The sequence below is a fragment of the Oncorhynchus mykiss genome, chromosome 17 (genome assembly GCF_013265735.2).
Source record: "Oncorhynchus mykiss isolate Arlee chromosome 17, USDA_OmykA_1.1, whole genome shotgun sequence".
NCBI lineage: Eukaryota > Metazoa > Chordata > Actinopteri > Salmoniformes > Salmonidae > Oncorhynchus > Oncorhynchus mykiss.
This window is the reverse complement of record NC_048581.1, coordinates 28309413-28372297: the sequence shown is the minus strand read 5'-3', so window position 1 is coordinate 28372297 and position 62885 is coordinate 28309413. Positions and strand designations below refer to the sequence as shown.

The following is a 62885-nucleotide window of genomic DNA, read 5'->3' as shown; positions in this document are numbered from 1 at the left end:
GCCTGGTTGAAATATGTTTTTCATGCTTTTGTAAGCGGGGGGCTGTCCTCAGATAATGTCTTATTGAAACATACATGTTCTCAGAACGTTATTTCATTACCTTCAAATAACCAATAGTTTCCGTTCTCAGAACATTAATATAACATCTCAGAAAAACATTCAGGGAACCATAGTAAAACGTTCTCAGAACCTCCCTGCAACTTAAAAATGTATGTCCCCAGAATAGGAGAATAGTTCCCTTTTGTTTAAAAAACGGGTCAGTTTTACTGGTCAGGAAATGTATGGCTTTGTTCCCAGAACCAATGGGAAACCAAAAACATACATTCCCACAACTTCCAAGGAAACACATTTGCTATCTGGGATATCACTGTCAAATATACAGGATACAAACATTCCATTCAAGCTAAACAATGTTTTTTAAAAAACATTTTGCAACAAAAAAAACATTTTTATAATCTCAAATCTAGGAATGAACAATCTGAGAACATTCATATTTTAAAAGCACACGAAGGTACCATAAGCAATCATTTCTGATGAGAAAAAAATACTGAACAATTTGTGGATATAGCGTTTTGGAAATAAACTTTTCAAATGCATCTCCATGATCAAATCAAATTATGTTTACTGATGGCCAGCTGGATCATTACGTTGCTACATACTGAGGCTGGTTTTCAGTCAAACCTGTACAGTATGTTTACACACTGTCTTAGTTTAATCAAATGTGTCCAAGCTCACACACTAATTCTGAAAACCATCAAGCATCAACCTGTTAGAGGAGTCTGTAGTTGGATTGTTACAGTTGTGAAAAACATTCTGATTTTATTTGAATTCGGGGGAAATGAACTGCTGTGTAAGCACTGCAAGGCAGGTTAGACTGAATTGAGCTCTGCCTCTTCCATGTAATGATGATGAATGAGTTCTACCTTGTCAGAGCATGAACAGACATATCCCCAGGGCCTTTTCACATTAACAAAAACCATTAGTGATAAATAACACACAGATACAGTGCCTTCAGAAAGTGTTCACACCCCTTGACTTATTCCACATGTGTTTGTGTCACAGACTGAATTCAAAATTGAATTTAAAAAATGCACAATAACCCATAATGACAAAGTGAAAACTTGTTTTTAGAAATATTTGCACATTTATTGAAAATTAAATACGGAAATATCTCATTTACATAAGTATTCACACCACTGGGTCAGTACATGTTAGAATCACCTTTGGCAGCGATTACAGCTGTGAGTCTTTCTGGGTCTAAGAGTCTCTAAGAGCTGTAAAATATTTGCACATTATTCTTTTTTAAATTCTTCAATCTCTGTCAAGTTGGTTGCTGATCAGTGCTAGACAGCCATTTTCAAGTCTTGCCATAGATTTTCAAGCCAATTTAAGTTTTTTTTAAATGTAACTAGGCCACTCAGGAACATTCAATGTCGTCTTGGAAAACAACTCCAGTATATATTTGGCTTTGTGTTTTACAGGCTGACTACACCGCTCGCATCGCATGCATGAGCATTGCAAAAATACATTGAGAAATATATATTATTCAATTATTGCACCCACACTGCTTGCGCGCGCCAACAAGCATTTGTGTTGCCAAGGGCTAAAATAGAAGTCACTTCTATTTGTGACGCAGATCGCGTTGCAAGTCCTGCCTCTCCCATCTCCTCCTTGGTTTATAGAGGCAAGTACCCACGTGCCATCTCCTCATTGGTTATACCCACGTGGGTGACTGTAAAACGAACAAGGTCAGTGGCGGTAATGCACCAAATTTATGAAAGTTGCCAATTGCAATATAAATTCAAGAGAAGAAAAAGTCTGGAAGGAGAAGAGATGACTAGAAACAATTCAGTTGACCATTTTATGTGTGGATTAATTGGCAGAGTAGAGGATCTGGTGCATTTCAGGTAAAATAACAACTCAATGTTTATATCCCAGGACAAATTAGCCAGCAACAGCAAGCTAGCTAAATAGGACAAATTAGCTAGCAAGTGCAAGCTAGCTAGCTAAATTGCCATAAATGTTTAATGTTTTTCGACCTGTCCCCAAATTAATATAATTGGTTCAGAGTTTGTTTTAATATTTTAACCTGCGTGTCATGATCGCATTTGGTGTGGGGGGACAAAATACATTTATGCACGATGGCGCACGCGCGCAGCCAGCCGGTTTGGTTCCGTGTTAGGTTATTGTCCTGCTGTAAGGCAAATTTGTCTCCCAGTGTCTGTTGGAAAGCAGACAGAACAAGCTTTTACTCTAGGATTTTGCCTGTGCTTAGCTCTATTCAGTTTCTTTTTTATCCTAAAACAACAGAGTCCTTGCCGATAACAAGCATACCCATAACATGATGCAGCCACCACCATGTTTTAAAATATGAAGAGTGGTAATCAGTCATGTGTTGGATTTGCCCCAAACATAATGCTTTGTTTTTAGGACAATTTCTTTGACACATTTTTTGAAGTTTTATGTTAGTGCCTTATTGCAAACAGGATGCATGTTTTGGAATACTTTTATTATGTACAGGGTTCCTTCTTTTCACTCTGTCATTTAGGATAATGTTGTGGAGTAACTACAATGTTGTTGATCCATCCTCACTTTTCTGCTATTGCTACAATTAAGCTCTGTAACTGTTTTTAAGTCACCACTGGCCTCATGGTTAAATCCCTGCATAGATTCCTTCCTCTCCTGGCAACTGAGTTAGAAAGGATGTCTGTATCTTTGTAGTGTCTGGGTGTATTGATACACCATCCAAAGTATAATTAATAGCTTCACCATGCTCAAAGGGACACTCAATGTCTGCTTTTTTTAAAATGTACCCATCTACCAATAGGTGCCCCTCTATGCGAGGCATTGGAAAACTCCCTGGTCTCCGTGGCTGAATCTGTGTTTGAAATTCACTGCTTGACAGAGGGACCTTACAGATAATTGTATGTGTCTGGTACAGAGATGAGGTAGTCATTCAAAAATGATATTGAAGCCTATTATTGTATACAGGGTGAGTCCATGCAACTTATTATGTGACTTGTTAAGCAATTATTTACTCCTGGACTTATTTAGGCTTGACATAACAAAGGACCTGAATACCTATTGACTCAAGACATTTCAGCTTTTCACTGAATAAAAACATAATTCCACTTTCACATTATGGGGTATTTTGTGTAGGCCAGTGACACAACATTTTAATTGTAGCAATTTTAAATCCAGGATGTGATGCAAAATGTGTAAAAAGTCAGTGGGTGTGAATACTGACATTTGACATTTTTTACCTCTCAAAAGGTCAAATCGTTCATACACGGTGAACCCACAAGACGACGTGGTGAATGATCCTCATGCCTCGCTAGGTAAGCTCATCCCCATCAAGACTTCACTGTCACTATCCTCAAACCACCACCTATTGAAACCCCAAAGCCCCCTCATTCAGCCAATAAACTGTATATTAAACAAACACAACTTCATGGCCTCTATGTATTCTCTGGTGACCCTAAAGGTTAAAAGGGAGTGTTTGACTTGATTATTCTTTGGCACCGTGTGTCAAAAGGTATATCCAAGTAATGTCTGGGAAACCAAGACACCATCGCGTGCCTAATCACTTGGCAGGCCTTCTGCTATTTCTACTGTTTTCTTTGGTTCTATTATCACAGGTAGAGCTATTTATGTTGTGCCTCGATTAGCGTAAGACGGTAACAAAAGCGAAAGGGTGAGTCCTCTGTCTTTGGCCTACGTTCAATTCCTTCCAAATGTAAGCTGGAAAGCCTGTGTGTCTGTGATATTATGATAAAGAAAGTTTGGAGGGGAGTGGTATATCTCCTTTACTGGAAGTTACAGCAGTAAAAAAGAGGAACACAGCACAATTTAGAGGGCTGGAGATGGAAGGACCCTAACAAAATCAGTTTATTTCTAATCTAGGATCATCAACAATCTTTGTGCTTTTTTAAATGTAATTATCCTTTACATTTCCCTTTAATGATCAGTTTCTCCATAACACTCTCTTCCACACCCACATCTCAAAACTGAATGAACAACATCTCAAACATACCTTAATTACCCCAGTTACCACACACACACCTCCAGTCTTCATAAGAAAGAGCCTCCTATACATTCTTATCATCCTTTGGAGTGCCAGAAACTGACAGACTGGCTTCCAGTTTTTCTATATACATTAGTTGATACTTTACATTCTTGTGAAGTGCACAATGTAAAGAGACATCAGGTCCATGTTAAACCATTATATCTTGTTTCCTATTTCCATAACAGCATAGTACTTTGGCTGTGGTATCCTGACAACAATTCCAGTGTTTAAAAAAACATATATATATTAACAAGCTTCATTTGCAACATTCTAAATGGATATCATGTCCGTACGAATTGAATTAAAATGTTTTTATTGCTTTTAAAGACTATCCTATACACAGAATATATTTCCTTGACTATTTAGAAAATCTATAGGTAAACAACTCTAATGTTGGTTCCAGTCAATGATGCCCTCTTTAATCCAGATAAGAGTGTTGGATGTACGTCATCACACACTGTCCACTTAAAACCCTTCCTCATCCGTCGTTTAGGTTACGCCATAACGATATCGCTGTCATAATAGTTGTATAACTAGGTCTATATTAAGAACAACAGTAATGATATGGTGCCTTTGTGTTTCAAATGTGTTTCTAAGTGATGCACCACTTGCAACTTTTTTCTATGGCCTTTCTAATGGTTGATCTATGGGTTTTATTGCATGTCAATGCAAGTGGAAGTTACAGTTGGTGGTCCTTGGCCTTGGATACAGGTGTTATGACAGGGTTGTAGACTTCTGTAACAACAACCACTATTGAATGTCTGAGTTATACTTTATTGTCTCTCATTTCCAGGCGAACGATTAGAATATTGATGCGCCCCATTCTGGCACTGAGCATCCATTACGCATGGAGTTTCCATCGTCTTTTTCAATCAATCAAGGGTTCCATCTTGGACATTGTTATCAGATATTGCTCTTTTACCATATTGGCTACATAGACCTTTGTCTATAAAAGACCTGACATAGAGAGCTGGCAATATCATTCGCACTTGCTGACTTCGTTTAGTACAGACTGTTACGTACGATCACCTCTCTTTTAAGGTAATTGCCACTGTCATTTTCACACAAAAAAATAGCTTTTTGCATTCCCTACTTCTAATAATCTAAAGCTATATTGTAAGAAAACTCTTCTTCTGCGTCCAGGCATGGCAATGAGTGGATTGTTGGTGTGCGTCCTCATGGCAGCGCTAGTAGGGGTTGGTTTGACATCACCCGTATCCAAGTCGGATGGCAACACCAAACAGGGTGGGATACTGCCACAGCTACTGGCCAGGAGGGAGGCAGTGAGGAATGCTGCGGAGAACATCGCTAAGCGGGAGCAAGACCCTCAAACGAGCATGGCACGGATGGAGAGGATGTCGCACCTGTCGGAGGACCAGCGCGAGTTCATGTCCAAGCAAATCATGCAGGCCATCTCAGGTAAGTGGTGGTGTCGAGTCAAGTGCATGTGTGAGAGAGAAAGAGAGATGCCAACATCTACTGTGGCACATTTGAAGTGCATCGTTGTTCGCTTGAGCACTTTAAATTCCCAATTAACTTTTCTGTTTGGTTCATGTAGGTTTGTATTGTTCGCAGAGATGATGAACGAGTGTCCGGACCGGGACTACCAAGGATGGGTAGACTTTGGACGGCGGAGTGCAGAGTAGAGATGAGGCCTGTGGTACATCTTCAGTTACTCAGGAATCCATTCCTATTTGAAGTAGATTGTATATTTTAATTGGATTATGTCATGTCATGTTTTGCTTTTAATCCAAGTGTCATAATAAACATGTTTGCAGTATGTATGTCTACGGACATTTCTTGATTTCATTTAGGACAATGGGCGGGTTTCCATTCAGGATATGGGTTGGTTTCCCGGACACAGAATCTACATGAAGTATTCTTTCTAGTCTAGGACAAGGCTTAATGTGTCCGGGGAAACTTGTGTTGTGCTTCCCTTGCCAGCCACAAAATTAAGGAAATTAGAAGGGGGATGGGGGGATTTCGGCATGACTACATTTTCTTGAATGACAATTATTTCATTTTCAGACAAAGAGGATAATACTGCCTCGAGAAATATTACTGCTTATAGAAATTCGTACTCCTAAAAGTGTGCCTTTAGAAGTGAACAAGCAATTACCTACAGTGCCTTGCGAAAGTATTCGGCCCCCTTGAACTTTGCGACCTTTTGCCACATTTCAGGCTTCAAACATAAATATATAAAACTGTATTTTTTTGTGAAGAATCAACAACAAGTGGGACACAATCATCAAGTGGAACGACATTTATTGGATATTTCAAACTTTTTTAACAAATCAAAAACTGAAAAATTGGGCTTGCAAAATTATTCAGCCCCTTTACTTTCAGTGCAGCAAACTCTCTCCAGAAGTTCAGTGAGGATCTCTGAATGATCCAATGTTGACCTAAATGACTAATGATGATAAATACAATCCACCTGTGTGTAATCAAGTCTCCGTATAAATGCACCTGCACTGTGATAGTCTCAGAGGTCCGTCAAAAGCGCAGAGAGCATCATGAAGAACAAGAAACACACCAGGCAGGTCCGAGATACTGTTGTGAAGAAGTTTAAAGCCGGATTTGGATACAAAAATATTTCCCAAGCTTTAAACATCCCAAGGAGCACTGTGCAAGCGATAATATTGAAATGGAAGGAGTATCAGACCACTGCAAATCTACCAAGACCTGGCCGTCCCTCTAAACTTTCAGCTCATACAAGGAGAAGACTGATCAGAGATGCAGCCAAGAGGCCCATGATCACTCTGGATGAACTGCAGAGATCTACAGCTGAGGTGGGAGACTCTGTCCATAGGACAACAATCAGTCGTATATTGCACAAATCTGGCCTTTATGGAAGAGTGGCAAGAAGAAAGCAATTTCTTAAAGATATCCATAAAAAGTGTTGTTTAAAGTTTGCCACAAGCCACCTGGGAGACACACCAAACATGTGGAAGAAGGTGCTCTGGTCAGATGAAACCAAAATTGAACTTTTTGGCAACAATGCAAAACGTTATGTTTGGCGTAAAAGCAACACAGCTGAACACACCATCCCCACTGTCAAACATGGTGGTGGCAGCATCATGGTTTGGGCCTGCTTTTCTTCAGCAGGGACAGGGAAGATGGTTAAAATTGATGGGAAGATGGATGGAGCCAAATACAGGACCATTCTGGAAGAAAACCTGATGGAGTCTGCAAAAGACCTGAGACTGGGACGGAGATTTGTCTTCCAACAAGACAATGATCCAAAACATAAAGCAAAATCTACAATGGAATGGTTCAAAAATAAACATATCCAGGTGTTAGAATGGCCAAGTCAAAGTCCAGACCTGAATCCAATCGAGAATCTGTGGAAAGAACTGAAAACTGCTGTTCACAAATGCTCTCCATCCAACCTCACTGAGCTCGAGCTGTTTTGCAAGGAGGAAGGGGAAAAAATGTCAGTCTCTCGATGTGCAAAACTGATAGAGACATACCCCAAGCGACTTACAGCTGTAATCACAGCAAAAGGTGTTGCTACAAAGTATTAACTTAAGGGGGCTGAATAATTTTGCACGCCCAATTTTTCAGTTTTTGATTTGTTAAAAAAGTTTGAAATATCCAATAAATGTCATTCCACTTCATGATTGTGTCCCACTTGTTGTTGATTCTTCACAAAAAAACACAGTTTTATATCTTTATGGTTTGAAGCCTGAAATGTGGCAAAAGGTCGCAAAGTTCAAGGGGGCCGAATACTTTCGCAAGGCACTGTATATACTACTAATTAAATATACACTACTGTATTGTTGATTGTGTTTGTTTATTCCATGTGTAAATCTGTGATGTTGTATGTGTCGAATTGCTTTGCTTTATCTTGGCCAGGTCGCAGTTGCAAATGAGAACTTGTTCTCAACTAGCCTACCTGGTTAAATAAAGGTGAAATATATATATTTTTAAATATTTAATTCTTAATTTCCTTAATTTTGTGGCTAGAGTCAAATACTTTCTGTGGCATACACTACTGGTCAACATGAGATACCAAAATTATTCTGAAGTGTTCGAGGCCTTGCAGTCCCAATATAGAAAGGGGGGATTTCCTTTATGGCTAGAGTCAAATACTTTCTGTTGCCCACATCAGAGTCAAATACTTTCAATAGAACAAACTTCACGTCAGGATAGGCAACCACAATTAATAATTCATGTATGTGTGGTAAATTAAACAGGAGGGAGTAAAACGTAGGCAAGCAATAAACATTTCAAAACAACTACTAGTCGAATAAGACATGGGAGAGATGACAAAGTTTGACAAAGATTTATAGATGAATACACTTGAAGCAAATAGCCAAACTGAAATCTGCTGACATTACTATTGTTTCCCCCGCATTCAAACCGACATAAAAAATAAAATGAAACGCAGCCTAACGCGATCAGAAATCTCAACTAGCAAGCAAGCAAGTCGCAGCAATGATGAATTGAGTGCCTTCAAGTGTCATGACGTTGGCCTCTTTGGGTACAGCATCCTCTTCTCCCTGCCTCCCTCTTGCCTCCTTCAACCAGACTGCTATGGACAGAGAGAGGTCGTAAATTCCTGAGGAGAAGACCCTGCCTCATGGCCACACAGTATAAGAGACAGAGTGAATTTTCATAGGGAACAAAAGGAATTTCTTCCACCTCAGGGAACTTGAGGTCCGAACAAATTTCATGTTCCGGAGAAGGTATAAAAGATCAGTGAAGAATCCAGCTACGAACTGGTCCATTTGTTACAACTTGGGGAAGCTCATGGGAGACGGTGTGGCCACATTACCATAACGCTGTTTATATAATAGCCTCAGATATGAGGTTTACATCTAATTGTTGTATAAGATGAATGAGTGAGTATGATCCTGTTTGTAAAATTGTGTAATGTGATTTTGGACTGTTTAATGAAGGAAACTCCATTTCCCTTTTGAGTTGAACTAAATCAGAGGACCGCCCATGAGCCCAGTTAGGGTCAGGCCTCCTGGGACAGCCCCTTTTCTGGAGTTTTATTCAGAATTGCAATCTTGAGAATTCCTCAAGTGGACCATGTTTCTCTCAATCACGGGAGGATGAAGGTTGCAGACCATTGCTGAATCTTTTAACCATACCACGTGGTTAAACTCTTAGACTATCGATACCAACAGAATAAGAACAAGTCTTTGATATTAATTTCTAGTCTGCAGCTAGGAATTCGGTATCATTGAATGTGAAGAACGACAACCGCCGAAACAACCATTCTACAACAACATGAATGAATGGCACTCTGAACTAACCACTATAACCACGACAGAGAGGGAGAGACGGGCAATTCTACAAAGGAAACAAACTTTTCAACAGCGATCAAGACGACACACTGAGCAAAAATATATATATTGATTGCAATTGTTCCCGAATGAGTGAGAGTTCATGTGTAAAGGATTAGCATTTCAATTGTTATAATTATTAACTCTGTAGTGACTTCTTAGTCAACCCCCACTTCCCTTTTGTCTAACAAGCCGCGATGCCGGTTTAGCCCACTAGGGCACATTCTCCTATCATTTCCTGTAACCATATTTACTGTTTGTTTATGCATTTCTATGAATTACTTAGTTAGTAATAAATTATTTAAGACAATTGATGTATGGATGACTCATAGTGAAGACTGGGTTCGTGCAGATAGCCAACAATTTATGACGTTTAGAATGAGACTAACGTGAGGTAAAATAACTAATTCATGAATTCGAAGACTAATTGATCAGATAAAATATCTGAAAAGTTATTTTAGGAAATTATACTTTGTTATCTGAATATTTTCCTTGGTGCCCCGACTTCCTAGTTAATTACAGTTACATGATTAATCAGTTTGATCGCGTAATAACTAATTACAGAAAATCTTTGATAAAACTTCATTTAATGATAGTAAAGACACGACACAAGCAATTCACAGCAATGAAGAATTGAGTGCTTGAGCGTTTACGCAAGGGGGATTCTGGCAGGGGGGAGCTTTTCGGCACAACACCGGCCCTTTGAGTAGAAAAATAACACATGCACGTGTGGCTGATAGAAACACAATATACTTTTTAATGTACAGGTGGTACAATATATACAGACTTACATCTCAGTGATTATAACATAGACTTCAGCATTTTAAACATCTGATATGTATTTCTGTTTTGTTCATTTTCTTCTGAATAAAAATGGTCATCATTTGCTATAATTTCCCCTTTTGATCTGCAGTATCCTACACCTTTTTATCTACAATTGATTGTCCAGACAGCTGAAAAAGCATCCAAGAAAGCATGCAGTCCATGATCACTTGGTTTTTTGTACCTTTCTTTTCTTCGGTGACACTTTGCTTGCATCTGTTTTTTCCTCGTTTTTTCCCTTAGTGCAATCACTTTGAATGCCCAACTTCATCTTTTCATACAGCTCACTTTCATTATTCCTGATGACATGAATTACATTTGTACCAACAACACTTTAGTTTAAGCTCTGATAACACCGATCCAGCACATAGACTAGTGCCGAGACCTTTTACAGTCACTTTCTGTTGTCTTTGATACAGCATGATAAACTACCTGAATGCTTTTGGTGAGGTTCGACTAAATACAGAAGTTTACAATGACTGACATAATTGACAGCATTTCGAAGTAAAGCATTATTTTACAATGACTTGCAGCAGGTGATGTTGTGTGATGCCATGTAAAACACACAGTACTACGAGTGCTAAATGAGGACTTTTGAGTAAAGAGCAGAGTAGTATAACTCAGTGAATGTCAATAATGTCACAAACGTTCAGGAAGTAAAGTCAGTGTATCAATCTCTCTACCATTCTGTAATCAAATAAAATGTTATTTGTCACATGCACCGAATACAACAGGTATCACAGGTATCACCTTACAGTGAAATACTTACTTACAAGCCCTTAACGAACAATGCAGTTTTAAGAAAATACCCCCCCCCCAAAAAAAAATAATAATAAGAGATAAGAATAACAAATTATTAAAGAGCAGCAGAAAATAACAATAGCCGGGCTACGTACAGGGGGTACCGGTTCAGAGTCAATGTGCGGGGGCACAGCAAAGCTGCTATTGTTTTGAGTCTTTTGTAGTCATTTTGTAAATACCTTTTCAGGTTATTACTAATATTGGGCTTTGGTTGAATTAATTAATTACATTTCAAATTAATGAAAAATAAATGGATTTCATGTTATTTTACGGTTCACTACCTGGGGATAATAGGCAGAATCTACCGTACACACAAAACCGATTAGCGATGGTGCTGGAGGCAAAATGCAAAACTGGAGAAACAGGGAAAAGTCTCTGCACATTTCCATTCAGATGCAAATGTATTTTAATGGTAGCTTTAGGTCAGTCGACCTTCAACAGTCCACTTCCTGGTAATTACTTATGTTCCTTTGAATTCATTTCGAACACCATTTAGTACCAGGTTACCTATTATTTTGACGAAACTTCCAGGAAGTATTCATTGTCACCATAAATACGCTCTTAGTAAATACCAGACAAAAAACATGTAACTTTATGCACTTGACTGTATGCTGCTTTCTTGACCAGGTCTCCTTGCAGCGATGAGACAAGACTGCAACTACCAATTGGATACCATGAAATTGGGGGGGGGGGGGGGGGGGGGGGGGATATATACATATACTATGGAAAGGCATTCACTGTTAGTCTACGCCTGTTGTCTGCGAAGTGTGTGACAAATACAATTTGATTTGAAAAGTAAATACTCTGTGTGTATGCTGTCCGTCTCTGTATGAGAGATCATGTAATTCACACATACCCAGAAATACCCATGTATAGTGCATTCGGAGAGTATTCAGACCCTTTGACTTTTTCCACATTTTGTTACATTACAGCCTCATTCTAAAATACACTACTGGTCAAAAGTTTTAGAACATCTACTCCTTCAAGGGTTTTTCTTTATTTTTACGATTTTCTACATTGTAGAATAATGGTGAAGACATCAAAACCATGTAATAACACATATGGAACCATGTAGTAAGCAAAAAAGCGGTAAACAAATCTAAATATATTTAATTTTTGAGATTCTCTAAATAGCCACCCTTTGCCTTGATGACAGCTTTGCATTCCCTCGACCAGCTTGGCATTCCCTCAACCAGCTTCATGAGGTAGTCACCTGGAATACATTTCAATTAACAGGTGTGCCTTGTTAAAAGTTAATTTGTGGAAAGGCTTTCCTTCTTAATGCGTTTGAGCCAATCAGTTGTGTTGTGACAATGGAAGGGGGGTATACAGAAGATAGGCCTATTTGGTAAAATACCAAGTCCATACTATGATAAGAACAGCTCAAATAAGCAAAGAGAAACGACAGTCCATCATTACTTTAAGAAATGTCAATAAGGAAAAAATGTCAAGAACTTTGTAAGTTACTTCAAGTGAAGTCGCAAAAACCATCAAGCGCTATGATGAAACTGGCTCTCATGAGGACCGCCAGAGGAATGGGAGACCCAGAGTTACCTCTGCTACAGAGGATAAGTTCATTAGAGTTACCAGCCTCAGAAATTGCATCCCAAATAAATGCTTCACAGAGTTCAAGTAACAGACGCATCTCTACATCATTGTTCATAGGAGACTGATCGAATTGCTGCAAAGAACCCACTACTAAAGGACATCAATAAGAAGAAGAGACTTGCTTGGTCCAAGAAACACGAGCTATGGACATCAGATCGGTGCAAACTTGTCCTTTGGTCTGGAGTCCAAATTGGAGATTTTTGGTTCCAACTGCCGTGTCTTTGTGAGACGCGGTGTGGGTAAACCGATGATCTCCGCATGTGTATTTCCCATCTTAAAGCATAGAGGAGGAAGTATTATGGTGTGGTGGTGTTTTGTTGGTGACACTGTCTGTAATTTATTTAGAATTGAAGGCACACTTAACCAGCATGGCTACCACAGCATTCTGCAGTGATACGCCATCCCATCTGGGTTGGGCTTAGTGGGACTATCATTTGTTTTTCAACAGGACAATGACCTAACACACCTCCAGGCTGTGTAACGGCTATTTTACGAAGAAGACGAGTGATGGAGTGCTGCATCAGATGTCCTGGCCTCCACAGTCCCCCGACATCAACCAAACTGAGATGGTTTGGGATGAGTCGGACCGCAGAGTGAAGGAAAAGCAGCCAACAAGTGCTCAGCATATGTGGGAACTCCTTCAAGACTGTTGGAAAAGCATTGCAGGTAGAGCTGGTTGAGAGAATGCCAAGAGTGTGCAAGGCTGTCATCAAGGTAAAGGGTGGTTATTTGAAGAATCTCAAAAATAAAATATATTTTGATTTCTTTAACACTTTTTTGCTTACTACATGATTCCATTTGTGTTATTTCATAGTTTTGACATCTTCACTATTATTCTACAATGTAATAAATAGTTAAAATAAAGAAAAACCCTTGAATGAGTAGGTGTTCCAGAACTTTTGACCGGTAGAGTAGATTAAATAGTATTTTCCCCTCAACAATCGACAGACAATACACCATAATGACAAAGCAAAAACAGGTTTGTAGATATTTTTGAAAATTTATAAAAAATAAAAAAATGAAATGTTACATTTACATAAGTATTCAGACCCTTTACTCAGTAATTTGTTGAAGCACCTTTGGCAGTGATTACAGCCTCGACTCTTCTTGGGTATGAAGCTACAAGCTTGGCACACCTGTATTTGGGGAGTTCCCCCCAGTCCTCTCAAGCTCTGTCAGGTTGGATGGGGAGCGTCGCTGAACAGCTATTTTCAGGACTCTCCAGAGATGTTTGATCAGATTCAAGTCTGGGCTCTGGCTGGGTCGCTCAAGGACATTCAGAGACTTGTCCCAAAGCCACTCCTGTGTTGTCTTGCTTGTGTTCTTAGGGTTGTTGTCCTGTTGGATGGTGAACCTTCACCCCAGTCTGAGGTCCTGAGTGCTCTGGAGCAGGTTTTCATCAAGGTTCTCTTTGTACTTTGATCAGTTCATTTTTTTTCACCTTTATTTAACCAGGTAGACCAGTTGAGAACAAGATCTCATTTACAACTGCGACCTGGCCAAGATAAAGCAAAGCAGTGCGATAAAAAACAACAGCACAGAATTACACATGGAATAAACAAAAGTACAGTCAATAACAGAATAGAAAAATCTACATGCAGAGAACTGGAAGGAAAGGCGTTCAAAGTAGGTGTTGGCTTTGGGGATGCCCAGTGAGATATACCTGCTGGAGCGCATGCTACAAGTGGGTGTTATGGTGACCAGTGAGCTGAGATAAGGCGGAGCTTTACCTAGCAAAGACTTATAGATGACCTGGAGTAGCGAGGGCCAGTCGACGAGAGCATACAGGTCGCAGTGGTGGGTGGTATATGGGGCTTTGGTGACACAACGGATGGCACTGCATTCAGTTTTCTGAGTAGAGTGTTGGAGGCTATTTTGTAAATGACATCGCCGAAGTCGAGGATCGATAGGATAGACAGTTTTGCTCCTTTCTTTCCCTCCATGCTGACTACTCTCCCAGTCCCTGCTGCCGAAAAACATCCCCACGGCATGATGCAGCCACCACCATGCTTCACCGTAGGGATGGTGCCAGACGTGACGCTTGCCATTCAGGCTAAAGAGTTCAATCTTGGTTTCACCAGACCAGAGAATCTTGTTTCTCATGGTCTGAGAGTCTTTGGGTGCCTTTAGCCAAAATCCAAGCTGGCTTTCATGTGCCTTTAACTGAGGAGTGGCTTCTGTCTGGCCACTCTACCTTAAAGGCCTGATTGGTGGAGTGTTGCAGAGTTGTTCTTCTGGAAGGTTCACCCATCGGGTTCTTGTTCACCTCCCTGACCAAGGCCCTTCTCCCCCGATTGCTCAGTTTGGCCAGGCGGCCAGCTCTAGGAAGAGTCTTGGTGGTTCCAAACGTCTTCCATTAAAGAATGATGGAGGGCACTGTGTTATTGGGGACCTTCAATGCTGCAGACATTTTTTGGTACCGTTCCCCAGATCTGTGTCTCAACACAATCCTGTCATGGAGCTCTACAGACAATTCCTTTGACCCCATGGCTTGGGTTTTGCTCTGACGTGCACTGTCAACTGTGGGACCTTATATGGACAGGTTTGTTCCTTTCCAAATCATGTCCAATCAATTGAATTTACCACAGGTGGACTCCAATCAAGTTGTAGAAACATCTCAAGGATGACCAATGGAAAAAGGATGCATCGGAGTTCAATTTCGAGTCTCATAGCAAAGCGTCTGAATAGTTATGTAAATAAGGTTCATCTGTTTTTTATCTTAATACATTTGTAAACAATTCTAAAAACCTGTTTTCGCTTTGTCATTATGGGGTATGGTATGTAGATTGATGAGGACAAATAAATGTAATCCATTTTAGAATAAGGCTGAAACGTAACAAAATGTGGAACAAGTCAAGGGATCTGAATACTTTCCGAATGCACTGTATGTTGTTGCTCTTTCAGGTTCTGAGCTGGTTTCAGAGGTGACTGATGAGGAGCTCATGGGAGCCTCAGGCCCTGTCCCTGACCTCCCAGAGGATATCACCGTGGCCTACTCCATCCCTGAGAAGGTCAGTACCAAATACACCTTTTAAGAATACTGTAGTATCTGTACGGTGAGCACAGAAAAGCCAAGTCCCCATGTATCAGTGGAGGCTGGTGAGGGGAGGACAGCTCATAGTAATGGCTGGAATGAAATGGATTGAACGAAAGTGTATCAAACATATGGAAACCATTCCATTCAATCTGTTTCAGCCGTTACATTGAGCCGTCCTCTGATTTAAAGTGTGACTCACCACTCTCGACTCTACGAGTCGGGGAAATTAATTGGCAGATCTTAAGTAGTTTCAAGTAACAATGGCCTTGTCCGAAATCTGGCTTTTCTACTACTCAGTTAAACTGCATACCATTTAGAATGCGCTGCTTAGTATAAACTAATGCAGTACGCAACTAATATCAACATACTATGCTCATCCATGCTGCGAAGGTGTCATCCAATGATCAATTGTGTTGAATCCCGCCATTCTGATTGTCAGCTGTTGTCAAAAACATGTAGGTCGCAAAATACATTTACTTTCTTCAATAGAGTGCAGCAAATTCTACTAGATAAAAAAACTGAATGAGTATGACATCCTGGTATTTAAAGCTTACCACAATTCTGAAATTTCACACACTGTATAACGTTCTATTTTCGTATACTCAAAATGCCTACTATTTAGAATGGTAGAATGGGTATTCGGACACGGCCCATGAAACATTTTTCCTGTTAGGGGAGAAGGAACAGAGTCTAGATGAGCTGATGGCTCAGATGAGGAATATATAGCTAGGACCAGAAGACACCTCTGCTTTCAGACAACCCTCATTGGCACAAATGAAACCCTATTCAATATAGTGTGTTACTTTTGATCAAGGCCCATTCTGTTAAATTAGCTTGAAGTAATGGACCAGGTACATACAGATGTTAGCTGTATAATGAATTGTGCTAATGTATCACCTGCTGATCGAGAGGAAAGATTGTTGTAACACGCAGAATTGAATAAGTAATCAATCATTGCAGTTATGGATGAAGTCTCTAACCAATTATTACTACTATATAAAACTTGTAAAATGTTTTGAATGATGGGGAATGAGGCCCAACATTTCTCTGCATGACAAACCTGCCTTCACTGTATCTGCTCCATGTTTAGCTCTGGTCCAGAGCCTTACCTGCGGTGGGAGCCTTGATGGCTCAAGCTGCACGTAACGCTCTGGACCAGAGCTACTCTATGTCATACTCTTAGCTGTTTAAACTGATATATAGATGTAACGGAAACTTTCTCTGCTGAAACTCTACCGACTGATTCTCTGTACACACTTTGTTTCAATCAATGGAGGAAGGGAAATACCATCCTCCTCAGTGAATTTCAGAGAAATATAAACAGTGAAAAATGTCAAATGTAATCATTTTAATATAAAACTATACTAAATATATTCACGTCGGCAAATAATTCATTTAAAGCACAGTATCCTCAACTATGTCTACAGTAGCCTCAACAGCACCATGGTGTAGCCAGAGGACAGCTAGTTTCCATCCTTCTCTGGGTACATTGACTTCAATACAGAACCTAGGAGTCTCGTGGTTCTCACTCCCCATAGACTTACACAGTTATTATGACAACTTCCAGAGGACTTCCTCCAACCTATCAGAGATCTTGCAGCATGAACTGAAATGTTGTCCACCCAATCAAAGGATCAGAAAATGAATCTAGTACTGAAAGCATAAGCTACAGCTACAGTTGAAGTTGGGAAAATGTACATACACCTTAGTCAAATACATTTAAGCTCAGTTTTTCACAATTCCTGACATTTAATCAAAGTAAATATTTTCTGTCTTAGATTAGTTAGGATCACCACTTTATTTTAAGAATGTGAAATGTCAGAATAATAGTAGAGAGAAGGATTTATTTCAGCTTTTATTTCTTTCATCACATTCCCAGTGGGTCAGAAGTTGACATACACTCAATTAGTATTTGGTAGCATTGCCTTTAAATTGTTTAACTTGGGTCAAACGTTTTAGGTAGCCTTCCACAAGCTTCCCACAATAAGTTGGGTGAATTTTGGGCCATTCCTCCTGACAGAGCTTTTGTAACTGAGTCAGGTTTGTAGGCCTCCTTGCTTGCACAAGGTTTTTAAGTTCTTTGTGTTCTTTTTAAGGCTTTGTGATGGCCAATCCAATACCTTTAATTTGTTGTCCTTAAGCAATTTGCCACAACTTTGGAAGTATGCCTGGGGTCAGTGTCCATTTGGAAGACTCATTTGCAACCAAGCCTTAACTTCCTGTCATGTCTTGAGATGTTGCTTCAATATATCCACATACTTTTCCTCCCTCTCAATTCCATCTATTTTGGGAAGTGCACCAGTCCCTCCTGCAGCAAAGCACCCCCACAACATGATGCTGCCATCCCCGTGCTTCACGGTTGGGATGGTGTTCTTCAGCTTGCAAGCCTCCCTGTTTATCTCCAAACATAACAATATTCATTATAGCCAAACAAATCTATTTTTGTTCAGACCAGAGGACAGACAAGAAGACCAGAGGACATTTCTCGAAAATGTACGATCTTTGTCCCCATGTGCAGTTGCAAACCGTAGTCTGGATTTTTTTATGGCGGTTTTGGAGCAGTGGCATCTTCCTTGCTGAGCGGCCTTTCAGGTTATGTCGATCTAGGACTCGTTTTACTGTGGATATAGATACTTTTGTACCTGTTTCCTCCAGCATCTCCACAAGGTCCTTTGCTGTTGTTCTGGGATTGATTTACACTTTTCGCACCAAAGTACGTTCATCTCTAGGAGACAGAACGCGTCTCCTTCCTGAGTGGTTTGACGGCTGCATGGTCCCATGGTGTTTATACTTGCATGCTATTGTTTGTACAGATGAAAGTGGTACCTTCAGGCGTTTGGAAATTGCTCCCAGGGATGAACCAGACATGTGGAGGTTTACAATGTTTTTTCTGAGGTCTTGGCTGATTTTTTTTCATTTTCCCATGATGTCAAGCAAACGAGGCAGTGAGTTTGAAGGTAGGCCTTGAAATACAATTGACTCAAATGATGTCAATTAACCTGTCAGGAGCTTCTAAAGCCATGACATAATTTTCTGGAATTTTCCAAGCTGTTTAAAGGCACAGTCAACTTAGTGTATGTACAGTGCCTTGCGAAAGTATTCGGCCCCCTTGAACTTTGCGACCTTTTGCCACATTTCAGGCTTCAAACAAAGATATAAAACTGTATTTTTTTGTGAAGAATCAACAACAAGTGGGACACAATCATGAAGTGGAACAACATTTATTGGATATTTCAAACTTTTTTAACAAATCAAAAACTGAAAAATTGGCCGTGCAAAATTATTCAGCCCCTTTACTTTCAGTGCAGCAAACTCTCTCCAGAAGTTCAGTGAGGATCTCTGAATGATCCAATGTTGACCTAAATGACTAATGATGATAAATACAATCCACCTGTGTGTAATCAAGTCTCCGTATAAATGCACCTGCACTGTGATAGTCTCAGAGGTCCGTTAAAAGCGCAGAGAGCATCATGAAGAACAAGGAACACACCAGGCAGGTCCGAGATACTGTTGTGAAGAAGTTTAAAGCCGGATTTGGATACAAAAAGATTTCCCAAGCTTTAAACATCCCAAGGAGCACTGTGCAAGCGATAATATTGAAATGGAAGGAGTATCAGACCACTGCAAATCTACCAAGACCTGGCCGTCCCTCTAAACTTTCAGCTCATACAAGGAGAAGACTGATCAGAGATGCAGCCAAGAGGCCCATGATCACTCTGGATGAACTGCAGAGATCTACAGCTGAGGTGGGAGACTCTGTCCATAGGACAACAATCAGTCGTATATTGCACAAATCTGGCCTTTATGGAAGAATGGCAAGAAGAAAGCCATTTCTTAAAGATATCCATAAAAAGTGTTGTTTAAAGTTTGCCACAAGCCACCTGGGAGACACACCAAACATGTGGAAGAAGGTGCTCTGGTCAGATGAAACCAAAATTGAACTTTTTGGCAACAATGCAAAACGTTATGTTTGGCGTAAAAGCAACACAGCTCATCACCCTGAACACACCATCCCCACTGTCAAACATGGTTGTGGCAGCATCATGGTTTGGGGCTGCTTTTCTTCAGCAGGGACAGGGAAGATGGTTAAAATTGATGGGAAGATGGATGGAGCCAAATACAGGACCATTCTGGAAGAAAACCTGATGGAGTCTGCAAAAGACCTGAGACTGGGACGGAGATTTGTCTTCCAACAAGACAATGATCCAAAACATAAAGCAAAATCTACAATGGAATGGTTCAAAAATAAACATATCCAGGTGTTAGAATGGCCAAGTCAAAGTCCAGACCTGAATCCAATTGAGAATCTGTGGAAAGAACTGAAAACTGCTGTTCACAAATGCTCTCCATCCAACCTCACTGAGCTCGAGCTGTTTTGCAAGGAGGATTGGGAAAAAATGTCAGTCTCTTGATGTGCAAAACTGATAGAGACGTACCCCAAGCGACTTACAGCTGTAATCGCAGCAAAAGGTGGCGCTACAAAGTATTAACTTAAGGGGGCTGAATAATTTTGCACGCCCAATTTTTCAGTTTTTGATTTGTTAAAAAAGTTTGAAATATCCAATAAATGTCGTTCCACTTCATGATTGTGTCCCACTTGTTGTTGATTCTTCACAAAAAAATACAGTTGTATATCTTTATGTTTGAAGCCTGAAATGTGGCAAAAGGTTGCAAAGTTCAAGGCGGCCGAATACTTTCGCAAGGCACTGTAATATTCTGACCCACTGGAATTGTGATACAGTGAATTATAAGTGAAATAATCTGTCTGTAAACAATTGTTGAAAAAATTACTTGTGTCATGCAAAAAGTAGAGGTCCTAACCGACTTACCAAAACTATAGTTTGTTAACAAGAAATTTGTGGAGTGCTGCCTGTACTGCATAATTGTTGCGGGATTACTAACGCATTAGTTATATTAGCTATGATGTTACTTTAGCTAATATGGTGACAACGATGTAGGCTGTGTGTAGTGTTCAGCGGTTATGATGTGGTTTGGAATGTTTTATTTTTGCCTGGTTGCAGACAGCTGATGTGTTGTGCATTTAAGTCAACAAACAAGGTTGAAAGGAGGAAAGCACAAAGATGCGAAAAGGAATGCAATGTGGCTATGAAAGTGAACTGTACGTGTGATCAGCGGTGTATTCATTCTGTCGATTCTGTTGAAAAACCGAAACTGGGATAAACATACCCGAATTTGACCAATAGAAACTGTCGTTTGCAACTGTTGGACTAATGATTACACTCTAGATCAGCTAGATGCAAGAGTGTGAAAGGTGGTATTGAATGTGTCGCTGTCTGTCACCTCAAAAGTTTTCACTCGACCTGTTTGCACCTATGTTGTAAACTTAAATTCATATACTATCTTGTAGCTAGCTACCTCATGATGGGTATAAGGAAAATGTGAGCATCATGTAAAAGCCTAAACCAGTCATTGTAACACTGAACTGGGGGAATGGAATATGAAAGACAGTCATCCAATATGCTATAATAGAAATAAGGCCATGCTCATCAAAAAAATGGTCTTCCTCCCTCATCTTAAACAGCACCGACTGACACTGCTGTAAAGTTGTTTATTTTCAGATTTTTAGAGGACAACAACGCGCCCTCAATTATGATATCAGTGTCCTGAAATGCGTTGACATCTAGATTTAATCCACAGCCAAATGTATCATGTAGCGTCAGTGTTGTAGGTCTACAGAACATGAACTTTAAACCTGTCATAGAGAACAGAGAACATTCATGGCTTGTGGTCCTGGGAGTATACAATGGAGCTAAAATACCTTTATAATAACTGATGAAGCAAATTGTATTTTCCCTGATGTCACTTATGTAACTGTATCAATCTGTTTCCAATTTACTCAAATGAGATCATTTTCACTTTTAATTGGGCTACCCAAAGATATTTAAATGAGAGACATGCCACCTGGTGGCAGCAAATGGAACGGCAAAAAAACATTCTAGAAATAATATTAAATTGTCCACATGATAGAGCCACATAAGAGTTATAAGGTAACACGAGTAAATTACATCAGTTATCATTCAGCTGATGCAATCCTGTCAAAAGTGACATATTACATATTACATATTACAGTATGTGACCATGACATACATATATATATGGTTTGATCCCCCATCATCAGGGGTATTTGTGGTCCAGAGGCAGGAGTGTTACCTCTTCACCAGATTCTGGAACTATCTCGACCTCTCAGTTCGTTAATTTCCTGGACCTTCTCATCAACTACGGTGGACACCACCTCCTCAATCACCCTCACACACTTCTTTATGTGGGGGTAATACGCTGTGGCAAAACCGAAAAATAATGAATGAATGAATTGTGTGTATTATGGGTAACAACACTTGAAACTTTCATTGATTCATTTGTTTTGTTAATTATTCTCCTGCTTGCTCACCTTCCACCACTTCCTGGACTTGTTGTACTTCTTGGACCTTCTCGACCACGATCACTTTCCTGACCTCCTGTCTGGTCTCCACATGCCTACTGGTAGACACAGGCGAAGAACACTTACGGTCAGCTAAACTCACCAACACACATCTTGATCTACTTGTTTGCAATGAGGTGCTAATAAAGAGCTGTCATTCACTGAACCCACTGTAGTGTACCAGCATTGATAAGGAGATGGGACAGCTTACAAAAAGCCTTGTGGGTACTGGAGTACACCATACCAACCAACTGTCTATTTACCTAACACCAGTATAAATGACCTTAGATACTGTGGTACCACATATTTATGGTCCACACTCTCTCTTCCACTAACCTCTCCCTCTCTCTACTTCTGTCTTTCCTTTCTCCCTTAATCTTCCCTCCCTCCACTCTCATCCCACATCCCCTCCTCCCTCCCTCCCCTCTTCTCCAACCCCCAATTACTCCAACTTGCTCAATCTCCATCCTCCCTCTACTCTCCGCTCTTTCCATTCCCCCATCTCGCTATCCCCCTCCTTCTTTCCTGCCCCTCCATTATCCCCTCTCACCTGAGTCCCTCTCCATCCAGCAGCCTCCTGTACTCAGCGATCTCCATCTCCAGCCTCATCTTGATGTCCAGGAGGATCTGGTACTCAGAGGCCTGCTGCTGGATGCTGACGTTGAGCTGCTGCAGCTCCTCCTCCATGCTGTTGATACAAACCTGCAGATGGCTCAGCTGGGAGCCGTGGCGGCCGTTTATATCAACGTACCCCTTCTAGGAATGTGTTTATGTTTGTAAGGGATGAAGATGAAGGAATGAAGGAGAGGGTAGTAGAAATGTATAAAGAGGGAAATGAAGAATGGTAGAGATAGTTAGATTGCTGTGCATAAAGGTGTTAGAACACCTTGACATTAGACCACTGTGGAGGTCTGAAAACATCTAACAAACTTTGATTTTGGAATGTACTGTTCTTTTAAGACCTAAAGGAATTCCATATTTTAGGAACAGAGGTAGGGTAAAGAGAAACGCTATATGTTTAGGGATGCTGATTCACTAAGATGGTTTTACATCATACCTGAGTGAGCAGGCCATGCAGTTCAATCTCCAGGCTCTGGAAGGTCCTCTTCAGGTCGGTCACCTGAGACTGAGAGGTCTTCACCTCTGTGGTGCTGGTGGTGATCTGGTTCTGAAGCACTTCCACCTGACACACACACACACACACCGTATTAGTCAAAAGTATAGTACCACTTCACAAAATACATGTCAATTGTGCCTCTCACAAAACACATTCAGGGACCCATGCCCACATCTTTGGAGTCCCCCTGTACTATTTTCAGAGGTTGTCTCACCTTGCTCTCAAACCACTTGGCAGCATCTCTCTGGTTCTTCGTTATCATGCCCTCATACTGGGTCCTCATCTCTTCCAGCACCTTGCTCATGTCCACTGAGGAAGCACAGTCCATCTCCACATTCACAGCACCACGATGCGGCCGCATCAACTGCATCTCCTAACAACAGGAAAAGGGGAACAAATTGTGCTATAATACCTGGGATTTGTAGTTTACTTATACAGATGGAAGGGCAAAAGCACCTGAAAACAATCTGTATATTTGAGTACTAATAACAGTGAAGTTGCCCTAGATTTGTTGTGGGTGAGTTTTGCCCCCTTGTGGCCAAACATGGAAAGATCTCAAACACACTGAGAATTGATAAATACATTCAATGCGAAAACATTGCAAAAACTACGGGGGAAGCCATTGTGTCCAAATGAAAAACCCCATGTGGCTATCCTGGCACATTGAGACTTCAGCCAACAGCACAAGCGTTACGACTTGAGTGTGTGAGGAGAAATGACCTCCCCGTTGTTCTTCCTGAGGTAGACCAGCTCCTCCTTCAGCCCCTCAATCTGTATCTCCAGTTCTGCTCTGGTGAGTGTAAAGCTGTCCAGGACTCCTCTCTGACGAGCCACATCCCCTTCCATCTTCATACGCATGTTAGCCTCTGTCTCTAACCTACAGGGGTTGAGGAAAGAAGAGGGCTTGATTAGTTCCTCCTCACAACAAACCAAGATACAACTTGCCCAACAATAAACTGATCCATAGCTCTGCCTACCCCCATGAGCATTTCTGTAGATCTGGGAGAATTGCATCTACTCAATCTCAAACCTATAGGCCAAGAGTTACAAACAGAATCAGTACACTCAGAGAGGCTGTGTACAGTACAAACAGGAAGTGCACCTACTTAATCTTGAAGACATCAGCTGCATGTCTGGCATTATCCACCCGCAGGATCATCTGAGAGTTCTCCACAGACCTGGCTTGGCTCTAGGAACAGGAGGACAGTCACAGTCAATGGAATGTAACAACAGAGTCAACTATGTATAGGATATCATGTGTTTAGATCAACAGATCTGGTTCATGTCTACAGTTCGTTCATTCATAAACAACAGGACACCATTTTTCGACGGTCAACAAGATAGACAAAAGGAATTATACCTATAATCTATCACTTATCTAATTCATTCTAGTGACTCATCTTTCACAAACCTGTTGGCGCCTTCTCAATTCAATCCCCACCTCCCTTCCCAATGGGCACAGACATCAAATCAACGTCTATTCCACGTTGGTTCAACATATTTAAATTGAAATGACATGGAAACGATGTTGATTCAACCAGTGTATGGCCACTAGGTTGCTACATTATGACTACATTACCCAGAAGTACCTTGTTGCGGATGTCTGTGATGGTGGCATGGAACCCACTGAGGTCCTTCTTGTGAGTTGGTGATCTCATCTCGTAGAACTCTTTGATCTGCAGCTCCAACTTGCTATTGGCTGTCTCTAGAGAGCGCACCTGTGTACACAGGGAGTGGAGGGAATCAGTTCAGTTCATGCCTGTATCCCGAAACCGCACCTATGGGTTCCATTTGGGGCGCATCCCATCACGTTATGTGAATCAGCGCACTCCCATAAAATAATCCCCAACATAATGGAATTGAAAAGAAATAATAAAATCCTGCTATGTCATTGTCCTCATTATGTAGGAACGTGTGTTTACAATAGTAATACAGGTGTGTCTTAATAATAATAAGATTTCCCCTTTGAGCTTTACAGGAAAACGGTAGGTTACTGTTTCTTCTCAATAGCAATTTTACAATTAGAAAAGTTAATGGTGGAATACATCGTTTAAAAAAAGTTTAAAGTTAAGTAAAAGTTGTTTTAAATATATGTGTATGGGGTCCATTAGCTGTAGCCTACTGTGTTATCACATTTTATTGAACATTGTGGATAGTATTGGTGAAAGGGGTTATAAAAAAAACAACTTTATAACAAATATTAAATATGACTTTCTCATAGCAGTTTTCTATATCATCGTATAAGTTGTGTTTTGAAAAGATTGATCACTCTGCCTTGTCGTTCGTGCCTTGACTTTCGGTCTCCAAGCACATAATCTGGGTTGTGCGTAATATCGCGGAGCGCACCTAATCTCCAGACACATCTCCATCACTCTGCCTTACCTTTTCCAGGTAGGTGGCCAAACGATCATTCAGATTCTGCATGGTATGCTTTTCGTTGGCGCCAAAAGTAATCCGGACTGGCCCGTCCATAGAGAAAGAAGACTGAGAGATACGGGTGCAGTATTTCCCCGCACCTCTGTTTACACTCGGCGCGCGACTGCTCCCAACAGAGGACACGCTCATACTGGATCTACCGCCTCCCAAACCGCTGGAAAACTGCATCCCATCGGACGAACAGAGGCCACTCGAACCGACACCACTACGCGAGCTGTGGCTACGACTACTACTGCGACTGGCTACAATGGACATGGCGAGAGATGGTCTGGCGATGCGTCCTGTGAGGTTAAAGTGCGTTCTTCCGAGTAGGAGGCGACAAGTCAAATCTTATACAGGGTCTCTTAACTCTTATACAGTTCGATTAAGAATTATTGACAAGGTCACCACTTTTCCTTGGAATGAAGGTAGACCCAATTGTTTTGTTCAGTGGGTGGGTACAGGGCTTGCAATAACTATGTAACAAGATACATCAAATCACGAAGGACATCTAGGGAATTAAATGTTCAGAAAGGGTTGTGGTTTGTGAAGGGTATTGTGTTTGACAGGTATAGACACGAGAGTTTGAGATCCTCTGGAAATTCACTGGATGTGTTTTGTAAAACTGACATTTGATGGTTTCATATATCCATTTTCAATTACATTTTTGTTTGTTTACTGACATTTGTAATGTATGTGAATATATACTTGTCAAGGATTTGTAGGCTAAATGTTGTAAATGTTGTTATTTTACCAAACAAAAATGTTGCACGAAGTCACTCCTTCACTTACATTTGATGATTTGTCATTCTATCCACTTGAAAAGATGGTCAGTAACAGTCATCTTTTTGAAATGTAGATAACCATTATGAACTGTTCATAAATGCAACACATTCAATGTTGTTACTTTGTCTACTCGGTTTATTTGCTCTCAGATTAGTTGGTTTGGATAGTATGTTTAATCATTGTCAAAGATGTGTAGTAGCTATTGCTATTTTTTCCCCAAAATAGAACATTGCCCCAAGTCACTTTGATTTTCTCATTCAAAGATGTACAGTCATTTATTTGAAATATGAATAAACCTCAATTCCTCACATTCCAGTTTGCCTACTCCGTACCTGCTCTCAGATGTTGGTTTGTATAGTGTGTTTAATTCAACGTAAAAGTGAATGCAAAACAGTCACAAAACTGTGAGTAAATTGAACAGTTTCATTCCAAAACGCTCTATATCCATTTTTAGAAATGTTGGTCAATTATATTTTGTTGTTTAAAGACATTATGAAAGAGATTGGTGTGTGTTTTGTTCAATGACACATGTATTTGTTACTGTAATGTAGATGCTGGGAGTCGAGAAGCAGGTGGTAAGAACATGGAACGATACAACATAGGCGTAGCATCTTGACATGAAACAACACTTGCTTGGGGAAAGAACCTAAGGAAGTGCCAGATAAAGGGGAGGTAATGAGTGAGGTAATTGAGTCCAGGTATGCCTCATGATGAAGCACAGGTGCACGTAATGATGGTTGCCAGGACTGGTGGTTAGTAAACCAGCCACGTCGAACGCCGGAGAGTGACTCGCGGCTCCAGGATGACGCAGGCCAGAGGGACGGCCCTGAGGATGAGGAGCGGGCCGGTCCAGGCAGCGGAGATGGAAATCACAGATGATGTTGGGATCCAACACCGCTCCTCTTGGCCGTACCTCTCCCAGTCCACCAGGTACTGGAGCCAACCCCCACAATGTCAGGAGTGCAGTAGGGATCTGACGGCATAGGCGGGACCTCCCTCAACGTCCAGGGTGGGAGGAGGGGTGTCGGGGGGGGAACAGCATCAGCCAGGGTACCAGGAACCACCGGCCTGAGAATGGAGACAGGAAAGGAAGGTGTGATACGGTAGTCACTGGGAAGCTGTAACCTATACTTCACCTCGTTGACCCGCCGGAGAACCTTGAACGGCCCCACAAACTGGGGGCTCAGCTTCTTGCAGGGCAGGCGGAGTGGGTGGTTCCTGGTAGAGAGCCAGACACGATCCCCAGGATGGAACACAGGAGTCTCACTGTGGTGGAGGTCTGCCTGCTCCTTCTGATGGTGGATGTCGCTCTGGAGTCTTACATGAGCCTCACTCCACACTTCTTCTGTGTGCCTTAACCACTTATCCACCGCAGGTGCTTCAGTCGGGCCCTGGATCCACAGAGCCAGGGTCGGCTGAAAACCCAGAACACTCCCAGTGGTGGAGTGACATAAATTCTGGGCATACACTGCCCATGGAAGGAAACGGGCCCACTCTCCCTGCTGGTCCTGGCCGTGACTCCTCAGGAACCTCCCCAGCTCCTGGTTCATCCTCTCCACCTGCCTGTTAGACTGAGGCCTATACCCAGAAGTGAGGCTGACCATGACCCCAAGCTTCTCCATAAAGGCTCTCCATACCCGTGATGTGACTTGGGGACCATGGTCGGAGACAATATCCTCCGGAAGGCCATAATACCAGAAGACCTGCTGGAATACTGCCTCAGTGACCTGGAGAGCAGTAGGGAGACCAGAGGGATGAAATGACTGGATTTGGAAAATATATCCACAACCACCAAAATGGTGGTGAAACCATCAGAGGGAAGATCATTGACAGAGTCAATGGATATATGAGACCAGGGACGCTGAGGCACGGTAAGGGGAAGGACTTCCCCTGCTGGAGCATGCCGGGGGGATTTGGTTTGAGCACATACAGAACAAGATTTGACGTAGTGAATAACGTCCTGCGCCAAGGTAGGCCACCAATACTTCTCGAAGATAGACCGAGTAGTACGAGAATACCTGGATGTTCAGCTGTGTGCCCCCAGGTCAGCAGCCGATCCACATCTACATCCCCGACCACAGGAATTACAACTTGAGAGGAAGTGATTACGGGTGAATTTTGGATAGTACCCTCTCCAGAATCGTAGAGACGGGACAGGGCAACGGCTGTGGTGGTCTTTGAACCTGGGCAATAGGTCATCGTGAAATCAAATCTTGTTCACCCTCCTCGCTGTCCGTACGTACTTCAGGTTCCGATGGTCGGTGAGGATAACGAATGGGTCCTTGGCGCCCTCCAGCCAGTGTCTCCACTCCTCTAATGCCAACTTCACCACCAGGAGCTCTCGATTGTTGACGTCGTGATTCCTCTCTGCAGGGGACAGTTTTTTAGAGTATTACGCACACGGATACAGTTTGTGGATTACCTTGTCGTTGAGACAGGACAGCCCCCACGACCACCTCTGAAGCATCTACCTCCACCACAAAGGGTATCGTGGGATCTGGGTGTTTGAGCAATGGGGCAGAGGTGAAATGTCCCTTCAGTAGGTGGAAGGCCTCGTCAGCTGCTGGACTCCACACCAACCTATGGGGACCACCCTTGAGGAGAGAGGTGAGAGGAGCAGCGAAGGAGCTAAAGTTCCTGATGAAATGGCGGTAGAAGTTAGCAAACCCCAAAAACTATTGTACCCATTTATGGTGGTTGGGACTGACCATGACCTGACCACATCTACCTTTTTGACATCCATCTTCACTCAGGGAATGTTATCCTGATGGATGGACTCCACAGTGAGGGTGAGTGGTTTGGTGATGTGTGATGATCCCGGAACCTAATGGCCGATTGTTGAAGGCTTGAACCGGGAAAGGATAGGAGAGTGGGTATGAGGTGAGAGGAGGCAAGGGTCTGGTCAATAAAGTTCCCCGCGGCACCGGAATCCACTAACTCTGTAGAAACAGTACATGAGGGACAGTCAACAAGTGTGATCGACACCAAAAAGGGTTTGGCAGAAAGTGATGAAGAGGGGATACTCACACCTGCATCAGGATGTGAAAGATCACATGACCATCCCTCGGCTCTCGTGGATCCCATATTGGGACGTATCGGACAGTGCTGGAGCCCTCCTTGACCACAATAGAGACAGAGCCCCAGCTGTCTCCGTCTGCGTTGCTATGCCGTGGGGAGGGGTGGGACCCCTACCTCCATGGGTTTAGGCTCTGATCCAAAGTGTTCATTGAGGGTGGGAGAGAAGTGAGAGTTCCGACGCTCCCGAAGTAAGTCATCCAGACGGATGGCCATTGATGAGTGCGTCCAAGGAGAGGCTATTGTTTCAACAGGCCAGTTCCGGGTGGACCTCCTCACGCAGTCCTCTTCTGAATATCGTAAAACTGTCCAGCTCATTACATCCGCTGTATGCTGCCACTGTCCAGAAGGTGAGGGCGTACTCGGCAGCAGTCTGGTCCTCCTGCCGTAGTTAGAGTAGGTACTCACCCCCCTCTCAGCCCCCCTCTCGGTGGATGATCGAAGAGACCTCTGAACAGTGCAATGAACCTCTCAATTTCCTCCTCTCCTCTCTCCCAGATGGTTGTGGCCCATTCCAACGCCTGCCCAGTCAGCAGAGAAATAACCTTGGCAACCTTGGACCTCTCAGTGGTAAGGGATCCCATCTGGTGCGCAAAGTAGAGGGAGCACTGTAGTAGGAAGCCTCAGCATTTAGATGGGATCCTGTCATATTTATCCGGGAGAGACGAAAGGCCTCGCTGACCTGGGCAGGTTGCTGAATGGACTGGTGTGCGGGCTCGCTGGGTCGACTGGTGGCAGATTATCCTCCACTAGTGGAAGGCAACGCCTCTCGGGTATGTTTGAGACGTCGAAAACTGCGAAGAACCTCTTTCATAGCCGTCCCCAGTTGAGCCAGCTGGTTGTGGTGTTGACAAAATAGGTATCGGAGATGTTCTGATTTCCTGCTGCTTCCATTTTGTGAGGCAGTATTCTGTAACGTAGAAGCTGGGAGTCGAGAAGCAGGTGGCAAGTTTAATATAACAAAGACCAATACAGCATAGACATAGCGTCTTGACATGAAACACAGAAACAACACTGCCTGGGGAAAGAACCTAATGGAGTGCAGGATAAAGGGGAGGTAATGAGTGAGGTAATGGAGTCCAGGTGTGACTCATGATGAAGCGCAGGTGCGCACAATGATTTATGCCAGGTGCGCGTAATGATAGTTGACAGGACCGATGGTTAGAAAACTGGCGAGGTCGAACGCCAGAGGGGAGGAGTCGACCTGACAGTTACTACTGCTAGGTTTCACACAGTCAAATGTAACAAATTAATATATTTTTTATAAGGAAATTATATATTTGTGACATCAATAAAATAAAAAAATAAATAATAATAATAATAAAATTTGTATATTTTTCAAATACTTGTAAATTATGCCAGCTAGCGCACAAAGTTCTGAGAACCATATGTTTCTTAGAGCTTGGTCAGAACGTGGTTGGGCTATGGTTATTTTACATACAACCTGCCCATAACGCAAGGGTTCCCAACCTTTTTTGACCTACGACCTCATTTTGATATAACGTTTTTTTTTGCAACCCCAGCAAATTAAATAAAGTGATGTAATCAACGGTCAATATTGGGGGTATTGCTCTCTATTACGAATCAGTCTGACAGTACTTGTAAATGTATTTAAAGTTTTATGAAATTTTGGTTTTTCTATCAAGAAACAAAACACATTCCACATTCACAGATGTGGCAGACATAAATAATATAATAAATAGAATATAAAACAAACAACACAGTGCTGCTGCAAATATCTGTGATCATGTTAGCTATTTCCAGCTTTAGCGGAGACAACAAGCAAATCATTTGTTTTATAGCACCTTACACAGCATGGATATACTGTACACACATTTCTGTCCAATTTTAAATATAGGTTAGGGTAGTGGAGACCAGAGTCTATAGAATCTGGGCCGTCTCTTGCGTAGGTCATAAATGGGCTTTTCAATCTGGTTAATCCACATTTTAAATGTAGGTGAAGAATTAGAAGCCCACAGTAAAGTATGTGATGGTCAAAAATACATTTTTCTCTGTCTGGATGAAGAACAAAGTCCGGCTGGGCAGTAAGACGATAGAGACATGTGGTCATATCAAATTGTACATCTAATGTTTCCTGCAGCAGTATGTACAGTGAGGGGGGAAAGTATTTGATCCCCTGCTGATTTTGTACGTTTGACCACTGACAAAGAAATGATCCGTCTATAATTTTAATGGTAGGTTTATTTGAACAGTGACAGACAGAATAACAACAAAAAAATCCAGAAAAATGCATGTAAAAAATGTTATAAATTGATTTGCATTTTAACGAGGGAAATACTGTAAAAATTTGACCCCTCTGCAAAACATGACTTAGTACTTGGTGGCAAAACCCTTGTTGGCAATCACACAGTTCAGACGTTTCTTGTAGTTGGCCACCAGGTTTGCACACATCTCAGGAGGGATTTTGTCCCACTCCTCTTTGTAGATCTTCTACAAGTCATTAAGGTTTCAAGGCTGATGTTTGGCAACTCGAACCTTCAGCTCCCTCCACAGATTTTCTATGGGACTAAGGTCTGGAGACGGGCTAGGCAACTCCAGGACATTAATGTGCTTCTTCTTGAGCCACTCCTTTGTTGCCTTGGCCGTGTGTTTTGGGTCATTGTCATGCTGGAATACCCATTCACGACCCATTTTCAATGCCCTGGCTGAGGGAAGGAGGTTCTCACCCAAGATTTGATGATACATGGCCCCTTCCACCAGGACGGTGGACGGGGCCATGTATCATCAAATCTTGGGTGAGAACGGTGAAGATGTCCTGTCCCCTTAGCAGAAATACACCCCCAAAGCATGTTTCCACCTCCATGTTTGACGGTGGGGATGGTGTTCTTGAGGTCATAGGCAGCATTCCTCCTCCTCCAAACATGGCGAGTTGAGTTGATGCCAAAGAGCTTCATTTTGATCTCATCTGACCACAACACTTTCACCCAGTTGTCCTCTGAATCATTCAGATGTTCATTGGCAAACTTCAGACGGGCATGTATATGTGCTTTCTTGAGCAGGGGGACCTTGCGGGCGCTGCAGGATTTCAGTCCTTCACGGCGTAGTGTGTTACCAATTGTTTTCTTGGTGACTATGGTCCCAGCTGCCTTGAGATCATTCACAAGATCCTCCCGTGTAGTTCTGGGTTGATTCCTCACCGTTCTCATGATCATTGCAACTCCACGAGGTGAGATCTTGCATAGAGCCCCATGCCGAGGGTGATTGAGAGTTCTTTTGTGTTTCTTCCATTTGCGAATAATCGCACCAACTGTTGTCACCTTCTCACCAAGCTGCTTGGCGATGGTCTTGTAGCCCATTCCAGCCTTGTAGGTCTACAATCTTGCCCCTGACATCCTTGGAGAGCTCTTTGGTCTTGGCCATGGTGGAGAGTTTGGAATCTGATTGATTGATTGCTTCTGTGGACAGGTGTCTTTTATACAGGTAACAAGCTGAGATTAGGAGCACTCCTTTTAAGAGTGTGCTCCTAATCTCAGCTCATTACCTGTATAAAAGACACCTGGGAGCCAGAAATATTTCTGATTGAGATGGGGTCAAATACTTATTTCCCTCATTAAAATGCAAATTAATTTCTAACATTTTTGACATGCGTTTTTCTGGATTTTTTTTGTTGTTATTTTGTCTCACTGTTCAAATAAACCTACCATTAAAATTATAGACTGATCATTTCTTTGTCAGTGGGCAAACGTACAAAATCAGCAGGGGATCAAATACTTTTTTCCCTCGCTGTATGGATTGCCAAAATCTGGTAATCTCTATACAATACATGCTTCTACAGCAGGTTCCACTTTCAGAGGTACGTGTTTTACAATCAGGAGAAATGTCTGAATTCCTTCTATGGAGTCTCACTGGGGTGTAATAAAATGTGTAGTTAATTTTTATATTAGTAGAGGAGCAGTATACCCTGTCGCAAACATCCGCCCATAACTCATCACTGATAGTCAAACAAAGGTCCTTTTCCCAGATTATTTTCAAAGGAGTAAAGGAGGAGCCCACATTCTCAGAAAGGACTCTATAGATATAGTAGATTTTGCCTTTGATGGATTGTGCCATGGCAACTTTATTCAGCTCAGCTCTAAACCTCCCCTTGGAAGTGACTGAGGAAATGATGTGTCTAGTTTGAAGATAATACAAATCAAATCAAATGTTATTTGTCACATACACATGGTTAGCAGATGTTAATGCGAGTGTAGCGAAATGCTTGTGCTTCTAGTTCCGACAATGCAGTAATAATCTAACTAACAATTCCAAAACTACTACCTTATACACACAAGTGTAAAGGGATAAAGAATATGTACATAAAGATATATGAATGAGAGATGGTACAGAGCGGCATAGGCAAGATGCAGTAGATGGTATCGAGTACAGTATATACATATGAGATGAGTATGTAAACAAAGTGGCATAGTTTAAAGTGGTTAGTGATACATGTATTACATAAAGATGCAGTAGATGATATAGAGTACAGTATATACGTATACATATGAGATAAACAATGTAGGGTATGTAAACATTATATTAAGTAGCATTGTTTAAAGTGGCTAGTGATACATTTTATGTCAATTCCCATCAATTCCCATTATTAAAGTGGCTGGAGTCAGTGTGTTGGCAGCAGCCACTCAATGTTAGTGGTGGCTGTTTAACAGTCTAATGGCCTTGAGATAGAAACTGTTTTTCAGTCTCTCGGTCCCAGCTTTGATGCACCTGTACTGACCTCGCCTTCTGGATGATAGCGGGGTGAACAGGCAGTGGCTCGGGTGGTTGTTGTCCTTGATGATCTTTATGGCCTTCCTGTGACATCGGGAGGTGTAGGTGTCCTGGAGGGCAGATTGAATTCACTGCAGAGCTCTTGAAAGGATTTCAGTGTGGTTGTGTTCTGATGAAACAGGTCTGAAAAGGTCCTGATCCCTCGAGTATGCCAAAGATGAAAGTTGGTATCACTCAGGGCTTTTGGCAAGTCTGGGTTGCATACTACAGGCGAGTGAGAGCATATCAGGGAGGAAATGCCAAGGTATTTCTCACAGTCCTTACATGCTAGTAGGGTGTTGTAAATTACAAAGGTTTGGGGTATGTTGCCCCCTTCACTAAAGTTATTAATGAATATACACTAATTGATCTTAGGTGCAATGAACAACATGATTGGGCCTCTATCTGAATCGACATTGAACCTTGTCTGTTTGTGATCCATGTTAACATGTTGCCGATTTGGGCAGACAAGTAGCACAATTTAAGGCAGGGAAGGGCAAGACCACCCTTAGATTCAGATTTTGATAGAGTGGGGAACTTAATCCTAGGTTTTTTATTTCCCCATATCAATTTGGTGAAGCTTTGGTTGGTTGTTTTGAAAAAAAAAGCGACTGGAAGATAGAATGGGAGCATCTGAAATAAAAAGTTGAATCTAAGGAGGATGTTCGTACGGATAACATTGATTCTTCTGACTAAGATAATTGGGAGGGAGGTCCAGGTTCAGAGATCATTCTTAATTCAATCCAGGAGTGGGAGATTATTTTCCTTGAAAAGGCAGTTCAGATCTGGTGTTACAAAGATTCCAAGGTATCGTCTGTCATTGGAACGGGCAGTGTCTTCATAGAGCTGCTGAGTGGAAGATTGAGAGGGCAAACAATGGATTTGTTCAAATGTATCTTATATCCTGAAAATGTACCTAGCATTATGTCTAAAATGGGAGGGTTGGATATGTAGAGCAAGACATCATCCGCATAGAGCGAACTCTTGTGCTGAAGGCCGCCTGCAGAAACCCCCATGATACTTGGATTGATGGATTGCTCCTTAGCAACTCTGCCAAAGGCTCCGCCCCCAACAAGTAGAGCAGGTGGGACAGCAAGAATGCTTGTATTGTGCCACGTCCCAAAGGGAATCTGTCAGAGTTCAGACCGTTATTAGACACCATGGCATTTGGATGAGAATATAGTCACTTAATCCATTTAATAAAGTTTGGGCCCATATTGAACTTTTCTAAGACGGAGAACAGAAATCTCCACTCCATCCTGTTTAACTCTTTCAGTAATCTATGTGAGAGTAGGTGTTATGGACATTGGAGTAGTAGGTATAGTCCATAGATGAGCTATTAGTCTCTCTCCAGATATCGATCAGTCCCATGTCTTTAGTAAGAGAGTTCAACATCTTTGCCGATCTAGGGTTTGTGGTGAGGACTGGAGATGATTTGTCCAGAGTTGAGTTGAGGGTACAATTAAAATATCCAGCTAGCACTCCAAAGGAAACACAATGCTCATTGAACAGGGTTATCATGTTCAACATGAAATCATGAGTATCTGTGTTAGGGGAAAATATATTTAAGATAATAATTGGTTACCCAAACAATGACCCAGTTATTATTATATCTCCCCTCTGAATCAGATATGTTTTTGTCAATTATGAATGAAACATGCTTATGGATAAGTATGACTGTGCCTCTACTGTTAGATTTGAAAGATGAGATATACACCTGTCCCACCCAAGCTCTGCAGAGTTTAGCATGTTCCACCCAAGCTCTGCAGAGTTTAGCATGTTCCACCCAAGCTCTGCAGAGTTTAGCATGTTCCACCCAAGATCTGCAGAGTTTAGCATGTTCCACCCAAGCTCTGCAGAGTTTAGCATGTTCCACCCAAGCTCTGCAGAGTTTAGCATGTTCCACCCAAACTCTGCAGAGTTTAGCATGTTCCACCCAAGCTCTGCAGAGTTTAGCATGTTCCACCCAAGCTCTGCAGAGTTTAGCATGTTCCACCCAAGCTCTGCAGAGTTTAGCATGTTCCACCCAAGCTCTGCAGAGTTTAGCATGTTCCACCCAAGCTCTGCAGAGTTTAGCATGTTCCACCCAAGCTCTGCAGAGTTTAGCATGTTCCACCCAAGCTCTGCAGAGTTTAGCATGTTCGGCATCACAGACGTGTGTCTCTTGTAATAGAGCGATGTCTGCTTTTTACTTTTTGAGAGCGCATCGTATTGTATGTTTACACACTCTCTTTGATTAATAAAAACTGTCCAAGATCACACACTAATTCTTAAAACCAAGTTAGAGGAGTCTGTAGTTGGATTGTTACAGTTGTGAAAACCATTCTGATGTTATTTGAATTTGGGGAAATGAGCTGCTGTGTAAGCACTGCAAGGCAGGTTAGACTGAATTGAGCCCTGCCTCTTTCCATGTAATGATGATGAATGAGTTCTACCTTGTCAGAGCATGAACAGACATATCCCCAGGGCCTTTTCACATTAACAAAAACCATTAGTGATGAATAGCACACAGATACAGTGCCTTCAGAAAGTGTTCACACCCCTTGACTTATTCCACATATTGTTGTGTTACAGCCTGAATTCAAAATGAATAAAATAATAATAATCTCACCCATATACACACACAATACCCCATAATGACAAAGTGAAAAGTAGTTTTTAGAAATGTTTGCACGTTTATTGAAAATGAAATATGGAAATATCTCATTTACATAAGTATTCACACCCTGAGTGTTAGATGTTAGATGTTATAATCACCTTTGGCAGTGATTACAACTGTAAGTCTCTAAAAGCTGTACACACCTGGACAGTACAATATTTGCACATTATTATTTTAAAAATTCTTCATGCTCTGTCAAGTTAGATTTTCAAGACTATTTAAGTCAAAATTGTAACTAGGCCACTCAGGAACATTCAATGTCATCTTGGTATGCAACTCCAGTGTATATTTTTCCTTGTGTTTTAGGTTATTGTCCTGCTGAAAGGTGAATGTCTCCCAGTGTCTGTCTGAAAGCAGAATGAACAAGCTTTTACCCTAGGAACTTGCTATATTCCGTTTCTTTTCATCCCAAAAAAACTCCCTAGTCCTTGCCGATGACAAGCATACCCATAACATGATGCAGCCACCACCATGCTTGAAGAGTGGTAGTCAGTGATCTGTTGTGTTGGATTTGCCCCAAACATAATGCTTTGTATTCAGAACATAAAGTACATTTCTTTGCCAATTTGTTTTTCAGTTTTACTTTAGTGCCTTGTTGTAAACAGGATGCATGTTTTGGAATATTTGTATAATGTATGCGCTTCCTTCTTTTCACTTTGTCATTTAGGTTAGTATTGTGGAGTAACTACACAACCATTAAACTCTGTACATTATTTAAAGTCATTATTGGCCTCGTGGTGAAATCCCTGAGCGGTTTCCTTAGGAAGGACGCCTGTATCTTAGTGACTGGGTGTATTGATACACCATCCAAAGTGTAATTAATAACTTCACCATGCTCAAAGGGATATTCAATGTCTGCTTTTTACCCATCTACCAATAGGTGCCCTTCTTTGCAAGAATTGGAAAACCTCCCTGTGGTTGAGTCTGTGTTTGAAATTCACTGCTTGACTTAGGGACCTTACAGATAATTCTGTGTGTGGAGTACAGAGATGAGGTATTCATTCCAAAATGATTTTAAACACTATTATTGCACACAGAGTGAGTCCATGCAATTTATTATGTGACTTGTTAAGCACATTTTTACTCCTGAACTTATTTAGGCTTGCTATAACAAAGTCAATTAATTTGTAAAAATGTCTAAAAGCATAATTCCACTTTCACATTATGGGGTATTTTTAGTAGGCCAGTGACACAAAATCTAAATTGTATCAATTTTAGACTCAGGCTGTAACACAACAAAATGTGGAAAAAATCAAGGGATGTGAATACTTTTCTTAAGGGTTAGAGTTACCTCTCTATATTTATGTTCTGCCTCGATTAGGTAAGACGGCAACTAAAGCGAAAGGGTGAGTGCTAATTGTGTTTGGCCTACGTGCAATTCCTTTCAAATGTCAGTTGGAATGCCTGTGTGTCTGGACTTTTATGATAAATCAGTTGTAGAGGGTGGTATACCTCCTTTACTGGAAGTTCCACCAGTAAAATGAGAATAACGTGGTTGTGTTGGTTTCGAATGATGTTTCCCCCCTTTCAGTTAAGGTAAAGCTAATTAGTTGGTTGTATAAGGTGTAGCAAGATGGCAACAGAAGAGGGACACGTCACAGACACGGCCAGCACCGCTTGGAGGCCTGGAGATGGAAGAACATTAACGAAATGAATGTCTTTCTAATATAGGACATCAACACTATTGTGTGTGTTTTTTTTCTTTAATGATGATCCTTTTTATTTCCCTTTAATTTTCAGTTTCTCCTTAACTCTCTCTTCCAGACCTACATCTCAAAACTGAAAGAACAACATCTCACACCGCACCTCAATTACACAGAATTTCATAACTACTTCAACCCTGTCTTCCTAGGAAAGACCCTCCATAAGCATTCTCAATGTCGTTGGAGTGCCAGAAACATTTCCTCCCTGATATGCTCTCACTCGCCTGTTGTATGCAACCCAGACTTGCCAAAAGCCCTGAGTGATACCAACTTTCATCTTTGGCATACTCTAGGGATCAGGACCTTTTCAGACCTGTTTCATCAGAACACAACCACACTGAAATCCTTTCAAGAGCTCTGCAGTGAATTCAATCTGCCAATATGAAACTAACCTTCCAGTTTTCTATATAAATGAGTTGATACTTTCCTTGACATTACTTTACTGTGATGTGCACAATGAACATAACCACCAGGTGCATGTTGAACAATGAACCACCTTGACCTTTATCTTGTTTCCTATTTCCATAACAGCATATCAAATCAAATCTTATTTGTCACATACACCTGGTTAGCAGGTGTTAATGTGAGTGTAGCGAAATGCTTGTGCTTCTAGTTCCCGACCGTGCAGTAATTTCTAACAAGTAATCTAACCTAACAATTTCACAACAACTACCTTATACACACAAGTGTAAAGGAATGAATAATAATATCTACATACAACTATGTGAATGAGCGATGGCCGAACGGCATAGGCAAGATGCAGTAGATGGTAGAGAGTACAGTATATACATATGAGATGAGTAATGTAGGGTATGTAAACATTATATAAAGTGGTATTGTTTAAAGTGGCTAGTGATACATTTATTACATCAATTTTTTTCATTATTAAAGTGGCAAGAGATGAGTCAGTATGTAGGCAGCAGCCACTCAATGTTAGTGGTGGCTGTTTAACAGTCTGATGGCCTTGAGATAGAAACTGTTTTTAAGTCTCTCGGTCCCCGCTTTGATGCACCTGTACTGACCTCGCCTTCTGGATGATAGCGGGGTGAACAGGCAGGGGCTCGGGTGGTTGTTGTCCTTGATGATCTTTATGGCCTTCCTGTGACATCGGGAGGTGTAGGTGTCCTGGAGGGCAGGTAGTTTGCCCTCGGTGATGCGATGTGCAGACTTCACTACCCTGTGGAGAGCCTTACGGTTGTGGGCGGAGCAGTTGCCATACCAGGCGGTGATACAGCCCGACAGGATGTTCTCGATTGTGCATCTGTAAAAGTTAGTGAGTGTTTTTGGTGACAAGCCTAATTTCTTCAGCCTCCTGAGGTTGAAGAGGCACTGCTGCGCCTTCTTCACCATGCTGTCTGTGTGGGTGGACCATTTCAGTTTGTCTGTGATGTGTACGCCAAGGAACTTAAAACTTTTCACCTTCTCCACTACGGTCCCGTCGATGTGGATAGGGGGCTGCTCCCTCTGCTGTTTCCTGAAATCCACGATCATCTCCTTTGTTTTGTTGACATTGAGTGTGAGGTTATTTTCCTGACACCACACTCCGAGGGCCCTCACCTCCTCCCTGTAGGCCGTCTCGTCGTTGTTGGTAATCAAGCCTACCACTGTAGTGTCGTCTGCAAACTTGATGATTGAGTTGGAGGCGTGCATGGCCACACAGTCATGAACAGGGAGTACAGGAGAGGGCTGAGAACGCACCCTTGTGGGGCGCCAGTGTTGAGGATCAGCGGGGTGGAGATGTTGTTACCTACCCTCACCACCTGGGGGCAGCCCATTAGGAAGTCCAGGACCCAGTTGCACAGGGCGGGGTCGACACCCAGGGTCTCGAGCTTAATGACGAGTTTGGAGGGTACTATAGTGTTAAATGCTGAGCTGTAGTTGATGAACAGCATTCTTACATAGAACAGCATTCTTACATATTCCTCTTGTCCAGATGGGTTAGGGCAGTGTGCAGTGTGATTGCAATTGCGTTGTCTGTGGACCTATTGGGGCGGTAAGCAAATTGGAGTGGGTCTAGAGTGTCAGGTAGGGTGGAGGTGATATGGTCCTTGACTAGTCTCTCAAAGCACTTCATGATGACGGAAGTGAGTGCTACAGTGCGATAGTCATTTGGCTCAGTTACCTTCGCTTTCTTGGGAACAGGAACAATGGTGGCCCTCTTGAAGCATGTGGGAACAGCAGACTGGGATAGGGATTGATTGAATATGTCCATAAACACACCAGCCAGCTGGTCTGCGCATGCTCTGAGGACGTGGCTGGGGATGCCGTCTGAGCCGGCAGCCTTGCGAGGGTTAAGACGTTTAAATATTTTACTCACGTGGGTTGCAGTGAAGGAGAGCCCGTAGGTTTTGGTAGTAGGCCATGTCAGTGGCACTGTGTTGTCCTCAAAGCGAGCAAATAAGTTGTTTAGTTTGTCTGGGAGCAAGACATCGCTGGTTTTCCTTTTGTAGTCTGTGATTGACTGTAGACCCTGGCACATACCTCTCGTGTCTGAGCTGTTGAATTGCGATACTACTTTGTATCTATACTGCCGCTTAGTTTGTTTGATTGCCTTGTGGAGGGAATAGCTACACTGTTTGTATGCGGTCATGTTTCCGGCCACCTTGCCCTGATTAAAAGCCGTGGTTCTCGCTTTCAGTTTTTCTCGAATTCTGCCATCAATCCACGGTTTCTGGTTGGGGAATGTTTTAATAGACGCTGTGGTTACAACATCACCGATGCACTTGCTAATAAACTCGCTCACCGAATCAGCGTATTTATCAATGTTATTGTCCGACGCTATACGGAACATATCCCAGTCCATGTGATCGAAGCAATCTTGAAGCGTGGAATCCAATTGGTTGGACCAGCGTTGAATAGACCTGAGCATTGGCGCTTCATGTTTTAGTTTCTGTCTATAGGCTGGGAGCAACAAAATGGAGTCGTGGTCAGATTTCCCGAAAGTAGGGCGGGGGTGGGCTTTATATGCGTTGCGGAAGTTAGAATAACAATGATCCAGGGTTTTGCCAGCCCAGGTTGTGCATTCGATATGCTGATAAAATTTAGGGAGCCTTGTTTTCAGAATAGCCTTGTTAAAATCCCCTGCTACAATAAATGCAGCCTCAGGATATGTGGTTTCCAGTTTACATAGAGTCAAATGAAGTTCTTTCAGGGCCGTCAATGTGTCTGATTGGGGTGGGATATACACGACTGTGATTATGATCGAAGAGAATTCTCTTGGTAGATAATGCGGTCGGCATTTGATTGTAAGGAATTCTAGGTCAGGTGAACAAAAGGACATGAGTTCCTGTATGTTGTTATGATCACACCACGTCTCGTTAATCATAAGGCATACACCCCCGCCCTTCTTCTTATCAGAGAGATGCTTGTTTCTGTCGTCGCGATGCGGGAAGAAGCCAGGTGGCTGTACCGAGTCTGATGACGTATCCCGAGTGAGCCATGTTTCCGTGAAACAAAGAAAATTACAATCTCTGAAATTTGCGAGTAGTATGCTCGGGAGCGGTGTGCCTGTCTACGGAGCCTGACCAGAAGGCCGCTCCATCTACCCCTTCTGCGGCACTGTTGTTTTCGGTCGCCGGCTGGGATCCGATCAATTATCCTGGGTGGTGGACCAAACAGAGGATCCGCTTCGGGAAAGTCGTATTCCTGGTCGTAATGTTGGTGAGTTGACGTTGCTCTTATATCCAATAGCATATCACTTTGGCTGTGGTATCCTTACAACAATTTGTGTTTTTTAAAATCATATGAATTTGAAAAATACACAGCTTCTAAATGTTACACCAGCCTTCGCTTTGGCTCCCTCTCCTGTCCAGCTCAGGCGTTTCGGCATCGCCGGCCTAGCTGCTGCCGAACCTACTGCTGGCAAACGGCCTTCACTCATCAATCCCGGACTTGTCTCGTCATTATTACACACACCTGGTTCCAATCCCCACTCTATCACTGTATATATACTCCGTCTGCCATTTGTCTTTGTCGGTCATTGTAAATGTTACTTGTTTTCCTGAGAGGAATCTCTCCTACTATTTCCTGAGTACGTTATATTTTGCACTTTGGGTTCGCCCTGGGCCTTTTTGATAAGGAAGATATATTTCGAGCACAACAGCGTTTGGGTTTCGACAGGCTTTGATCTATAGTGCTTAAACAAATTAAGTAGTTATAAACCTGCAACTGCATCCTGCCTACTCCTCTCTACAACAGTGACACTAAAGACTTTATTACATACAGAAGTTACTTCTTTAACAAAAATCTATAGGTAAACAACTCTGTTGTTCCCAGTCAAAGATGAAGGATGTACGTCATCATACACTGTCCACTTAAACCTTCCCCATCGGTTGTTTAGGTTATGCTTTCATGATATCAGTCATTATAATTTTACAACTAGGTCTATCTTAAGAACAACAGTAATTATATGGTGCCTTTGTGCTTCAAATGTGTTTCTAAGTAATGCACCACTTGCAACTTTTTCTATGGCCTTTCTAATGGTTGATCTATGGGTTTTATTGCATGTCAATGCAAGTGGAAGTTAGAGTTGGTGGACCTTGGCCTTGGTTACAGGTGTTATGACAGGGTTGTAGACTTTTGTAACAACAACCACTATTGAATATCTGAGTTATAATTTATTGTCTCTCATTTCCAGGTGAACTATTAAAATATTGATGCGCCCCATTCTGGCACCGAGCATCCATTACGCATGGAGTTTCCATCGTCTTTTTCAATCAATCAAGGGATCCATCTTGGACATTGTTATCAGATATTGCTCTTTTACCATATTGGCTACATAGACCTTTGTCTATAAAAGACCTGACATGGACAACTGGCAATATCATTCGCACTTGCCGACTTCGTTTTGTACTGTTACATACCTCTCACTTTCACACAAAAAAATTGCTTTTTGCATTCCCTACTTCTAATAATCTAAAGCTATATTGTAGGAAAACTCTTCTTCTGCATCCAGGCATGGCAATGAGTGGATTGTTGGTGTGCGTCCTCATGGCAGCGCTAGTAGGGGTTGGTTTGACATCACCCGTATCCAAGTCGGATGGCAACACCAAACAGGGTGGGATACTGCCACAGCTACTGGCCAGGAGGGAGGCAGTGAGGAATGCTGCGGAGAACATCGCTAAGCGGGAGCAAGACCCTCAAACGAGCATGGCACGGATGGAGAGGATGTCGCACCTGTCGGAGGACCAGCGCGAGTTCATGTCCAAGCAAATCATGCAGGCCATCTCAGGTAAGTGGTGGTGTCGAGTCAAGTGCGTGAGAGAGAGATGCCAACATCTACCATGGCAAATGTGAAGTGTATCGTTGTGCGCTTGAGCACTTTAAATGCACATTGAACTTTTCTGTTTGGTTCATGTAGGTTTGTATTGTTCGCAGAGATGAACGAGTGTCCGGACCGGGACTACCAAGGATGGGTAGACTTTGGACGGCGGAGTGCAGAGTAGAGATGTATCACATGCCAAATGAGGGACGTCTGCCTGCACTGGCGTTACTCAGGAATCCATCCCTATTTGAAATGTTTATTGGCTTATGTCATGAGTTTTGATTTTTATCCAAGTGTCAAAATAAACATGTTTGCGGTATATGTCTACGGACCTTTCTTGATTTCATGTAGGACATAGTCTAGGACAAGGCTTAATGTGTCTGGGGAAATCGGCCCTTAGAGTAGAAAAAGAACACGCATGCACGTGTGGCTGATGTAAATACAATGTACTTTTTAATGTACAAGTGGTACAATATGTACAACACTTACCTCTCAGTGATCATAACATAGAATTCAGCACAGAGTAGTCCATTTCAACATCTGAAATATATGTAGTGCTGTTTGGTTCATTTTCTTCTGAATTCAAATTGTCATAATTTGCTATCATTTTCCCTTTTGATATGCAGTATCCTACGCCTTTTATCTACAATTGATTGTCCAGACAGCTGAAAGAGCATCCAAAAAAAGCATGCAGTCCATGATCACTTGATCATCGTTTTTTCATACAACTCACTTTCATTATTCCTGATGACATGAATTACATTTGTACCAACAACACTTTAGTTTAAGCTCTGATAACACAGATCCAGCACATAGACTAGTGCCGAGACCTTTTACAGTCACTTTCTGTTGTCTTTGATACAGCATGATAAACTACCTGAATGCTTTTGGTGAGGTTCGACTAAATACAGAAGTTTACAATAATTGACAGCATTTCGAAGTAAAGCGTTTTACAATGACTTGCAGCAGGTGATGTTGTGTGATGCCATGTAAACACACAGTTCTGCGAGTGCTAAATGAGGACTTTTGAGTAAAGAGCAGAGTAGTATAACTCAGTGAATGTCAATAATGTCACAAACGTTCAGGAAGTAAAGTCAGTGTATCAATCTCTCTACCATTCTGTAATGGGGAGTGATTGAAGTGCTTGTGGTTTTACCACAGTAAAGTCAATGTGGTTAATACCCACAAATGCTTAATTTTCTAATAGCAGCTAATATGCAAAAGGAAATACTGAATTCCAGTGCATTATTGGATGATGAACTGGTCTGTTTGGTGGTGGTTCTTAAATAACGATACCTTGAATCTTTCCCAAAGTAATGAAAAGGTCATGTGATTGTATTTGATGGTAAAAAATATATATAAAAAAGCATAGCGGGCGGGGGGGGGGGGGGGGGGGCTTTAAAAAAAAAAGTGTAAAACCATCCGACACCCACGAAACACAGGTATAAAAAAGAAACGCATGTTTTTCTTTGATGTTTCTCATCTTTTTATCTTCAAAAAAAAAAAAAAAAAAAAAAAACCTTGCGCGTGTTCAAGCCAGCCGGACTGGTGATCAGGTGATTCTCCTGAGAATGATCATGACATCACACATTGTCGTGGAGACCTAGTATATACAATACATGAGTCCATTACAAAAAGAAGAGTGACTGTACACGTAACAGAAACTCAATGTATGGCTCTATGGTTCTCCCGAGGTTCCATTTTATGATGTATTGCTGTGGGCCCGAAACACAAAATGTCGGTGCAGTGGCATAGCCAGCATGTGGATTGAAGTCAATGAGGATTAAGGAGGAAGGGGCGAAGGAGTTTTCCCAGTCTTTCTCAGACTCTAGGTGGATGTCTGTATTTTCGGATTGCTTTTCTCTCCTCTTCGTTCTCTCTTCAGTCCACCACGCCTCGGGCTGCCACCTTGTGAAGTCCCAGACTCCTCAGCTTCTCTACCAGGTTGAAGCTGAAAATGTTCATTCTCCCTTCTTCCTCCATAATGCATGTTCCTCCACCCCGCTCTTCCTCTGCCGTTGTGGGCCGTGTGTGGGGTGTGTGTGGGGTCAGTTGGTGGTAAGGGTAGGGGAGGGTGGAGGCAGAGATGCCCTGCTCCTCCAGCAGCTTCAGGAGTCCCAGTGATAGAGGAGGTGCTGGGGTGGAGGTGGAGTGGTGGCCACCACCCTGGCTAGGGTCCAAGGTCAGCACACAGTGCTGCTGATTGGAAGAGGAGGGCGACGTGGGACTCAGATGCTCACAGCTCCCACGAGTGGACAGGCTGCGAGAGCAAAGGCTGTATATACAGGAAAAGAGAAAAATACCAATCAGACACAGGAGTTCTGTTAAATACAATAAATACATAGTGAGAAGCTTAGGAGCATTAGTAACAGTGCAGCATTAGTTAAGAGTGGTTAGTCAGTTTAGTTGCTCCCAGTGATGGATTACGCCTGTAAGGGTGGGTTAGAGATTGTGTTAGTCAGTTAGTTAGTCAGCCTGAGAACTGAAAAGAGGATTTCTGTTGGCTCATGCAGTTTACCTGGAAGAATCTGGAAGGGATCAGGAACTGTTAAGATGAGCACATGGGCCATGGTGTCCATGATAGCAAGCCAAGCAAGTGTGTGACATGTTGCTTACGAAGTAGATTCAAGATAATGGACCACATCCTTAATAGAGAAGCAGGCATTAAGATGTTGGAATGGGAGACCTGTGTGTATTAAAGTTTGAGTTACGTGTGCATCTTAATTTAAGATTTGACCCCAATAATCGAATACTAAACCTCAAAGTCATTTAAATAGACACAAGAACATCCATTTGTTTTATTCATAGAAGGTTGAAGCATTGTCGAAGCTGTGAGTGCATTCATTCACGTTACTTTGTAGTGGTGTTTGTTTAAGGCTCTAGCGTGGGGTATGATCAATAGTTTTGCTTCCGGGTTGAGTGGGGTCAGAGTTAGAAGGGGCATGGTTTAGAAAAGTTAGGGGATTACATATGGGATTTTCCTGCATCATTGCCACTCTGTCCGTGCCTTTGGCACTTACTTTGCCTAGGAAGCCCCCTTTAGAGCTGGAGAAAGTGCTTGGACCAGCGTTTCCTACCACTGAGGGGAGAGACATGGGGTAAGGAGAGACGGATTGAGTAAGGGAGGAGAGAAGGACTGCTATACACACACAAAGTAGCAAGGTACCTTTGAGGAGAAAAATGGGGCAGAAAAGCTGCTGTTTTGAGAGTCTTTTGTCGTCATATTGTAAATTACATTACACGTCATTACCAGTATTCATTGTCACCATAAATACGCTCTTAGTAAATACCAGACAAAAAACATGTAACTTTATGCACTTGACTGTATGCTGCTTTCTAGGCCAGGTCTCCTTTGAAAAAAATATCTTAACGGCCTTCCTGGTTAAATAAAACAAACATCAAATAAAATGTGAAACCGGACTGTAAAATAAAGTGTAACCAATGAATAGGTGTGTGTGAGGGACTCGCAGATCTTACCTGGTGGAGAAGGAGGGGAGCAGGAGGGATGGGTGGTGGCGCCGACAGGTGGTGACGGTGTGGGTGGGAGGGGTCTGGGGTAGGTTGGGGCCAGAGGATGGAGGAGTGACTGTGGGTGATGGACACACTTAACACAACTACACACAAACACAACAACACACAAAGCTACTCACAATGGATGAGGAAAATCCCAGAGCCACCCACCACACGACACAGATGGGAGAATGTATGATATACAACGACAGTATGAGTTGGAATGACACAAACTGTTTAGTAACATAACACCTACCACACAGGTGAACTTAGGGGGATATGGACCACAGTAGACATGTTATCCAAATAGAAGGTTCCAGTGTCAATGCCTGATCGTTCTCCCTTACCCAATCTGACGGACCTAAAGAGTTCCGTCGGAGGGAGAAGGGAGAATGATCAGATTTCCACACCAGACTAGATGGACCAGAGGAATGAGTGTGTAATGTGTGTGTATGTGTGAGTGTTCTCACTCACAATTGAGACCCTATCTACTAAATTCAACTAAACACTACCCTGTGGCCTCTTTTCTTACCCATGGTGCCATGGGCTCCAGCAGCCAGGCCATGGGAGAGCTGTAATAGGTCAGGCTCGTCCTCCTCCAGGTCATTGAGGCTGTAGACGTGTTGGAGGTCAATCTCCAGCTCCCGGAAGTCTTTGGTGAGGACCCCCGGGCGAGGGTGCAGGATACCTCCCAGGTTGGGCGTGGCCAGCTGCTGCCAGTGGTGCAGGGTCACTGAGCCTGGGGTGCAGAGGAAGTGTGATATAGTCAACATTGTTGCATGTTGGGAATAACACATTTGTTTATGTAATAACCTGTATATCTCTAATCATGCATATTCTTCAGATTGAAAGAAGGAAATAATTGTAAAGAGTGTCTAATTTCAGCTGTGAAGTCTACATTCATAGTTTCACTTGAAACTGAGTCCATCGACCTTAGGCAAGTTACCGTAAAACTAACAGTTGAGTTACCGCTATGAACACACACAGGGTCTCCCCGTCCCTCCTCACCTTCCAGGGGCTTGACAATCTGCAGGCGGTCAGGTAGGTAGGAGCGCGAGCCCCCCGATCCGGCCGAGGAGTGCAGCGAGCTGCCATTGGAGTAGTTGGTGCCTGTCGACGCCACCGAGCTGGACACCAGGCTGTCGTTGGGCGTAAGGAACCCGCTGGAGCCCAGCTCGCCCACCCCCTCACCCTTCTCGCTGCCCCGCTGGCAGGCGGCGGCCAGGGCGCGGAGTTTGCGTTCACGCTCCACCTCAAAGAAGGGGCGCTCTGAGGCATGGCTCTGCTGGCGGTCAGATAAACAGCGGAGGGCGGCTTCAAGGTCCTGGCCTCCAGGCATGCCCGGCATACCCAGGCGCTTAGGGCCACTTACACTGAGATCAGAGAGAAATAAAGGCAGGTTAATGATATACTGCACACTGTTGATGCACTAACACTCAGAGCAGAGGAGGTAGGATAGGTTTTGAATACAAATACACTGCTGTTATTAGTACACACCGACCAGAGAAGTATAAGTTGTATGTTTGAACATGTATGAAGGACAGTCCATTAATATACTATGGAAAAGCATTTCACTGTTAGTCTACGCCTGTTGTCTGCGAAGTATGTGACAAATACAAATTCATTCGAAAAGTGAATACTCTGTGTGTCTGAGGTCTGTAGACTATGAGAGTTAATGTGATTCACACATATACCCATAAATACCCATGTACACTCCCGGTCAAAAGTTTTAGAATGCCTAATCATGTAGTAACCAAAAAAAGTGCTAAATAAATCAAAATATATTTTATATTTGAGCTTTTTCAAATAGCCACCCTTTGCCTTGGTGACAGCTTTGCACACTCTTGGCATTCTCTCAACCAGCTTCATGAGGTAGTCACCTGGAATGCATTTCAAATAACAGGTGTGCCTTCTTAAAAGTTAATTTGTGGAATGTCTTTCTTTTAATGTGTTTGAGCCAATCAGTAGTCTTCTGAAAAGGTAGGGGGGTATACAGAAGATAGCCCTATTTGGTAAAAGACCAAGTCCATATTATGGCAAGAACAGCTCAAATAAGCAAGGAGACACGACAGTCATTATTTCATGCTATTTAATAGTTTAGGTCTTCACTATTATTCTACAATGTAGAAAATACAAAAAAAGAAAAGAAAAACCCTTGAATGAGTAGGTGTTCTAAAACCTTTGACCTGGAGTGTATATTTACACGCGGTTGCCAGTCTCACCTGCTGTCCTCAGTGTGTGCCATCTCTGCCAGTCTCGATACGGCACTAGGTGGTTTGTCCTCCAAGGTGAGGCTGGCGCTGTCTGAGCCGTAGTAGCTGGTACGGGGGGTGGAGGCACGGCTGGAGCGCAGCGACACAGGGCTGGAGCCGGGCACCTGGCTGGGGGAGTGGCACCGCGACCGCAGCCTCGACGCTTGGTTCACCACCTTCACCGTCTCAAACACGCGCCACGGGTGATTCCTTTGACAACCATAGATAAACCATATGGATTAGTGGTGGTGACAAAGTGCCTTGTAGTAAGTCTAACATTTCAATGTTTATGTCAGTGTATTTCTGCTTGAATATTCGATCTCCTTTAGTGTATTTCTGGAAACATTGTATTTGACTTATTCTATATTTTTCATCAATAGATGTGCTTTGTTATGTCATGCTGTCTTTGTTCAATCAAACATACTTGATAACACTTCACCTCTGGCACATAACTGACATACCGGTATTGTCATTCAACTGAGCTTAACAGGTTGGAAAAAGCACATTGTCCCTGGTGTTTTATGTTTTCACAGTGACATCATCACTCACTTGTACTCGGTAGGGGCGGGGACATCCAGGCCCTTGCGGAAGGTGCCCTCTATCTCTGCTGCCAGGGAGTCCATGGGGAACACGGCTGATAGGGAGCTGTAGCGCTGCACCGTGCTGTTGGGCAGGCTCTTGTTGCGCAGGTTCTTAATGTCCTCTCTGGCCTCCCGTAGCATGTCCTCACACTCTGAGTACTTGTCCTGCAGGTAGTTTAGCTGCAGCCAGGGAGTGCCAGAGGTCAGTTAGATACACATTGCTACTGTGGTTATTTACAAGCTTGCCTTGAGGCACAGATCTAAGATCAGCTTAGCCTCCTCAAATCATTGCATTAACAATAAGGGGGAAAAGCCAAAAACAGACCTTAGATTTGTGTTAAAGAGCAACTTTATCCTACTAGTTATAGATAGCTCATTGGAGGGTAATGAGCTGTGGATTGTTGGGAGAGTGTGGAGGGCGTGTCTTACCTCTGATTTGAGCTGTGATTGGCTCTCCCGTGAGGCACTCAGGTGCTGGGTCAGCTCTTCGTTGTCAGTGGTGAGCTAGAGGAACAGAGTGGAGAGTTAATACCATGATCGTATCAGTGATACTGTATCCCAACTTGATACTGTAGATTCCAACTTCAGTGCACATGTAAATATTTAATGTACTCCCTTATAGAAGTGTTCGGTGTGGGTGAGTCTTGAGTCTTTTGTCCTTGTGGAACCTCAAGGCATGAGAGGAGTGCCATGTCAACTCTGTGTGTGTGTGTCCGTGCACTGCATGTGTGTGTGTGTGTGTGTGTGTCTGGGTATGCATTTAGGTGCGTGTATGCCGTTGCCTCGTTGTGTCTGTGATCACTCACCCTTTTGCAGCGTGCCTGCAGGTCGACTATTTGTGCGAGCAGGGAGCTGATCTCCTCCTGCTGCCTGAGGGTGTCCTCCACCTTACGGGCCAACTCATCAGACAGGTCCACCACCTGCTTATTCACAGAAGCTGGGGGATGGAGGGAGGTAGAACAAAAAGATTGGAGGGAGAGAAGGAGAGAACACGATAGAGAGAGAAAAAGAGGGAGAGAGACGGAGAGGGTTAGTATGAATACACAGTACGAACACATATACTGTTTTCACTGTATTCACCCACTCACCAATTACCTCTCCCTCAGGAACACAGTAATACCGTATACCTTAACAAATATGCATAGTATTACACTGTAGTACATATACTTACTGAGTTCCTCCACACACACCATCATCAGCTCCTGCTCTTGTTCCTCATAGTTAGCGGTCTCTGACGTCAGTTCATTGGCCTGTGGAGTAGCAACATCAATTGCATTAGCAAGTTTCCAATCCACTTCAATGACTTCAGGTATTTGGAAGTAGTCAGTGTTCCACACCTCACAGCGCAGTTTGAGGTTCTCCTCCTCCAGACCTTTGAGTTTCTGCTGTATGAAGTCATAATTGACAAAGTTACTGAGGGAGTTAGACGACTCGTTCCTCTTCATTCTGAAAACCAGGAGAGAGGGAGAAGGCGGTCAGAATTTAAGTCTTACGTTTACCTGCCAAAGTTGTGCTGATATGCCTGAGGGCATGTACAATGTGTATGTGTACTCTGCAGTGTATGTGTGTGCGCGTGTACTCACAGTGCATGTGAGTCGGAGGCGTTCTCGATCTCCTCTGTGCTGGCGTACAAGTGGAGCAGGTCGTCTCTCATGGAGAGCTCATGTCGCAGCTGGGCTATCTGATGAATTGGAACCAGGAAGCAGGGTCAGAGTACTGAACTAGGATCTATCATGTAAAGTGGTCCCCATTCCTGGTCCAGGCGAGTTACCAGGTGTGCAGGCTTTTGATCCTGCCTAGCATTAATGCAATGATTCAAGTGATACAAGGTCTAAATCAAAGTTGAACCAGCTGTGTTAATGCCGGACTGGAACTAAAGACAACATACGATGAATTGGAACCAGGAAGCAGGGTCAGAGTACTGAACTAGGATCTATCATGTAAAGTGGTCCCCATTCCTGGTCCAGGCGAGTTACCAGGTGTGCAGGCTTTTGATCCTGCCTAGCATTAATGCAATGATTCAAGTGATACAAGGTCTAAATCAAAGTTGAACCAGCTGTGTTAATGCCGGACTGGAACTAAAGACAACATACGCTGTATGTATTTTCTCTCGCTAAATGCTATGCTCCAGTACTACTGTATTCTGTCTGTAATAGGTGAGATAAATCAAAGCAGGACCACAGTGATGGTTTCATACCTCTTCCTTAGCGATCTCCAGCTGTTCGTCCATTAACTCATTCCGTGCCGTTAGATCCCGATTCTGCTTGAGCAGTGATTGGCCGATCCGGGCCGCCAACTCGAGGTCCCGCTCTTTCTGCAAGACGACAGCGGTTTGATGTTCTTCATTCTGTGATGTAGTTACAGTCTAGTTTCTAGTAGAAGACTCGTTTATCATTCTAGCAACATGCTTATGGCTGATGACTATCGTGATTTGCTCAAATCTATAATATACTCAGGTACACGTTATTCAATTTGATGAAGGGTTCACTTATGAAAACTATCCCCTTATATTTACTTACCTCTTCCAGTAGGTGGGTGACAGCCTCGATGTCATGGTACGTCTTAGTGACCTGGCCCACTCTCTCTGAACACAGCACTGTAGGTGGGAGATGGGGAATGGAGGAAGAAAAGAAAGATACCTGGTTAATATATGGTTCACTGAAAAGTAAGAGAGGCCATTGGACAGTGAATTATTGGGACAGTATAGAGACAGTAACATTCTGGTTAGAAACTTAAATTAGTCACAGGAGCTAAGATAATTTCTGGTGTACACTGACCACAATATCGGGAAGTAAATCTTTGACAGGTAAAAGCTAACTGCCCAGGTCATTATTGTCCCGCAACTATGTCCTCTCTTATCCCCTCTCGTTCAGTGAATGACTCACGGTCAACAACAGTTGAAAGGAAACAGACCGGGACACTGACCGCCGCATAGCCAGTCAGTCAGAGCTTATCCTCTTAGCCTGAGCCTCATTACAGGGATAAGACCCATCTCTCTCTTCCCCTCTGATATAAATATACCTCAGCACAAGCTGCTGTAGAAAATGGTAATGAGAACAGTTAACTCCCAGTAGGAAGTCGGGCTGGATATCTATGGCCGTGATTATAGAAAGGTCTGGTTATAGGCAGGTCAGTTTGTTTACTGGTTTGTGAATGGACACCGCAACCGTGTTCAGGACTGATGGGCGGGTCAATAGTGGTCATCCTGTTTAGAAGCTGAGTCATCATGGAGTTACAGTTGATGCTTCGTTTGTCATAGTAATCATTCTGGTGACCTTAAGAAGGGGGGCCCATGGTTTCTATGCAAGGCCTCATCTCCAAATAATCCAAAAATATGTTTCTATCCCGACCAATCAGCCAGGACTTTCAAGTTGACATTTATTTTCATCAGCATACATCCTGCAGATGTAGTCTCGTGCAGGTACATACCATTAAAAATCTCCCTTTGATCAAAAGCCTGGCTGGCACCAAGGAGATGAGGTACTCCTCAGTACTGTACAGTAGATTCAAATCATTAAAGTGAGGGGCAGCATTTGGCTGAAAATGAGGTGACTGTAACAGCATCCATGAGCCAATTATTCAATGGAATGAAATGGTCCTGGGCCGGATCTACTGTATGCCTACAGTCATTAATCATGTGAACCCTTTAAGAAAATAGTGTGTGTCCTTGTTTAGAGGTGATGGGGGTCTGCAGCGTGGGGGAAAAAAAGAGATATAGGGAGAGCAATTGAGAAGGAGAGAAACAGAGAATTAAATAAAAGGAGGAGAGAAAGAAAGAGTGAGAGAGAAAGAGAAATAACATCTTGTTCTAGGATACTGAGACCGGTCCACAGAAGCGGGTGGTGGTTGAGTTGGATCCAACGGCTTCCCGCAGCACTGGGCACGGGCACTAGCAGACTGCAGCTACAATGCCAACCTAACCCCTGCAACAGACAGAGCTGCTACTTATGCACCAAAAGAAGTGCCAATACGTTGCAGGTCATTTGTTTATCGCTGAGTCTACAATGATACATTCCTACAGTACAGTATATCATAAAGACAAAACCCTAATTGTGTTCTTTATTAAGACGAACATTCTGTAAAATACCCTGGAATAGCCTAATCTGGACAATCAGTTTGATCAGGTAGCCTACCATTTTCAATGGTAGAGCAGAGCAAGGGTGTCCAGTTTTCAATAATAAGATTACATAGCCACATGGATAACTGACCCTAAGTAAGTATAGCTTCCTAAAACACTGCTGTCCTAACTGGGATAGGCGAACTGCTAATGTTCCCATCTGAAACTACAATTAAAATAGCTTCCTCCATAGAACAAAAGGCACATTTTCTAATATAGATAGGCCTTATTCAATTAAAGTAACTTCCTAGAACAAAGACTAATTATAAAATCGGGCCACTACAATTGAAATAGCTCTATCCATGTAACAATTCCTAATTGTACTATTATCAAAATAGATTCATCCATAGAACTTAAAATCCAATGGTTATATGGTCATTTACTGGGAGTACATACTTATGGAAATGCTAAATCCCCATTTAGCTTCCCCAATAGCTTCTCAATCTTTACAAGCTTATAGACTGGACTACTTTCCAGACAAGAAAGGGGTATTTAATTCAGACACACTGCAGATAGAACATTGTGTTGAACTATCAAGAAGAACTAATGCTGAATTTGTATCTAGATGTTAACTTATTTTCTTAATTTATTTTCACAGTGTCAAGCTTTATTGATTTCTTTGGAAAGAAAATGTTTCAAGAATGATGAAATCTGAGTGGACTATCCCTTTTAAAGCTATGCCACAGTACAGTAGTTGATTGACTGTCTGTGAGCAATACATACTGTACTATATTACCCACTAAGACCACACTATCCTAGCTCAATGTACCCTAACCGAGAGGGTTCAGAGTGGATCCTGTACAGTACATAGGAGCCTACAGGATCAACAGGGATCCATAGGGATCAATCCCACAAGCTCAACTCTGTCAGTCTGATTCTCGCATCACTACAGACGTTATCATAAGCCTTTCTCCCAATCTTCTTGGAACGTCCATTCTGAGGCATTAGGCTACTAATACAGGGCAGGCCATTGTATGGGCCTGGGACAGATTGCAGAAACTTGCACGTGACATCACAATACCTATGTCTTCCTGCCCTGAATCCGTTTAGCTGTGTGGTGCCGGGGTCAGGGAGAAAGAGACAGCCAGTACAACAATGTCCTGCCTAGAGGGTCATTGAGGCCTACTATGAATGCTTTTAGGCAGTATAGAGCCAGTGAATCTCAATATTGAACTTGGGTCTATAAAACATTAAAACCCAATTGACTATTTGGTCTGAAATATTAGACCTCTACGTAATCTATTAAATATATTAGACCTCAACAAATATATCCGGCCTCTAGCTATACATAATTTATGATTACATCATTAGCCTAGTTAATTCCACGTAATACTAAATGACGACAAGGGAGATAAGAAATCATAATTTGTGGCAGAAACTGCACCCAGGTTAAAGTTTCTGCCCGTCTGTGGTGTAGGCAGCCCTGAGGACATCATCATCAAATCCCTTGAGTATCAGTGCCTACAGATTACAGCTGTACTGTACTTGTGTAATGAAATATTATAAATCATCCAATTTTATTTAGCCATTGTGTAACCGTCATGTAACGCCAGAGATTTTCTAGAAAAGTCTGTTCGTTTTCTGGGTCTGTGCCAGCATCTATGCCAGTGTCGCAGTGCACTGACAGAAAAGGTGCCAGCCAGCCAGCACGCTGCCCGTTCAGACAAAGGACCAAATGGAGGCTGAAAAGAAAGACATTCTCTAGCTGAAATAGGCCACTTCTTAGCAACTATATATCAGTGTGTCAAACCAGGGTGCCCCTTTAATCTGCAAGTCAAACCCTTGATAGTTTACAGTAATTTCTGATCTATATTGATTGCAAAGAATTGATCTAGAATATTCTGAGGTAGAATGAATAATCTGCCGTATTCTTATTTCATATACTCATTATTATACTGTAGTAGTATCATTCTAGATTTTTTGTTTATTTGTGCCATATGTAACTCTGTGTTGTTGTTTGTGTGGCACTGCTTTGCTTTATCTTGGCCAGGTCACAGTTGTAAATGAAAACTTGTTCTCAACTAGCCTGCCTGGTTACATTTTTTATTTTACCTTTATTTAAACTAGGCAAGTCAGTTAAGAACAAATTCTTATTTTTAATGACGGCCTAGGAACAGTGGGTTAACTGACTGTTCAGGGGCAGAATGACAAATAAAGGTGAAATAAAATTATACACTCGGTGGCCAGTTTATTTGGTACACCCATCTAGTACAAAGTCGGACCCCCCTTTGCCTCCAGAACAGCCTGAATTCTTTGGGGAATAGACATGTTACTCAGTTGGTATCAAGGGACCTAACATGTGCCAGGAAAACATTCCCCACACCATTACACCACCAGCCTGTACCGTTGACACCAGGCAGGATGAGGTCATGGGCTAATGCTGCTTACGCCAAATCCTGACTCAGCATGACGCAACAGGAACCGGGATTCGTCAGAACAGGCAACATTTTTCCACTCCTCAATTGTCCGGTGTTGGTGATCACGTGCCCACTGGAGCCGCTTCTTGTTTTTACCTGATAGGAGTGGAACCTGATGTGCTCATCTGCTGCAATAGCCCATCCCTGACAAGGACCGACGAGTTGTGTGTCCCAAGGTACTGGAACCAGTGCGCCTGGCACCGACGATCATGCCACGCTCAAAGTTGCTTAGGTCACTCGTTTTGCCCATTCTAACATTCCACCGAACAGAAACGGAATGTCTCCATGCCTGCTTTATATAGCAAGCCACGGCCACGTGACTCACTGTCCGTAGGAGAACCATTTTCGTGAACGGGGAGGTGTACCTAATAAACTGGCCTTACATTACCTTTAAATTAAGCATATAGGAATACCTATTTCTTAATTGCTCAACACAGAATGTGCACATTCCTCATATTATTTGGAGAAAATATACTTTCTATTTTATTCAGGTTTGTTCAATTGTATTCTTCATACTATGAAATAATATAAAATAATGCCACAGAATTCTAAGCAAATCTTGTCTGCTAAATGAACAAGTGTAGCCCACAGCCATTTGACATAGCCAGATCAGGGCCTAACATAAGGACAACTCCGTATGCTATTCTGTTCTTCTGAAAGAGACTACATTTTATTCATATCATGCTTCTTTAGGCCTGTCTAAAATAAATAATGGATTTATTGTGAAGGTGTCGGATTTATTAGACTTTTTAAATAGATGTTCCAAAGGTCTGCATCAGTGGCTTGTAGGCTATGTATGGAAGCCAGGAGATGCTAAATATGTTTATGTTAATTAACAGACAATTACCATGAGACCAAAAGTTATTTGCTTGACAATCACCGGCTAACAAAATGTTGTGACCGCCACGGCCATAACCCAAACCTTTGCTTCATGTTCACACCCTGATCAAAACCTAACCCGAATCATCAGAATCTCATGTGTGTTATTCCAGTGTGTATGATGTGTAATATGATGGTTTGTATTCTGTGTTTTCCTCAGGTGTATAATATACTGTAACCCAGCATATGGAATATTGCTAGAGGCACTGAGTGAAGACAATTAACTAGGGTGTGAATCTAGGGCATCATCATGATACCTGCCACATTGAAGGCCCATAACAGAATAGCATGGTTGGGACCAGCTTGTCATTTCATCAATTTAGGGCATGAATTGAAAATTCTATTAAATGCCCACTGAAACAATTATGGAAAATGACCCAATTCAAACATGAGGGGTTGGTTCAATTTCTTAATTTAAGATATGATAGATCCCATCTTTACAAAACATTGTTCTCGTCAGGGCAATTGGACAGTACTAGAACATACTCACTGGGCAAAAACTGGTTGAATCAACCCTTGTTTCCTGTCATTTCAACCCAAAAGAATCGATATGACGTCGTCAACGTGGAAAACTAATTGGATTTGCAAAATGTCATCAATCGTAAGGGCATTTAGACACCCAACTTTTAACATAAATCCAATAGCATGTGAAATGTATTTTTAACCAAACTGACGTCTGTGCCGAGTGGGTAGCCAGTACTTCCATGTTTTTGACCTTCATATTGAGTCCTAAAAGTCCACAAACCTTTTCCAGCCAGTCTGTCTACTGCAGCCCAAAGTCAATGACACTCAAAGGCACAGAGACAATACACCACAGAAAACACTGCTGCTGCTGACGGAAAACACACAAACTGCTGCTAGGAACACACACTGTGGCACAGTGACCTTCACACTCTATGAGGAGAACTGCAAGCTCAGGATACCTGGCAGCCCCTGTTCACTGGAGGTAAGTTACACATTTGGCATATGTGACTTCAATGACTCAAAAGTCAGATCAGGCTTCAGATATTCATATACACACATACAGCCAGTCAATAACCTAACCATGTGTTACTGCATGTGAATGAAATCACAGCTGAAAGAACCATTCATACAACAAAGAATTCATGCATAAGCACCTTCCCAGCCATACCGTCACTCACTTAGCTTGACTGTAACCTGCACAGATTCTACAATATGTTAACAGCACAGCAACACAGCCAACAAGACAGATTTATGGCTGCAGAATCCCCCTGATCGCCTGCAACTCCCTCCTTTTCCCCTCTCTCAACCTCCTCCATTGCTCCCTCGATCCTTGCTCCTCTCCCAATCACTCCATCTTCTCTGTCCGTCTCTCATCCTCCCTTTACCCCCTCACCTTGCATCAGTTCCCTGCACAGAATCTCCTTATTGTGTAGCTTTCCTCCCTCCTCCACCTCCTCTTCTTCCTCCTCCTGGCTCCCGTGGCCGCTCTCCTTCTCTTCCTCCTCCTCCTCGGAAGCAGAGGAGCTCCACACCTCCATGGTGACCGGACAGAAGCTCTCTTCCATCCCTCCTTCTGTTATATCGCTCTATTTATTCTTGTTCTTCTGTTCCCCGTTTCAGCTCTATGCTCGTTCCAATAAGCCGAAGCTCCGTGGCGCATTCAAAACAGTATCCTCCTCTGTGTGTCCCTGTGACTGTGTGGGTATGTGTTACGTGTGTGAGAGGAGACTGAGCTGTCCTTAGTGTTAATATGTAATCCCTCTGGCTGGGAGGTCCATCTGCTGTCACCCTCTTGCTTATATCGACCTGGCCACACTGGACTGTGGGAACGCAGAAAGAGAAGGAGCGGTGTCGGAGGTAGATTTGAGACCAGAACGACGCATAAAAAGCTAAAATAGATCATACCCAACTTTGCCTAAGAACTATACATATAGAAATGCAAGTCTTTAATATAAAACACAATACAAAATTATAATCTGGTTTAGCGAGAGAATGCGCTTAGTACCCGCATCCCCGTGAGGCAGAGTGAGATGGTACGCTCCAGCCAAGGCCATGACTGTTATCTTCCTGCACACATAATATTGGTGCAGACTGAGCCACACCCCCTTCTAGAGGGAGAGGGATGCAACACTGATACTGTACAAACAGACTGGGATTGTAAATCGACTGTTGATGTTTGTGTGGAGAGAGGATAGGTGTCTGAGAGGGAAAGTAGTATATGAATTGACGTCAAGCTGGGTTTTCAGCAGGGCCTCTCAATTTACTGAGCTTTTTAGTATGTTAGCACAAACCTCACATGCACAGTAAAATAATGCAAACACAATAGTGAATGTACAAACTGGAGAGATGCCCATTGTTTTCATGTTTTGCAAATAATGGTCTGTATTGACAGAGTTAAAATAAAGTAATCCCAAAGTACTAAAGCTGCTTATTTCACATCAACTGATATGTGGAAAAACAATATATCAGATATATGCCAGGTATGCTTTATTGACATATACCAACTTTGTATAGGGAAAAACACATCCCTGAAGTCAGGCCTTCATCACCACCAACCATCATCATCACTTCATCCACCCAGTGCCCTCCCTGTTGCTACCCTGGCACTCAAGTGTTCTCTCCCAATCAAATATTAACCTCCCCTTCATAAATGTTTCACCCGCAGGCGGTTTCTTTCAGGTCGAGTGCGGCACGCAAGGGGAGGCTGGGACACAACTTTCACTGTCTCCCCCTTCTCTTTTCCTTTCGCTCTTTACACCCCCCTATCCCGTTTCATCCCCCTATCCACGTCGCTTTCCTACCAGGGTTGTGTACACAGCACCCCAACACGACGCATTAGCCAGCCAAGACAAAATGGAGGCTGCCAGCTCCCTAAAAATATCAGCCCATCCAATACAAGTGGACTTCCTTACCCTTCCAAACCGAACTGATTAATTCAGTTAACAGAAACCGGTCTCTGCTACAATAGGATTTGTTGAGTCACCGTATTAGAAAGACAATGGAAAGTTAAGATTAAGCTAGGGCCAAGATGGCTAAAGAAGGCTACAGTACAGAATATACACGGTCAGGCCCTTTGTCTCCAATAAAAAGTGCACCACACCAAAGCTCATTAAAAGCTGTGTAGTAGTAAAGTTTGTTAACATTTTCCTCACATTATCTATGACAAAGCTGACGTTTTTGCAAAGGCATGAAATAACACGTACCATAAGCACTAAGCAGTCATAATTAGCTGACTGATTTGACACAGTCATGACTATGCCAACCTAGCCATTGTTTTGTTTTTTTTTTGTTTTTGTATTCAATATTTTATACATACAATACAATATACTGGCAGTGAAGCCGCTCAACAACTACATCGCATTAGTCGTCTAACAGACTCCCATCCAGAGTGACACACAGAAGCAACCAGGGTCAACGCCCTGCTCAAGGGCACGTCGACAGATCTCCCACAAGGTCAAAAACGGGGACCTGAACCAGTGATCCATCAGCCACCGGCCCAAGCCGTCCTCCCCCCACAGTTCCCCAAGAACTGCCCCTCAACCATCTGGGACCCCCCACACAGTCCCACACCCCAGCCTAGCCATTATTAGAGTGCATAAAATAGCACTGCAAAGCAACCTGACAATGTTATATTGACATAAAATGATGTCAGTTATCATTACTTATGTAATATCATACTAATAACAGTGGAAGGATCAAGTAAAATGTTACCAAGAGCTGCTATTCATGGACAAATCCATTCTGCCTCCGCAGATATGGACAAAAACACAAGTTGCTAGTCAATATTGACACAAGAAACCACTTTGCACTGATATCACTTCCTTGCAATCAACCAATGGAACGCAGTTCACAGTTCAATATTTGACAAAGATGAAAGAACACACCCTTAGAGGTCAATGGCCAAATAGTTTTATGGGCGCCTACGGTTTCCGGGGAAACACAGTATGAGCAAAACAACACCATAAGCTCCATATCACTGATCAGATAAAGAGAGACTGAACCAGTGTAAAGTACACTATGAAGTGGTCACATAGCAAGCGTCGATCAACAACGACATATGAAGAGTGGAATCAGTCACGTTCTGCTCTTTGAAGTGGTCAGCCGTCCAGCGCAACGGCAAAACACAAAGGTTGCATCTGAAATGCCACCCTACTCCCTGTCTAGTGCCCTACTTTTGAACAGAGCCCGGGTCAAAAGTAGTGCACTACATAGGGAATAGGATGCCATTTCAGACGCACCCGGAGATAGGGGTTAGCTCCCTTTCAGGTGGGTCTATTTACTTACATGGGCATCCACCCATATCCCTGCCAGCTCTGTTAAGACTGTAAGCTGAACCGGTATTTCAAGCAACAGAGCCAGACACAAAAGGACTACTTACTAATACGTCTGTAACTGGAAGGAAGTTGAATCTTTAAAAAAAAAAGGGTGGCAGAGAAGGAGAGAGAGTCTTTGAGATGGAGAAAAACAAGCCAGGAGACAGAAGGTGCATGAAAGAAACCGGAAATAACAGAGAAAAGGGAGTAAGAGAAACATACTGAATTGTTATAAAAAGAGACAGCTAGGAGGGTAGAAAGTGAGAGAAGCAGTGAATGGGTCAACCCACAGATGGAACAGAGAGCAAAAACAGGAGCAAGGGAACAGATTTAGATCAGAAGAGGTGTGCACCAATGTAGATTGCCAGAAGAGGGACACCCAAATAAGAGCTTTACAGAAGTTTAGGGCACGTGCTGCGTGCTAAGAAGCTAATGTCAACACGGGATCAGGCATAAGACACAGCTGTGTGTCAGCTGACTGGCTGTGTACCTGTCTGTCCTGTGCTCTGCAAAGAAGACAGAGTGAAAGGAGGGTACAGCCTATCCTGCCTTATAAAGGAGTACGCCATGCAAACATATGGGATATTGCAACTCTGGCACGGACTGTACCCCCCAGCCCAAAGCAGCTTGAATGAAAGGAGGGTACAGCCTATCCTGCCTTATGGGGGATTATTCTCACTATCTTATTGGAATCTGGCAACCCTCGTATCCCTGGCACAGTACCCCCAGTTACGATTGACTTGAGTAAAGGAGAGTACAGTCTATCCTGTCTTACATGGGAACCAACATGGCAATGTACCCCTAGTCACGATCGGCTTGAGTGTAGGTTTGGGACAATACAAGTCTCCGATACTCGTTAGTATCTTGGCAAGGAAACAAAACACAAAGCGGATTTAACTTCTTTAGGGAAACAGTCCTAATGTTGAAAACAAACATCATATAATCACCAGGCTGTCCCATTGAGGTAAAAAAAACACAAAAAAAACAGGGGAGAACTGGCCAA

At 42.6% G+C, this 62885-nt stretch overlaps 3 protein-coding genes and 1 pseudogene across 25 annotated transcripts in view; 2 read left to right on the top strand and 2 right to left on the bottom strand.

The window, feature by feature from the left end:
- The first annotated feature begins 3277 nt into the window (after nt 1-3277).
- Nucleotides 3278-5846, top strand: LOC110495156 (cholecystokinin-like). Of its 3 annotated transcripts, none has more exons than XM_036949613.1 (3): nt 3278-3338; nt 5210-5485; nt 5642-5846. In XM_036949613.1, exons 2-3 carry the CDS (start codon nt 5212-5214, stop codon nt 5710-5712), a joined length of 345 nt encoding a protein of 114 aa, XP_036805508.1. In that variant the 5' UTR covers nt 3278-3338; nt 5210-5211; the 3' UTR covers nt 5713-5846. The 3 variants fall into 3 exon arrangements, with proteins under 3 accessions (XP_036805508.1, XP_021426160.1, XP_021426161.1); XM_021570485.2 differs by lacking the exon at nt 3278-3338 and adding an exon at nt 4992-5107; XM_021570486.2 differs by lacking the exon at nt 3278-3338 and adding an exon at nt 4992-5107 and having other exon boundaries at nt 5625-5846.
- Nucleotides 5847-21803: 15957 nt separating this feature from the next.
- LOC110495127 lies at nt 21804-25808 on the bottom strand (annotated as a pseudogene).
- Nucleotides 25809-43423: 17615 nt separating this feature from the next.
- Nucleotides 43424-44160, top strand: LOC110493621 (cholecystokinin-like). 2 transcript variants are annotated; one of them, XM_021567993.2, is made up of 2 exons: nt 43424-43816; nt 43963-44160. In XM_021567993.2, exons 1-2 carry the CDS (start codon nt 43543-43545, stop codon nt 44028-44030), a joined length of 342 nt encoding a protein of 113 aa, XP_021423668.2. In that variant the 5' UTR covers nt 43424-43542; the 3' UTR covers nt 44031-44160. The 2 variants fall into 2 exon arrangements, with proteins under 2 accessions (XP_021423668.2, XP_036804232.1); XM_036948337.1 differs by having other exon boundaries at nt 43946-44057.
- Nucleotides 44161-44278: 118 nt separating this feature from the next.
- LOC110493606 (trafficking kinesin-binding protein 1) overlaps nt 44279-62885 on the bottom strand; it is a 40089-nt gene continuing 21482 nt past the window's right edge. For 3 of the 20 annotated variants that reach the window (XM_036949592.1, XM_036949593.1, XM_036949594.1), the window contains 13 exons: nt 52712-52788; nt 52390-52539; nt 51776-51873; nt 51530-51638; nt 51364-51442; nt 50999-51129; nt 50622-50696; nt 50161-50372; nt 49582-49821; nt 48368-48732; nt 47892-48098; nt 47327-47435; nt 44279-46124 (listed from right to left, as the gene is read on the bottom strand). In XM_036949592.1, coding sequence (XP_036805487.1) covers nt 45731-46124; nt 47327-47435; nt 47892-48098; nt 48368-48732; nt 49582-49821; nt 50161-50372; nt 50622-50696; nt 50999-51129; nt 51364-51442; nt 51530-51638; nt 51776-51873; nt 52390-52539; nt 52712-52788 — 2246 coding nt within the window. In that variant the 3' untranslated portion in view covers nt 44279-45730. Of the gene's footprint in view, nt 46929-47326; nt 47721-47891; nt 48099-48367; nt 48733-49581; nt 49822-50160; nt 50373-50621; nt 50697-50998; nt 51130-51363; nt 51443-51529; nt 51639-51775; nt 51874-52389; nt 52540-52711; nt 52789-58962; nt 59540-62885 lie in introns of those variants that run through there. The other 17 variants (XR_005036936.1, XM_036949596.1, XM_036949597.1 and 14 more) reach the window with 17 other exon arrangements.

Coding starts and splice junctions, on each gene's coding strand:
- LOC110493621 (XM_021567993.2), top strand. CDS start 43,543: ATGGCAATGAGTGGATTGTTGGTGTGCGTCCTCATGGCAGCGCTAGTA. Junction 43,817..43,962: donor AATCATGCAGGCCATCTCAG/GTAAGTGGTGGT, acceptor TATTGTTCGCAG/AGATGAACGAGTGTCCGGAC.
- LOC110495156 (XM_036949613.1), top strand. CDS start 5,212: ATGGCAATGAGTGGATTGTTGGTGTGCGTCCTCATGGCAGCGCTAGTA. Junction 5,486..5,641: donor AATCATGCAGGCCATCTCAG/GTAAGTGGTGGT, acceptor TATTGTTCGCAG/AGATGATGAACGAGTGTCCG.